Genomic DNA, 72,089 nt, shown 5'->3' with positions numbered 1-72,089 from the left:
AAAATTCGACCAAGGGTAAGTGTTTGTCCCAGCTACCACCCAGGTCCATTACACATGCTCTCAGCATATCTTCCAATGTTTGAATCGTTCGTTCACTCTGGTCGTCCGTTTGTGGGTGAAATGCTGTACTCAAGTTTAACTGAGAACCAAAAGCTTCTTGGAAGGACTGCCAAATCCTTGATACGAAGCGTCCATCTCTATCAGAGATAATCGAGAGAGGCACTCCATGACGTGCAACAATCTCCCTCATGTATATTTCAGCAAGTTTACTTGTGTTGTCCTTTTCCTTGATCGGCAGGAAGTGCGCAGATTTTGTCAGTCGATCTACAATTACCCAAATTGTATCGTGGCCCTTTGGCGTCTTTGGCAATTTCGTTATGAAGTCCATGGAAATCTGTTCCCATTTCCATTGGGGTATTACAGGTTGTTGCAGGAGTCCTGAAGGCTTCTGGTACTCGGCTTTAACCTTGGCGCACGTTAAACATCTGCCGACGTATACTGCAACATCGCCTTTCATCCTAGGCCACCAATAGAAATCCTTAAGATCTTGGTACATCTTATCCGCTCCTGGATGAATCGAGTACCGTGACTTGTGAGCCTCATCGAATATAATCTTCCTCAATCCTCCAAACAGAGGAACCCAAATTCGTCAAATAAAACACAAGGTTCCTTCCTTGTTTGGCACTAATTGTTTCTCCATTCCATGGAGATACTCATCCTCAATATTGCTTTCTTTCAAAGCTTCTCTCTGCGCGGCACGAATGCGCAACGAGAGATCTGTCTGGACAATCATCTCTAAAGCCCTAACCCTTATGGGCTTAATCCTTTCTTTTCGACTTAGGGCGTCAGCCACTACATTCGCCTTTCCTGGGTGATACTTGATCTCACAGTCGTAGTCGTTCAACAGTTCAACCCAGCGTCTCTGTCTCATATTAAGCTCCTTTTGATCGAAGATGTGCTGTAGACTCTTATGATCGGTGAAGATTGTACATCTTGTTCCATACAGATAGTGTCGCCAGATCTTTAATGCGAACACTACAGCGCCTAACTCCAAGTCATGCGTGGTATAGTTCTTCTCGTGAACTTTCAGCTGGCGCGAAGCATAAGCTATAACCTTCTGTCGCTGCATCAACACGCAGCCTAAACCCTGACGCGAGGCGTCACAATATACCACGAAGTCGTCCGTGCCTTCGGGTAGGGATAAAATCGGTGCGTCGCAAAGCTTGTTCTTCAACAATTGAAACGCTTCTTCTTGCTTGTCGCTCCAATCAAACTTCTTGTCTTTCTGAGTAAGTGCGGTCAGAGGTTGAGCGATCTTAGAAAAATCCTCAATGAATCTACGATAATACCCAGCCAAACCTAAGAATTGCCGAATCTCGGTTGGCGTTTTCGGTGACTCCCAATTCTTGATTGCCTCGATCTTTGTGGGATCCACATGGATTCCACTTCCATTAACCACATGTCCAAGAAACTGGACTTCGCGTAACCAAAACTCACATTTCGAAAACTTAGCGTACAACTTCTCCTTCTTAAGCAGCTCTAGAATAGCTCTCAAGTGTTGCTCGTGCTCTTCCTTCGTCTTCGAGTAGATCAAAATATCGTCAATGAATACGATTACAAACTTGTCGAGGTACGGTTTGCAGACTCTATTCATCAAGTCCATGAAAACTGCTGGAGCGTTTGTCAACCCAAACGGCATAACCAGAAACTCGTAATGTCCATATCGAGTTCTAAAAGCAGTCTTGGGAATACTTTCCTCTTGTATTCTCAACTGGTGATAACCTGATCTTAGATCGATCTTTGAGTAGAAACTTGAACCTTGAAGTTGATCGAACAGGTCATCGATCCTTGGCAAAGGATATCTGTTCTTGACAGTCAACTTGTTGAGTTCGCGGTAGTCTATACACATGCGAAAACTACCATCCTTCTTTTTAACGAACAAAACTGGAGCTCCCCAAGGTGAGAAGCTTGGTCTGATGAATCCTTTATCTAACAGCTCTTGGAGTTGCGTTGACAGTTCTTGCATCTCTGAAGGTGCAAGTCGATAGGGTGCCTTAGCAACAGGCGCGGCGCCTGGAACTAAGTCAATGTGGAAGTCTACTTGTCTTGGAGGCGGCAATCCTGGCAAGTCTTCTGGAAAGACTTCAGGATATTCCCTTACGACAGGGATGTCTTTGATCTTTGGCTCAGCGCCTCCTTATCAACGATATGTGCCAAGAAGGCAACACATCCTTTCCTTAAACACTTCCTAGCTTTCAAGCAGCTAATGATCCTCAATGGCGTATCGCGCTTCTCTCCGTGAACTACTATCGTCTCTCCATCGGCCATTGGAATGCGGATGGTCTTTTCGTGACAAACCACTTCGGCTTTGTTGCTAGACAGCCAATCCATCCCTATTACCACGTCGAAGCTTCCCAACTCGACGGGTAGTAGATCTAGCGTAAATTCGTGTCCTCCCAATTCTATTATACATCCCCTGATAACTTCACCCGTTTCAACTAGGTCCCCATTCGCCAATTCAATTGAGTATGGAATGTCTAACTTACTAGCAGTTAACCCAAGCATATTCTTAAAGTCTAACGATACGAAACTATAATCGGCACCAGTATCAAAAAGAACAGACCCATAGCGTTGATTTATAGGGAACGTACCAGTGACAACATTGGGATCTTGGCGTGCTTCCCTCGCACCGATGTTAAAAACTCGGCCTTGCGCTTGATTTAGCTTTGGGCATTCCCTTTTGAAGTGCCCAACGTCCCCGCAGTTGAAGCATCCTGGCCCTCGGCCATTGCCATTACCATTCCCGTTTCGATTTCCGTTTGTTCCCCGGTTACCAGCTTGATTCGGGGCATTCCCACGATTTCCGTTTCCCCCATTATTTCCTTGCGATCTGTTCCCATTACCGCGGTTGTTGTTATTGTAACCCCTTTGGCCACCTTGGCCTGATCCAGCCCAACACGTCTCCTTCGAATGGCCTGTCTTTCCGCAGGATTCGCATTTCCTGAGTCGGCACGGGCCGGGATGATGGAACTGACATGTACCACACTTGGGCAGAGTGCCCATGTATCCTCTTCCTCTATTTTCGGCACCATTTCCGGCCCTGGCTGGTGCGCTTCCTTCTTCCCTCTTGCTAACACTGCTGGTGCCCTTTTTGAAATTTGAGAACTTCCTTTTGTTCTCACTTGGCGACGATTCAACATGTGTTTCCTTCTTTTTCGGTTCAGAGATTGAAAATTTGTCCAATCTGATGGCTTCCTCTGTAAGTGCCACACTAAGATCAATGACTTCGGTAATCGTTGGGGGTTTGGACGTCGTTACCATGCTCATGATTTGGGGTGCCAATCCCCAGATGAAACGCTCAATGCGTTTAAACTCAGGCTCAACCATATACGGCACAACGCGTGACAAGTCGTGAAACCTTTGCACATATTCGGCAATCTTTGGGCCGTCCATTTTGAGGTGCCAGAACTCAGTTTCCAGTTTCTGTATCTCAGCCCGAGAACAGTATTTCTTCCTCATGAGCTCCTTCAGCTCAGTCCATGTCATAGCATACGCCGCTGCTTCCCCCAGGGTCTGTACTTGAAGGTTCCACCAAGATAGGGCACCGTCAAGAAAGAGCCCTGAGATGTACGTAACTTGGTGCTCGAGAGCACACTTGCTCATTCTTATAACAGAATCCGTCTTCTCTGTCCACCTAACGAAAGCAACAGCACCCCAGTGCCGTCATAGTTCAAGGGCTTACAATCCAGGAATTGCTTGTAGGTACAACCGTTGGGAGGGTTGTTGTTGCTTTTCGGAATGTTGCCGCTTGTTTCTCCTTGAGAAGCAGCATACTGCGCAATAGCGGCAGCGATGATTCCTTGTAGTTCTGCCTGGTTAGTCGGCATGCGTGCGTCACGTCGAGGAGGCATTTCCTAGAGGATGTTCCATATTGGTCAGGTCATAGTAAGTATAATAATCATACGTATATATAGTATCATTCATCATTCACATAACATCTCATGTCATAACCATGACAAATAATCAACAATGTATGAAATTAAAAGACTTGCGACTAATGTTTCATAAACAAACCACCAATACAGTCTCACAATTTTACCATGTGCCAAAATATATGTCTGAGTACAAATACAAATAAACCAAAACCAAAATCGTGGTCTCAAAAAAAAAGTCTTCATAATCACGACTTTAGCGCTGTCTTCCCACTAAGCGTAGCTGGTCTGAAATCTCTGTTGCCGAGTATACCCCTAAGCTGACGGTGGAGGAGGAGGTGGAAAATGAGAGAAAATCAATCGGCGCAACTGCACCAAGTCCTCCTCAAGTGCATAGGCAAAACGCAACACGAAGGCAACCTGTCGATCGAGAGGGAGGAAATGAACGTCTGAATCCTGAAACGATGGAAAGGAAGTGTGCGATGCTGAAAACTGTGTCTGACAGGGACAGTGAGGATGTGGAGCTCTCTCCAACCGCTGGACACACTGCCTCAAGGCGTCCCGCCGTAACTGCAGTGACGTGAGCGTGTCCTCCACAGAGAATCCGTCATTGAATGGATAATAAGGGTCAGATGCAGGCATGACCTGGGGTGCTGACCATAGGGATGGTTCACCCATCGGGGCTGAAACCGGAAGTGTAATGTGTGGGGTAAATACAAACTGTGAAGTAACATGGGGTAACTGGGTCTCAAAAGGTGCAGAAAGTGACACTGGTGGAACAAAATCAGAATAAGGGACCTGCGGTAAAAACTGGCTAACCTCTGGCATGAATGGGGTGTGCCCGAAAAGCTGGCTCGACGATCCCTCCCCAGGTTGGGGCGGAGGAATGTCCTGAAGGAAAGTGATAGGAAGGTCGGTACGATGGGTATCGGATGTGGACGGAGGAAACAAGGGAGCATCGAAGGGTACAGCGGTAGGTGCGGGAGGGGGAGTGACTGGGACTACGTACGAAGGGTAGTCATCATCCTCAATCCATCCATTGCTAGAGTTGGCGTACCTCGGGTCCATGTGTGTAGCAAATGGTGCAAGATCGTCAAAAATCGACACGGGGTCGGGTATGGGTGCTAAATCGGGGATCTCAACAGCTGGTGGTGCAACAACGGGTGCATCAGTGACAGGGACAGGGTCAATGTCAGGAACAGGGTCGGAAACAACTGGAGCGGGCTGATAATCAACAAGCATGGCAGGAATCAGATCATCTGGATGAGCAGGAGCCTTAGCAGGCTGCTCCATCTCCATCTCCTCATCAGCGTCCCTGCGAGGAATGTAACCGAATCCCAATGGTGGGATATGAGAAGCTACAGACTCAAAAGAATCAGAAGCGGACGAATCGGACTGAACCTCCATACCAGGAAGCTCGACCATAGGAACAATAGGATCAACAACTGGGATATCGACAGGCTGAACACCGCCCTCCATCGGGGCCCCACCATCCTGGTCTCCCTCCGGGGGGACCCTCGATGAGTAGGTCGATGTCATCATCAGGTATCGCGTCGAGAAGTTGTTCCTCCCAGGGAACTGCAGCAAACGGGAGAGGGGCAGGGACCGGAACAAGAGGTAGGTCCTCCCCTGGTAGGCCGTCAGCTAAAGGTACATCATCTCCGAAGTCTGGTAGGGCAAAAGGCTGAAAGTCATCTTCATCAGTGCTCGTGTAGTCTGAGGTGAAAACTCCCGAATCGGTATCCATCTCGTCATCAGAGGTAAAAGTCCTCGGGTCACTCGTATCGGATACTCCGCTACCGGATGATGCCATGGTGTCTGTAACACATCCACAACATATGCACATAAATGAGATAAGCATGTAAACAAATAATAATGAGATCATGTATACATCCTAGTCTTCCCAGACTATCCCACCCAATCTCTAAGACTGAATTCCCTAGTCTCTCAGACTAACTCCCTGGCCTCTAAGACCAACCTTCCGGTCTCTAAGACTCAAATTTTCCCCAGCCTCTAAGGCTAAACATCCCCAATCTCTAAGATTGAATCCCTCAGTCTCTAAGACTGAACTCCCTCAGTCTCTCAGACTGATACAAAAATTTTGAAAAAAATGTATTTGTGACCTTTTGTTTGTAAAAATGTTTGTGCCCTGGATCTGGACTTTTAGTGTATGCAAATGTAAAAACGTTTGAAAACATTTTCATGAGAGCCCTAGTGATCATAGTCTAGACTCGAGAAGGAATCCTAGTTCGCTATGATCGAGGCTCTGATACCAAGCTGTCACACCCTGACTTTTGCGGAAGCGTGGGTTTATTTGGTGTGACTTCTTAATACCATAGCAACAATCACAACATGCTATATGATAAAATATTTGATGTCCATCCATTAAAATAATTGAAAATGCATAACATATTGTTTTGAAACAACATCAACCACATGATACGTTTACAAACATGACTTGTAAAAAAAATGAGTTCATAAGACTCGACGAAAAGCTACCAACGACACAAGGACTTGAGACAATGCAACTCGTCTAGGAAAGAGTTACACTTCCCAAACCTATGACTCCGGATGACATCCTTATTTAGTACGCAGCTAATCATGCATCACTTGCCAGATCCAACTTAATTTCCTGAAATACATGTAGTTTAAAAAGTCAACGAAAAGTTGAGCGAGTTCATGAGTAAGTCTTGTGTATATAAAACCGTTTAGTATGTCTGTAAGTAAAATTTGTCCCTGGTATGTAGCAATAAGGAAAAAGAGATCACCAATGGGTTGCAAAGCCACCGGTATGTGTGAAAAGGTGCAGGGAAACTCAAACCTAGCAAATTTGTTACTGGGCTTCCGGCTGGAAGACACAGTCACCACTATGGGCCGCCCCGGCCTCACGGGTGTGGGCTCGCTACACCCAAATAGATCTATCACTCTTGTGTCCCTCGGTCCTATAACGAGGATTAATGGCCTCAAGTGTTGTGCCCACCCTTCACATGATCTAGTAGTGTAAAACCCTCCCTAAGCTAACCATACCATGTATATAAAAGTCTGAAATGATTTGTAAACATGTATTCCACCCCCGAAGTATAAAACCGAAAACAGTAAAGGAATAGGGGGTCATGAACTCACCTTAGTGCGTCTTGACTCGAAATTAAACTCTTTCCGCTACACGACAACCTACAACGTACTAATGTCTATTAGACGAACGGGTCGTGCCTTGGCTTAGAGTTTAGTGTTTTGATTTATGTTACTTTGGTATTATTTTGTTAAAACAATAATAATTATTTTAACTTAAATAGCGTTCTTAGAAAAATAGTTAGACAACTATTTCGTATCTATTTTCTCAAATATTTTACTAAGTGTTCGGATTCTCGGAAAATTTCGGCAGAGTCTCCTCTGTAAGTAGAGGTGTCCATGCTTAAATAGCATATCATTTTCTTTTATATAAAACCAATAGTTCATTTTCAATAACCAAACCAACATATAGACACACAAAACTTTACATACTTCATTTCAGCTTTATTACTCGAAACAGGACTGTTTTCGAGGATTTTTATAAAATAGTTACCCTTTTCTAAAAATTCTCAAATTTTTACAGAATGTCACATATGTGCCAAAGTTTATTGTGTAAAAATATCAAAGTCCAATTCGTTACCCATATTTTATAAAAAATCATTTTCTCGACTGCAATCAGATTTGTTACCTTCTGATCGCAGTTTACGGAAATATTCACTAAAAATCAACCGTAAGTCCGTTTGACGAAATTCCAGTTGGAGGGTCGTCCTGACAATGGTGTCTATCTACTGTAAAAATTTCATGAGTTGATGTTATTCAGGTTTTAGGTTATGACTCCGAAAGTAACCCACTTTTTCTGCAGTAAAAATGCAGCTTGAGCTGCTGTCCAAAAACAACCTTTTAAAAATAGTAAAAGGTCTCGAAAAATTATGATTCCAGTGCCATTTGTTTAGTTATTCCAAAACACTCATTTTAGGCTTTAGAAAATCCGTTTTTCGACTTAAAATGATCCCGTTACAGCCTGTTGAAGTTGGCTGGAAATCCAACTCAGCAAGCTGTTTAAGCTTTTGTGTGTGAAAAACAATCAACAATCGAACAAGAATCGAAGTGAGACAAGAGTATGAATGGACTTACTACTAGCACAAGGCTAGGGTTGTAATCTTAGGATGAGATGACAAGAAATGATGGTGAGAAAAGCTTGAACAAAGCTTCTTGAGAGCACTTCCTCTTGCACTTCTATGGATCAATCTTGGTGCTTGGAATGGAGTTTACTAGTGAAGGAGATGAAGATGGTGAGGGAAAATGAAGATGGAAATCAGTTGTGATGAGAGGGGGGGGGGGTATGTGGGCCGATTTTTAGAGGGAGGAGAGAGAGGAGTAGTAAATCTTGAGGAATGATGATGATTTCTTGGAAAATAAAGAGACACCCTACCCTAGGTTATGATTGGAATCCTTCTTGGCCAATCCATAATTAGGGAGATAATCACAAAATCAAAACAAAATATATTTGAAATGATGGGGCTGAATTCGGTTAGGGGGGGGTAATATGAAAAATTTTGCTAATTAGAAGGTAGTAGGTTAGAAGGGTAAGGGTATTTACAAGCATAGTGGGTGTATGTCATGTTTGCATGGTGCATGGGGATTTTTGTGACCATGATTAATTTAAAATAATAAAATAATATTTCTAACAATATTTTCATGCCCCGGGTAATGTCTGGTTGTTCGGTTTCGCATCGTTCCGTTAAAGCGTTTAATTGACCCGTAAAACGTCTTTTGTGCATCTTTTTGAAACGAAATTAATTCCAACACTTAGAAAAGTGTCCAGGACCATTTAGTCCATACTCTGAATAATATGAGTGTGTTAAAAACTGAATTGTTATTAAAAATGTGGAATTCTGTAATTAAATTGCGTTTTAGGCACTTTCCGGCACTCAAACTATCACCTAGTGACATAGTCTTATATTTCTCACTTCCCTACACTCCATACTGGTGTAGTGATTTATCTCTGGCCCATACTGGCCTAAAAATAGTATCTGTCTAAGTGCTGGCATCGTCAGCATGTGTCTGAGTTATCCGCTTACGGTGCTAACTGTGCTTTGTGCATCCGGTTTGTCACTAAGAGTCTGTATGAAATAATTGGAGTGACTGTATGTAAAGAATGCACATGTATGTATATAACATAAATCAGTAAGTAGTTTAAAGTGTCAGATGTAGTCAAGCACAGTCATTAAGCACATAATTAGGGTTAATTAATTTGTACAGTACCTGTAATTTTACGGGTTGTCACAACTTTGAGAGATTCTGACAAATTATATTCTGATGAGATTTTTCCAATAAGAAGTGTTAAAATTAAAATGATTAAAAAGGTTTTCAAAATCACAAAAATTAATATTTCTGAAATAAAAGATTTAAATATTTCTGGAAAACCTAAACAACACACTTCAAGAGATCAACAAAGAATTAACAAGAAAATGGGTTACAATTGTGGTTATAGTTTCCAAAAGAAACCAAACCATGATGGTAATTTCAAAAAGAAAGGTCTTGGATTTAATCAACCGAAAAATCATAAAAATGAAAAAGTTTATAAACCAAAAACTGTGTTTGTTTCAGGAAAATCTTCATAGGATGAGAAAGAGCAAGCATTTAGGAAGCAGACAAATCAAGAATTCCTTGCCAAGAAGCAAGAAGAAGTGAAGAAGAATGTTGCTCAGAAAAAGATAGAAACGAGAACCTGTTTTTAGTGCAAAACTGCTGGTCATGTTGCTAGGAATTGTCCAAAAACATTCAAACCAAAACAGGAAGTTTCTGAGAAACTGAAAGAAAAGATTGTTGAGAAAATCGAACCACCAACACACAAACTTAAAGTTTTTGAAAATTCAATTTATGAAGTTGGTGAGTGTTCGAAAAATGTTTTCAAAAAGAAGGAGAAACTTAACAATCAAATATGGGTTGTTAAGCAATCAAAAGCAAGTTCTGGTGATGAATCTGATTCCATAAAATCAGAGGAGCCGCATGTTGATGTCAAAGAAGAGAAGCAAGTTCCGCCAGTGGATGATGTGAATTTTCCACCACTGAATGCTATAAATTTGAAATCAAAAATTGGGAAAGTTGAAATTTCAAATCAATTCTTTTCTAAAAAGAAAGAATTGGATGTTGAAAAAGCCTTTAACCCTGCAGTGAAAAATATTTTTGGAAAAATGATTGAGGGGAAGGCTAAAGGGGTTAAGGAGTTTTATCAATCAAAAAGGAAAGATGGAACCCCAAGTAAGACTGGACAAGTTACACCCAAGGCTGGTCAGGCTTGGGTGGATATATTCTTCGTTGAATAGAAACCTGACTTGCCGGAGCTCCCAAGTTGGTAATCGCGGAGCATGAATCGGCATCTTTCTTGAAAATGTTTGAAAATTTAAAATTGCGAAGTGTGAATTGCCGGAACTCCCTGGTTGGTAAGTGTGGAGTAGGAATCGGCATCTTGAGAATTCAACCAACAGGTGGTAATTGGTTGAAAAGCATTGTTGCAAGTGATTGGTTTTTGATCTTACAAGTGGTTAATCAAGGTCATTAATTTGAACTTGATTTAACTATCATTCAAAAGATTGGTAAAACAATGTGATGATTTGATCCCCATTTCCTACAAATGGTAAAATCAACAAAACTTATTTTCCGGAAAAACCATTTTGATTAAAACAAACTTAAGTGTTTTGAAATCATAATGGGAAAATAGTTTGTTGTGAGGGGGAGTTCTGATTGTTTAAGCCAAGTGGATGGAGAATTGAAGTGATTCACATCAGGTTGTCATGTTCTGTACAGTTTGTTTTAAAATTTTCTTTTAAATGTGTTTGAATTTTAGGGGGAGTAAAAATTTCAGAAAATCCAAAAACATTAGAAAATTTGAAAAAGCCAAAAACATGATAAAATGAAAAATGAGTTTTTGTTTCATAAAAGATGAAATGATAGTACATCAGTGGACTATCACAACATGCTAAAGAAATGAAAAGTTAAAAATGTGATAAACAATCTCACTGCGGATGTGTCAGTAGGTTTTTGCACATTTAGTAAATTGTGACGAGATATAAACCTAAATTCAAACTTGCTTATATCGTGGGGAACATTTCTTGGATATATGGGTAACCCCCGAAATCTTGTTTGAAAGGTCCCTCTTTCTGAAATACTAGGTCTTTATACTCAGTGATATTTGGGGTATTATTCTGGGACTTCTGCTGAATGGAAATTCTGACCTAGTCCCCGTATAATACTTTGCAAATTGCTTGAAAAATAGGTCAGCCCTCAGCAAAAATGATTAAACAATAAAATTGATAATCATTGCTGTTGAAGAAAAGATCCTCTAAAGGGGACACACCTAAAGTCGAGCCTTTATCTCTCTGCTGAACGGAAGTTCTGACCTGAGCTCTCACGGTTTCGCATCTAACCCCTTTACAGATATCATATGTGGTATACTCACATGTAAGACTGAATATTGGGATCTGGATACGGGAGTATATTCAAATGGTGGGACAGGCGAATAAGTTTAAGTCCTTAAGACATTAATTTCGTATCTCGGAACAGTTGAAATTTGTGTAAAAATTTAAAAGTGGATCAGTATACTGACAATCTAGGTGAATTGTTTAAAACTTAAAATGAAATGAAGCTTAACGGTGTTAGTGATTTGTCTCAAAAACTGATATGATCCTCTTGCACGAACTCACAAAAATATTGTCTGTAAATATTTTTCTTTACTGCATTTATATTCATTCAAAAATCCAAAAAGATTTTAGGAGTGTTTTAGCATAAAATTTTGAAAAAATCAAAAATATTTTTGACATCTGATGTAGAAAAGCTGAGTTTCGAAATTCCAAGTGCTAGTCATGAAGTTTGGATAAAGAGTGTGTGAAAATGATTGTATTTTTCAAATGATTTTCAAAGAATAAATCATTTTTGAATATTTTTTGAAATTGGTTTGTAAGTTTTTAAAAGATTTAAACTTTGAAGAAACTTATGTGTTGGTTAGAGATTTGTGCAGGATAAGAGCTAGGCAACGATCTTGAACCTGTGATTTCCAGACTACGATCCCAGCAGATTGAGAGGGGGAGTCTGAAGACATCAAGATAGAGATTGAGTAAGAATGCTTACAATGGAAAATACTTCGAAGAGAAGCACGAAGACTGATAAAGACTGAAGGATTGACAACCGAAGACTCGACACTGAAGACTCCGTCAACATCCGAGGGGGAGTTTGTTGGTGCATCCGTCTGTCGACTTCGTCTTGTATCGAGTCTTGTATAGAAATAGGTAGTTTAGGGCTCGGGAATCAAGAATATGGTCATTGTAAGTGATTCCGCTTGAAATGACCTTATGTCATTTCAAGCGAAATCTCATTTAATCTTGTTCCGCTCGAATGGTCCAATACAGATTTCGCTTGAATGTTTAGTTCTGATTCCACTTGAACCGAACATGTCATGTTCAAGCGGAATAAGGACGCCTATATATAGGTAATGTTAGAGCGAAATCAGCAGTTAGTCTTCCGGTTTGCAACAAAGTGCTGCCGAAGTGTCGTCGTGATTGTAAAAGGCTTTTATATCAATAAAGTCGACAGTTTAAAGTGGATACGGCTGAAATATCACCGAAACACATGTTTCTGCCTCTTGTTTGGTGAATTACTCTTCTGAACGACTCGTTCGGGTCTGAAAACGATCCTACAGATAGATACTACAGGGATCCTGGGTTCTTATCATATTGAATTATCTAACATGCATTAAAGTACACAATGGATCCAAACATGGATTCCAATATTAGTACTCTAGACATCCCATATAAGTCTAACTATGAAGATAGATAGATACTACAGGGATCCTGGGTTCTTATCATATTGAATTATCTAACATGCATTAAAGTACACAATGGATCCAAATATGGATTCCAATATTAGTACTCTAAACATCCCATATAAGTCTAATTATGAAGATAGATAGATACTACAGGATCCTGGGTTCTTATCACATTGAATTATTAAATCAAAACAAACCTAAATCCTAATGGTGATTCGGGATAACGCCACGAAAGGTAATACAATAAGCACACTTATATATAGGAAGTACCAGCGGCGTATCCACCATGTGCTTATTGTATTATCTAGTTTCGTTATCTAAATCACCAACTACCTACACAAAAACCAACCATTGAGTTTGCAAAGTACTTCTTAAAAATCTCACTATGAAGATAGGAAGATCTAAGACTGTACTTCAAATATCCTACATGAATCTAACTATGAAGATAGGTAGATCACTTAAGGATAAAACATATCATTTGCCTAATCGGAATAATACACATAAAAGCACTTAGTGAACACATGTATGCCATACATTTTGAAAACAAATCGATTGCACATATGAATCACCCCAAAGCATTTGAAAACAGTAAAAGAGGGGAACTATGTACTCGCCTGGGGTTGCGTATAGTCCCGGTACAAAAGGTATAACAAAGCTTCAAAAGACCAAGGGTTCAAGAGTTGAAGCGATTCCTAGGGTAACAAATACTATGTTAGGGAATCGATACCTAAATCGGAAGATCGGGTAGAATGAGGTCTTGTAAACCAAATGAGTATTGGAACTCATGTGATAAAGCCTACATTCTAAAACGAAACGAAACCTATCCTATGTGCTTACGACCCTTTACGACTCATTAAGGTAGCTTACACCACTTTAATGCGTCGTTCGCGCAAAAGCGCGTTCGAGACGCCTAACTAGTCTTATGACAAGTATTATATGCCTTAACATATCTAATTATGTTATATAATCAGTTTAGATGTCAAAACATGTGTTACATATGCTTAAAATGTAATTATGTGCAAAAATGGTATTTTCGTCATTTTCCTAAGGCATACAAACTACCTATCATACAACTAACTAAACGTAGTGACCATATGGTATAACCTCGGAAGGTTATTCCCTATGCAACTATGGTCACCTAATGTGTTTGGTCGGATCCTAATGATTGACCAAACGGGTCAGGTTCGAAAGTCTAAGCGGTTGTTTAGACCGCTTACCTTTACGACCCAATATAAGCAATAAACCTAAAGTGACGAGTTAAACATGTTAAAACATGTTTAACGAAGTTAGAAAACAAGTTTGATATCAAAACAAACGGTTTTGATACCCAAGAATAGTTTGGTTGCAATATACGCATAGACGCGTATTTTGACTGAAACTATGACTCGTCACTACACCTAATTAACGTGGTAATCAGTAGGTATAGTCACAAGGGACTATGACCATCGTGATTACGCTCACGTTACGAAGTTCAAACGAACTTCGTGTTGACCATAACTGGTCAATGCAGAAAGTCAAACAAAGTTTGACTTTCACGCTAAAACGCGTAAAAGAATGAAAGAATACTTACAAAAGGTCCAATAATGGAGGTTTGATTCCAAATATTCTCAGGTATGAAGTGAAAATCACATCAACTTAGAGATATTTCAGAATAAAAGGTGTGAGTGAAAATGGAAGTGGGGGTTGGGTATTTATAGAAAACCAAGAACCGTTAGGATCATTCCTCGATTTACGAGCTTTGATCTGGACCATACATGTAAGGCCCATGGTTTTGGAATACTTTGGGTGCCCCAAAACCATCAAACGGTATTGAAAAAGTTACAAAATAGCCCCTAAACTTCAAGTTAAGTGCTGAAAATAACTTGCCATTGCTGAAAATTGAGATTCTACCCAGATGAGGTCGTGGCGTCGTGCCACGGCAGAGCCATGTGGTGGTGGCGCCGCGCCACCATGTGCCAGTTCCTAGAAATTTTGCCAAAATGGCAGAAATGGTCCCTGCACATGTTTAAGGCCTTTTTTGATGCGTTTAAGCCCCGTTAACCCCATTTCAAAGCTCTAAAATGAAGTTAAGGTATAGGGAACTTAAAATATGCTCAAAAACATCTCAGATGTCGGTTCGTTTGGTCGTACGGTCGCGTTTTTCGGTTAATTACGACGAAACACAAAAGGTTGCGAAAAACGATCCAAATTACGCGACGAATGGCATTTTATCATGTCAATCACTAAAATAAAATATTTTAATGATTACATAAATTTTTGGGAGCCCGGATATATTCAGAACGTAAGTTATGCGCCAAAATGCAAACTTATGCACTTTTTGACGCTTTTAGTCCATATTGATCAAGAAAGTTTATTTTTGCACACCAAACACCTCAAAGCCTATTTCTAAGCCATGTGAAGGATATTTAGGGCATATTTAACTTATGATCAAGTTCCGGAATTTGCAATACTATGTGAATCAGCAGACTTTCACAGTTTGACGCAAATAGTCCCTGAGTGTGAATAAAATTGTTTTTGACACACCAAAGCCTTCAAAACTTATTTCTAAGTTATCTAAAAGTTATTTAAGGTATGTTAAGCCTATGTCACTGTTCCGGAGTGTTTGCCGCATTAAACTGATTACGTTTACGCATCAGTTCTCGTTTAACTTTCCAGAAAGCGATTTAAAGCTTGAAAATGAACTAGAATCAAAATGTGAAATTTTAAAACCAAAATAAACAAATTTTTGAGACCAAAACACATTGTTTCTTTGATAAAAGATAGTGTCCAACATTGTGTGTGTTTACGGAGCACAAGTGTCACAGGAAAGGCAGAGTGATAGAGTATAGCATGATTGCGAGTCGATCGGGTAACAGAAATAGGCACGTGCGGAACCCCTACCAGGTTCGCATAAGGCGGTCTATTGGTACTTAAACTATAGACTAGGTCGTTACTAAGACGTCAACCCGGACTAGGTCGAGCCTTGCCTAATTCCCTATAGTTATGGCTTTAATACCAATATGTCACACCCCAACTGATGGCGGAATCATCGGGGCGCGGCACTGAGCGAAACAGAATGTCCAGGAGAAATCCATAACAACTAATATTACCAAATATTCTTTAATCATGTCCCATAGCACAACATATTCAGTAAAATAATTATTACAGACCAATTATCTCAAAGATAAATAAAAGTTGTTCCGACAACTCATAAATTAAATTGTTTTTGTTTCTAGACTCTCCTACTTGATTTCCACATAGCAAGCATCCTAGCATCTCAAACACCTGTCACATACGTTAAAATAGAGGTCAATACACATTGTGTAACCGTGAGCATACAAGTTTAATAGTATAATAGATAGCGAAATCGTTTTACGCATAACCAACATGTAACATGTAGCAAAGTGAAGCTAGTAGGTTATCGACAAAGAAATATGCACAGACGTGACTGCGAGTTGTAGAATGCGTAACACATATCACCACTATGACACGTGAAGTAAAGCCCTTAATAACCCCTGTCCACGACAGGTGCTGAGTCCAAACTATAGTACTATCGTTGCTAAGGTGTCAGGCAACAATCACTGGGTAAACATAACATACAAGCATTCATTGAATAACACGTATAACATGCAATAACGGTCAGCGTATAAAAGTGCTTGCGTTGTGTGTCGTTTGTGATTTGAATAAGTAACGTATGTAACACCCAAAAGTGCATAAAGCAAAAAGGGTTCGAGTATACTCACAGATCGTGTTTAAAATAGACACAGTCTTGTATTGGATTGAAGGGAGCGCTGCAAAGTTAGCCTGATTACAGAATGATAGCATAAGCTATGAACGGTGCGTTAAACAGTGTCGCGTGACTGAGTGACGAATGGTCATCCGATCGGATGACAATCTGGACGGATGGTCATTCGGTCGGATTGTCATTCGCTTGGGATGGATGTGTTTGTGTACGGTGGCTTTGAAGTTTTCGTTGTAGCATTTTAAAAACAGAGAAGTATCTCTACCTTTTAGGTCATCCGATCGAACGGTCGTTCGGTCGGATGGCGATCCGTCCAACGAGACACTTCATGGTGAACAAGTTCACAGCAGGATGGTCATTCGATCGGATGGTCATCCGATTGGATGACCATTCACTGGATTTGGATATGTATTGAAAATGTTAAGTGTTGAAAACCAAATGTCATCCGATCGGATTGTCGTTCGATCGGATGGCAATCTGATCGGACGGCAATCCGTCTGACAACCTAATCATTTAAAACTTGAAATATTTTGCTAAGTTTGAAAAGTTTGTGGTTTGACCGAGACGGTATGACAACGCGTTAACAACAGGAAGCCCATCAAGTCCGAGTCATCCGATCGAAGTGGGAATCACCCCAGTCCGTTCAGTTAACTGTTCATGACGGTTGTTCATGTTCAACCCGTGAATCGGTTGTCTCTTTAATAGAAATCAGTTCCCAGACCAACATTTCACTAAGGAATGAGTAGGAGGCCTGAATGAGCTCTGATTCTATCGGTTTTGAGTGCAAGAGTGTAAAAGAGTTGAAAGAAAGTTATGAAAACATCTTTATCCTTTTAATCTTGATAGTGTTTTAGATTTATGCGAAATCAGTGTTTAAACATGTTGAAATCTCTTAGATCTGAGTTGTTCTTGGTGGAGTGAGGCCAAAACTTGAAGTTCATAAGAACTCCATGATGACATCATCCTAGAACACCTCAAACCAGCCGATTTCATGGTGAAAAGTGAAGATTCAAAGGTGAAAAGATGAAGAAGTGTGTGTAGATGATAGATGTACAAGATTTGAGGTAGAAACTTACAAGAATCGCGAGGAATCGAGAGAAAATAGGCGGAGAAGTCGAAGAGTCGCACAAGAGCTCTCACATCACTGTTCATGATGTGACAGGTGCTATTTATAGGTGAAGGAGAAGAAGAGGCGGTGTAGTGTGACGGATCAGAGGGCATTCCGATAGGATGGCCATCTGATCGGATGGTCATCCGTACGGATGACCATTCGATCAAAGGGCTCCGGCGAGTTGGGTTTCGATGTTTCGTTTCATGCGTTTAGCGTTGCGATGCGTTTAAACGAGTGTCGATTAAGCGATGCGATAGATTTAATTAATAGTCACACAAATAACATAACTAACATACAACAATATAAATAAACTTGCGTTTCCAGTTCGCGATGAGATTGCGTTGCAGTAGAGTTGCGATTGCGTTTACGATTAATCACCACAAACATAATATAAACATGCACAAGTAACACATAAATAGCATACACACATAAAACAATATACAGAACCTGTTATTCAAGTTGTGATGCCATTAGCGATAAATAGATTACCGATTAACATCGATTAAACTGCGATTATTATAGATACTCCACATAATACAACTGAAGCATACAAATTAAAGAATTCGACTTCAAGCCAAGGAGTAGAATCAATCATTAAGCAAGGAGTGACAGATCACATTTAGCATTCTTTTCTTCCTTTGACTTTGACTTGTACTTTGACTTCAAAACGCGGGTTGTTATAGTGTGCGTGGATGGGGTCTGCATGTGAGGTCTAGAAATATCTGAGTGTTGTGTTGATTAAGTTTGGGTATGGTCATCTACGCGCATGGCTTGTAAGTCCTTATACAGGATTTAGGACCATACCCCTTCTAGAACCAAACCCAGGTAAAATCCTATTGTTCTTTTAAAGTTTTAGAAAAAAAAAAAGGTAAAATTCTATTGTTTTTTTTTTTGAAGTTTTAGAAAAAAAATAACTTATAACATATGAGGTGTGTTGATCAGTTATGTTAATACATAACGGAAACATGTAAATAATACCTGTTACAGCAGACAGGCCAGAAATAGTCCTGATACAGATGCAGCCATGGAGTTTGCCATGTTAGTCAGCGTGATCTGGTTCCCGTTTAGAGTGTATGTTCTTGATCATAGTACCGAGTTCTTTAGGGTTGAAGAACTCGTAAATGGAAAGAGAAGGCAGGTCAATTTTGATGTTATTGTTATGAGAGTCTAACCCTAAACCCTCTATAGTAATCACCTAAAATATACCCAAGGAGAAACCTAATTTGTTAATAAGGGAAAATCGGTCCATTAACATATACCAACTAATATATTATAAGGTTTTAATATATTTTGATCTATATTATATAAATGATAATGATGGCTACTAGATTAAAAATATATAAATACATATTCCATCTTACATTCTCCTACTTAACCGAATAATCATTTATCATGAGCATTAAATAATCCTGATAAGATGTTAACACTCAATTCAGCTTTAAACCAAGAACCGTAGAAGATAAATACAACCGTTGAGTTATTATTCAACTCAGGACCCCCATTAGTCATACTACAACCTCAATTTAAAACTTAACAGTTATGATTAAAATAAGTAAGCCCTTTAAACGTTTGATTTGTACTTATATTTGTCAATATGTCATTATACCGACAGAACATATGTTAGAGACATACAAAATCAAAACTGAGTAAATTTCATTAATTAAAACATAAGTAAGTAAATATGCAATTAAATAAGGTCTTTCGTAAATCCCATATTCGAAACATGTTCTTCGAAAACTTTAGGTGGGAGACCTTTAGTCATCGGACCCGTAAGCATAATTTTAGTACTTATATACTCAATACAAAGATTATTTTCCTCTACTCATTCATGTACGAACAAATACTTTGTATTAAGATATAAACCAGCTCCATTGAAACTGTTACTGTTCGAGAAATTTACGGTAGCTGAGTTATCACAATAAAGCTTCAATGGTCTAGAAATGGAATTAACGATTTTGATTCCAGTGATCAGGTTCGTAAGCAACATTCCATGACAGGTTGCGTTAAAAATAGCAATGTATTCTGCCATCATTGTGGAAGTTGTGGTTAATTGTTGTTTATGACTCTTCCATGAAATTTGTCCGCCTGCTAACATAAAGATATAGCCCGAAGTGGATTTCTTGTCATCTTTGCATTTTGCAAAGTCGGAATTAGAATAACCTGCCACTTTTAAATGATCACTTCTTCTATAAGTCAGTTTATAGTCTTTCGTCCCTTGCAGATATCAAAATACTTTCTTAGCTGCTTTCCAGTCATTTAGGCCAAAATTAGTTTGATAATGGCCTAGCATTCCAACAATATAAGCGATATCTGGGCGAGTACAGACTTGAGCATGCAACAGGCTCCTGACTACTGACACATAAGGTATTTGTCTCATTTACTCCTTTTCAACCTCTGTTGTCAGACATCGGAATGAACCAAAAATATCTCCCTTAACTACTGGAGCTACTGAGGGTTTCTACTATTGCATTATGTAGCGCGTTAGGACACGATCTATGTAGGCCCTTTGAGATAATCCTAAGACCCCTTTGTGTCTATATCAGGGAATTTCGATGCCAATGACGTAAGAAGCATCTCCGAGGTCCTTCATGTCGAAGTTATGCGAGATTAACCGCTTCGACTCATGCAACATGTCTAAACTATTACTTGCCAATAGAATATCATCTATGTAAAGGACATGAATAGTAAAGTTGCTCCCACTCATCTTGAGGTAGGTGCATGGATCCACTTGATTCTTTGCAAAACCTTGTTTCTTCATGACTTCATCAAACTTGAGATACCGTTAACGTGACGCTAGTTTTAACCCATATATGGATTTCTTCAACTTATAGACTAGATGTTCTTTGACCTTCAGGTTTAAACCCTCTAGGCTGTTTCATGTACACATCTGCTTCTAAGTATCTGTTAAGGAAAGCGGTTTTAACGTCCATCTGATGCAGCTCTAAATCGAAATGAGCTACTAGGGTCATAACGATCCTTAATGAATCATTATGAGAGACAGGTGAAAATGTTTCTTGATAAGCAATTCCTTCTTTCTAAGTGTAGCCCTTTGCAACCAATCTCGATTTCACTACAAAAAAAATTGCCATGCAGTGGCACACACAAAGTGCCACAAAACGCCCAAAAAAGCGCCACTAAATACACATATAGGAATGAGCGGCACATAAAAAAATGCCACTAGAAGCAGTGCCACTAAAGCCTTTTAGTGGCACTTTTTTGGGAGCCACTATAAACTTTTTAGATTTTTAGTGGCACTTTTTTATCTACCACTATTACTTTTAGTAGCACATAACTTTTGTCACAAAAGCGCATCAAATCAATGTATACAGGCTTTCATATTAATTTTGCTTAAACAAAATCATTATATATTTACCATATATAATAAATTGTAAAATGTAGAAATCATAGTATCATCACTTCGATTCAAAGCTAGATCATATTTCATAAATATTCTAAATATTTACATACAAATGTCTAGTAATCATCTTATTAAGTTTACATATCAAACATATAAAATACAAAACTAACAAATGCTTGAATAAAAATTCAAAATTTCAAAACGGTCATGAACCTCTTTCACAATCCTGCAATAGTCTACTTATTACCAGCATTGGAATAGCATACAACGAGAACTCCCCAATAGTTAGTAAATTACATACTTTTTCCTCCTGGACAACTGCAACGTAAATAATATTTATGAAAACGATAGTAAAATGACCATTTATCAACATGTAAAAGTTATAACTTTTTCCAGGTGCTAAAATAGTTTACCTTTTCACATGTAACAACACATCGAGGAAGAAATCGAGATAATTTGAAGCCCTTTGGATGTTCCAATATGCATATGAAACACGATAAATTTCATTAAATGAAGCTTAGTTTGTACAAGGTAGACAACTCTTGTACAATTGGTCTCGATTGGATTGGATCTGAATTAAGATGATGTAGTTCAGCCCCATGTTCTTGCCTGTGCATTGACAGTTAGCACATGGATAACTCAAGTTATGCCACCTTTAAGACTAAATGGTATGTGATTAATAAATTTAAACTAAGAATTTCCCAGTCGCGCGTTGCAGGGAATTCGTATGTGTGGATATAGATAATCAACTAATCATAATCAATTTACAAAAACCATAATATAATCATACGTTGATGCCTTGAGAAAGAACGAAATCGAGTATTGAGTCTCTAACAAGAAGATAACTGCTTGTAAGTTTGAGGTAACAGGAAACTGAGTATTGCTAGTGAGAGAACAAGGTGATTGACTTTGCAACAAGAGGCCGGATCTACTGGTTTGAGACTTTTAACCTTCTACAGCTCACAAACAAAGCAAGACTTGTAACAATCAAAAGAAAATATTAAATAAGAACTTATGTAAAGGGATAGAGCACACACCTGCAATAACATTAAGAAATCATCTTAAATATCATTGTCGTAGATGTTAGGGGCAAATGAATTAACATTAACCCCCAAATCATAATAGTTTCCAACATCTGGTCCATTAATTTTCCCAAATCTCTTGTAGTTTTCCGATGATATAACATAAACCCACAAGTAAAACCCAGCAAACATGGTAGAACTATGGGCATTGTATTGACCCAATAATTACGAATTAGAAAAACTGAACCACATAAGTCGCAACCTCTTAGACTTCAAATACTCAAGATAAATGCAGAAATTTTGAGACAACAATCCAGCCTGATTGTATCTAGATTTTTTAACGATTGTTTGTGTACAAAAACAAGCAAGAAAAAATTAGTGAGGGAAGAGGTAGTGTGAGAAGTGAAGAAGACACAAAGATGTTTTTTAATGATACAATGTGTACAAGAATCCATATATTTAAGAAACTATTGTACATCCCAAACTCCATTCCCAGCCCAGCATTAATTTTAATTATCAACTCCATTTAGCCATGCCTAGTTGCAAAAATATAATAAATTATACCACAACTACAAAACACCGAGTTATTAAACCCTAGAATATGGATCAATCAAACAACTTAAGCCAAATAAATTCAAACCCAAATCAAATTTCCAGGTAATCTTCATGTATAAACACTTTAAACTTATCAAAAGCAATATGAAACGTCAGTACGGGTCAATTAAAAATATATAATCAATAATAAACAAAAGACCTCGAGTACCTTCTTGCTGGAGACCACTTGTTTTAGTTTTCTGACCTTCGATCGAATTCGTAGGAATGGTATTCATTTGGTGATACAAAAGACAAAATGAACATTTAGCACAATTTGATTACAAAAACTTAAACACGTATATTCAATTACCTGTTCACCAGAGACTGCTCATTCGCCGACAACGTTGAATAGAATCACTTTCATTTTCCTTATTGTACCCACGCAACCCTAGATTTAGGCAATAAATGAATCAAAATTCGTTCAAAAACAAGAGATGGAGTTGCCTTAGTTTGTAGAGGGAAGTTTATTTGATGAATCATAATTTTGGAATGGGCAGTTGATTTTGGGGAGGGGGAATCCTAATATGTTTGGGCGGAAAAGAATTTAGGGGAAGTTTTATTGAGGGAAATAAGAAAATTTTAGATAAGCGTTTTAAAATTTCAATCTTTGTTAAAAATTAAAAGTTTAGTGATAGTGGTGTTAAATAAGTTGTGTTTGTAGGTTGACCGATTCAATTCGAACCTGAAAATAGTGTTAAATTTAAGAGTATGAACACGACCTGAATATTAGCTAGTTGACTCGAACAAGACGTGTTTGTGACCCTATTTTTTAATTTTTCTTTCGCATGCCAATATTTTAAATTGATATTTAATAAAAAATACAAATGTATATAAAACCATTATTTTTTAATTATAAAATATTGTGTTAATTTTTTATGTTATAATTTTGACATAAAATATCCAATCGATATATTTTATAACATAAAACACACTGTTAAAAAATAAAATAAAGTATATATTGGTTAAACATATCAACCTACCACTCAGTCGGCTTAACACAAACCCGGCCTATTTAGCTAAACGGGCTCACGAGTTACACCGGTAAATAAGCAATGTATTAAAATTATTATTTGATTAGCAACTTGTATTACATTTGTGATTTAGTGACATAGAATTTAAAAGTAATAATTGAAAATGTGTGTCAAGCAAATATGGCATACATAAAGTACTATTGAGGATCTAAATTAGTCTCATAAAGGTTAAATGCCAAACGTCATTTTTATTGATGGATTCAAGCTCGTCCTTCGTTGCTTTATTACATTCAGAAGACTGATCACTATTAATGGTTTCATTATAAGAGATAGGATCATTGAGCTTTCCGGCATCAATTTCAGCTTCAGTTTTGTAGGTAACATAGGCATCCCAATTAGTAGGCCTTCTGGGCCTAGATGACCTCCTGAGTTGATTATCATGTTGTCTTGGTTTTCAGCGTTTGATGTGCCTTCATTATGAGGTATAATTGGTTCTAATCGTGGAGGTGAATTTGGAGTTGGTGCATTAACTTCAGGTGCAGTTTTTGCATTGGGTACAAGCGGAGTAAACGGAGTTATGGTAAGCGAGGAATCTCCCCTGTAACATCCGCCAAAAGCAGATCTTGGAAGAAAAAAATGAATCGTTTTGAAAATCGAATCCGAACCATTTGTAAACCGGTTTGAGCCGTTATCAATAAAATATATTATATTTGACCCTAGTCCGATTTTTATGAAACTTAGGTCATATGATAGATAAAAATACGCTCGTCCAACTGGTGTATTCATATTTTTATAAAACTTTATATTTTTTGGTTATATGAGAAAAACAAGTTAAGTAGCTAAATTATATATATAGGGAGAAGATCATGCGAGAACCACATCTTATTGCGAGAACCGCGAGAACCAATGTGAACACAACCAAAAATGCCTAAAAATAGCTAAAAATCACAAAAAAAATATTTTTTAATATTTTTATATAAAAATCGCTACTTTTCGAAGCAAAAAAAAATTAAATTTTTTTTTTTTAAAAAAAAATTTTTGCCACCAAAAGTAGCGATTTGAGCATAAAAAATATTAAAAAAAAAATTTAGATTTCTTTTTTGATTTTTTTTAGGTTTTTTTAGGTTTTTTGGGGGTTTAGTTTTTAGCATTTTAGTTTTGGGGGTGAGGGGTGTGTAACACCCTCAAAAATATCCCAAGCGGAAGCACCGCGGGAGGTGCGACACATCAGAGTACGAGCCACCAATCACATTGAACCATACAAGTATTTAAATAAACATGACATTAATTAACCAAGTAAGTCCAATTCCAACGTTAAATCCAAAAGATATGTTTAGCGGAAGCATAAGTGAAATAATATCCAATTGTTCAAAGTTTCAAAACCACCAAGTCAAGTGTTTAATCAAAAGCCACGATCCATGACCACTCCAGCACTCCCAGATAGCAAGTCCTTGTCTCCAACCCTAACGACCTGCAAGCATGCAGACAAGTGTGTCAGACGATGCTGGTGAGTTCAAGTTTTGTTATCGTGTTTTGTTACCAGATGTATGTTAAGCCGATTCAACGTTGTGATACGATGTTGCTTATAACATGCTAGATACCCTAGGGAGTGTGCCCATATGTATCCGGGGAGTGTGCCCCGCCCCTTAATAACCTAGAAGTGTGTCCAGTCCCCAATGCCCCTAGCCAAGCACTGGTAATGATGCCCAGATAATTAGTTCACGCCCGTCCTTACGGCCCGGTGTGAGGTATCAAACCTAATAGCGCTATCAACTAATTACCCCATTGCCCTACAGGCAATCCGATAATGATTGATTCCATGTTCAATAACCAAAACCCAATTTAACTGTTTACCCAAGATTCCCTTCTAAATGTTTACTAGTTGTCCCAAACCACCGGGACGCATGCTTGAGAAATGCAATGAACTCACCTGGGGTTGCTCGGTATGATACACAACAGTTCAATTAAGCTACAAAGTGATCAACCACGTCCTATCATAGTTATCATACCAATCATATTCGTACGCTAGTATTGCACGTATGTTCCACACATATAGTAACAAGTTGTGTACAAGCATTGATCATCATGTTCACATATAAGTATGGCAGTTCTACAGTAATTTCACATAAGTAAAGTCCAAATACGCGGCCCAATCAATTGGGCTGGTAACAGTGGGCCAGTCCAATAACAGGGTGTGCATGTTCTCGGTCTCGAGTCGAGACTAGTAATCTCGAGTCGAGACTAGTCGGTCTCGGGTTATATTGATTTCGAAGTCTCGAGTCGCAACAGGGAGTTCTCGAGTTGTCATGTTCTAGTCGAGACTACACGGTCTCGAGTCGTAATCGGACCCGCAACCGTGGTTTCGGTTCATGCTGTTTTGTGTTGCTAATGTGGTCTCGAGTCGAGACTAGAAGTTCTCGATTCGAAATCTCTTGTCGAGACAAGGTGTGTAACTGACTTCCTGATTTGTAGTCCATGATTTCCGTAACAAGTTGTAAACAGATTTGGCAGTTTCAAATCAAATCAATTAACTGTTTTTGCTATAATCCAAACGAATCAAACAACAGTTTTTATCCAGAATCATGTATGTTCATATCGTTATCAAGAACCAATAATCCCGAAATCAAACAAACATTCGATCAGACCATTAACATCTAACTCATGGTTATCAATCTATCATGCAATCGTTAATAACATCAGCAGACTAATCACCCTATCGAAACTGTGCATATCATACACATACAGTCGGTTATATTTATTCCTTCGGTACTAATCATGCAATCCCATTAATAATCATATCAACACATAATCATTCATATCCACATGTAAGCCAGATAACAATGAAAACACTAACCGGTTGGTAGAATAGTTTCGAATGAACAAGAGCTTCGAGAGAGGAGTGTTCGGCTGCCTATAGTTTCGATCGAGAGAGATTGTGTGTGTTCCTTGTTGCACAAATGAGAAGCCAAACCCTAAAGGTGTATGCTTGTAACCGTATAAGAAGGGAGTGGGCCGAATCCCTGCTTGGGCCGCCCCAAGGTCTCGAGTCCAACAACATGGACCGAATGGGTTGCGTAGACAAGTGGGTTGTGTACTCGGGTTATGTAACATATAAACATTCATGCACATTTTCACACAAAACTTGGATAACATGTTATTCAAATAAAATTCACATAATCACGTAACGTTACACAAGGACAGGTTCGAAATACGAGTTGTCACATCATCCCCAACTTGAAAGAAATTTCGTCCCGAAATTTGATAAGCACACCACAAACATAAGTAAATCACAAAACGGTGCGATGTTAAATCAAGATGGCTGTGCATTTTCCGTGGGTGTCACATCATCCCCAACTTGAATGGGAATTTCGTCCCGAAATTCACTAGTTGCACTAACATTAGATTCGCTAGGTTTTGTCTTGTCTTTGGGGAACAAATGTGGATACTTAAGCTCCATCTGGTCCTCGCGTTCCCACGTGAACTCTGGTCCACGTCGCGAGTTCCAGCGGACCCTCACAATTGGGATACGACTATGCTTACGAACTTTAACTTCCCGATCCATAATCTCAACTGGTTCTTCGACAAACTGTAACTTGTCGTCTATTTTCAGCTCTTGAAATGGTACAACCAGTGTTTCGTCAGCCAAACACTTCTTTAACTGCGACACGTGAAACACATCATGGACATTACCCAACTCAGCAGGTAATTCCAACCGGTAGGCCACCTTTCCAATTCGTTCCAGAATTTTGAATGGTCCCACATAACGAGGGTTTAGTTTGCCGCGTTTCCCAAAACGCACCACACCCTTCCAGGGTGAGACCTTTAACATAACGCGATCATTAACTTCGAATTCCAACGGTTTACTACGCTTGTCAGCGTAGCTTTTCTGGCGATCGCGAGCTGCGGCCATACGGTTTCGGATCTGCACAATGTTTTCTGATGTCTCAAGCACGAGCTCAGGGCCTGTGATCTGACTATCACCCACCTCAAGCCAACAGAGAGGTGAACGGCATTTTCGTCCGTACAGTGCTTCGAATGGAGCTGCCTGTATACTAGTGTGGTAGCTGTTGTTGTAGGAGAATTCTATCAACGGTAAGTGCTTCTCCCATCCTTTCCCAAAATCGATTACACATGCCCGTAGCATATCTTCAAGTGTCTGGATGGTGCGCTCGCTTTGACCATCCTTCTGCGGGTGATAAGCGGTACTCATGTCAAGTCGTGAACCGAACGACTTATGCATTGCTTGCCAAAGATCAGAAGTGAAACGCGGATCTCGATCTGAAATGATAGAAGTTGGTACCCCGTGTCTAGAAACTACTTCCTTAAGGTAGATCGCTGCCAGTTGTGAAAACTTGTCTGTTTCTTTGATTGCCAGAAAATGCGCTGATTTCGTGATACGGTCGACAATCACCCAAATGGTATCGTTCCCCGCCTGAGTTCGAGGTAACCCTATCACGAAGTCCATGGCGATCTGTTCCCACTTCCATGTGGGTATCTCTGGTTGCTGCAGTAGACCTGAGGGCTTTTGATGTTCTGCTTTGACTTTAGCACAAGTCAAACATTTGCTGACGTAGGTTGCTATGTGGGCCTTCATGCTAGGCCACCAGTATGTAGTTTTCAAGTCGTGGTACATCTTATCTGATCCAGGATGTACGGAGTAACGTGACTTATGTGCCTCCTCCATTACAAGTTCTCGTAAGTTGCCATAGTGTGGGACCTAGATGCGTCCGGTTACGTAGTAAGCACCGTCTCCCTTTCGTTCTAATCGTTGCTTTGAGCCGCGTAAAGCTTCAGCTCGAACGTTCTCTGGTTTCAATGCTTCTAACTGAGCGTCTCGTATCTGGGAAGGAAGATTGGACTGGATCGTGAGTTGCAATGCTCGCACACGCCTAGGTGCATTATCCTTTCTGCTGAGGGCGTCAGCTACGACGTTCGCCTTGCCCGGATGATACTTGATGGCACATTCATAATCATTTAACAGTTCAACCCATCGTCGTTGCCGCATATTCAATTCTTTCTGGTCGAAGATATGCTGAAGACTCCTATGGTCGGTGTAGATGGTGCATTTGGTACCGTACAGATAGTGCCTCCAGATCTTCAACGCAAATACCACCACTCCTAATTCCAAGTCGTGAGTCGTATAGTTCTTCTCGTGTACCTTCAACTGACAAGAAGCATAAGCTATCACCTTCTCGCGTTGCATCAACACGCAACCGAGACCCTGAATCGAAGCGTCACAATAAACCACAAAATCTTTGGTACCCTCTGGTAACGACAAGATCGGTGCACTGCAAAGTTTCTGTTTTAACAACTGGAAGGCCTCTTCCTGCTTCGTTCCCCAAGAGTATACCGTGTTCTTCTGTGTCAACGAGGTGAGAGGTTGTGCGATTTTTGAGAAATCTCTAATAAACCTCCGATAATATCCAGCAAGACCAAGAAATTGGCGCACCTCAGAGGGAGTCTTTGGCGCCGTCCAATTCTTAACCGCATCTACTTTTGCAGGATCCACATGTATCCCTTTTTCATTAACAACGTGGCCAAGGAAATGTACTTCTCGAATCCAAAAATCGCACTTAGAAAACTTCGCATACAGTTGTTCCCTTCTCAAAAGTTCCAAGATGAGACGTAGGTGACGCTCGTGATCCTCCCTGTTCTTTGAATAAACCAAGATGTCGTCAATAAACACTATAACAAACTCGTCGAGATACGGCTTACATACGCGGTTCATGAGATCCATGAAGACCGCTGGTGCATTTGTCAACCCAAACGGCATAACCAAAAACTCGTAGTGTCCGTAGCGCGTTCGAAAAGCCGTCTTGGGAACATCCTCCTCTCTAAACCTTACCTGGTGATAACCCGATCTCAAGTCGATCTTCGAATAGAAACTTGACCCTTGCAACTGGTCAAACAAGTCGTAGATTCGTGGTAACGGATAGCGGTTATTAATGGTTACCTTGTTGAGCTCTCGATAATCGATACACATACGGAATGACCTGTCTTTCTTCTTCACAAACAGAACTGGGGCTCCCCAAGGCGAAGAACTGGGTCGAATGAAACCCCTATCCAACAACTCCTGTAGCTGATTAGACAGCTCTTGTAACTCTCCAGGTGCTAGCCGGTAAGGAGCTCGAGCAATTGGAGCCGCTCCCGGCGCAAGATCAATCTGAAATTCTACTTGACGGTGAGGAGGTAACCCTGGTAGCTCCTCTGGAAACACATCGGCGAAGTCTCGCACCACTGGTAGGTCTTCGATCTTTCTCTCCTCAGACTGAGCGTTAGTAACTAACGCTAACATTGCAGGATACCCCTTTTGTAGATACTTCTGCGCATGCATGGCCGAGATAATACCAACCATCGTCCCACTACGATGTCCTTGAACTGTTAATGACTCTCCATCGGGGAGAGGAATACGCACAACTTTTTCCTTACACAAAATCTCCGCTTGGTTCTTAGACAACCAATCCATGCCTACCACTATGTCAAAACTACCGAGCGTAACGGGAAGAAGATCGATGTCAAATACCTGACCCACGAGTTCTAGTTTACACCCGAAAAGAACATTCGAAGCTTCTATCTTCTTACCATCTGCTAGTTCTACTACTTGCTTAACTTCTAAGGGTGTTGGGGTTATCCCTAATCGTTGACTAAATTCTAGGGACACATAACTCCAATCGGCACCGGAATCAAATAATACAGAAGCAATACGATTGTTTACAGGAAACGTACCAGTTACAACGTTGCCGTCATTCCTGGCATCCCCTGCTCCAAGCTGGAACACTCTACCTCGAGCACCATTTCCCCCATTGTTGCCATTGTTGTTATTGTTGTTCCCAGCATTGTTGTTATTCGGGCGGTCGATGTTGTTGTTAGCGTTTTGATTCAACTGAGGGCAATCCTGCTTAAAATGACCCTCATCCCCACACTGATAGCATCCCTTCCTGAAACCCTGGTTCTGCTGGGGGGGTTGTCCCTGTTGTCTCTGGTTCTGCTGGTTCTGTTGCTACTGGTGTTTGGGCTGTGGGGCCCTACAATCCCTGGCCTCATGGCCCGCTTTGCCACACCTGTTACACATCCGACCACACGACCCGAAATGATGATAGCCACACTTGTTACACCGTGGCTTCCTCCCCGCATACTGACCCTGACTTTGGCTACCCCCTTGGCCTTGATTGACAGAAGACGACTGGCTGATGCTGCGGTTGTTGTTATTATCTGGTCTTTTCTGTGTCTGACTCGCGCTAGAGGCTTTATCATAGTCACTCCACTTCCTTTTGTTATCATTAGCGGACGCAATGGCGGTGGGTGCAGCAGCTGTAGTGGCTGAAACACGCGGTGGTAACGAGTTACTCTCTACCTCTTGATCCACAATCTTGTGGGTCAAACGAACAATCTGTGTCAAATCATTGAGATGGGCTGCAGTGACCAAACTCTTCACACACGGAGGCAGCCCCTTGATGAATAACTCAATCCTCCGGGACATAGGCCGGGACAAGTTCGGGCACATGTCGGCCAATTCATACGATCGCTTCACATACGCTTCGACTTCAGATCCAACCATCTTCAAGTCATAGTACTCGTTTTCCAACTTCTGGACCTCATCCCGAGGACAATACTCCTCCCTGATCAGTTCTTTAAAGTCATCCCAAGTTGTGGCATTCGCTGCCTCGATGCCCAACAACTGCACCTGGGCATTCCACCACGTTAGGGCACCATCCGCCAAGGTACCCGCAGCATATTTCACCCTGTCCCCAGCGGGACAGTTACAAATAGCAAACACGGACTCTGCTTTCTCGAACCATCTCAAGAGTCCCACAGCCCCTTCAGTTCCGGTGAAGGTCTGTGGCTTACAGTCCATGAACATTTTGAATGTACAAGCAGGTTGGTTGGGTTGGGGTTGCGCGTGCTGACCTAAATGACGAAAGGAAACACATTATAGGGGTGAAAGGATGTGTACGCGGTATAAGAGTAAAGAGTACTTGGTACATTCCGTACTAGCTTGATAGGCTGCTAAGGCCTCAGCCACACGGGTATTGATTAAGTCAGTCAACTCAGCCTGAGTCATGTTGATGTTGCCACGTCCGTGTCCTCGTCCACTCATGATTCTATATATAGAGATGAACCGATTCAGGAAATCGAAACGAGATGGAAATCAAGTATCGTGTCGATATCTATGTACTACCAAGTTCACACATAATAAGGCAGAACCCTTCTCACGCTCGATAAGCCTCACTGGGACTTGCATGCACCCCACGTTATTATTAAGTGTGCACCCATAATAATAAGGCGATTTGCATATTCATCTCAGAGCCTCTTAGCTTGCGCTCGAAGTTTCCCCCGTTCAATCTACACACAAGTGGTATTACAAGGGTACGATTCATATGATTCAAAGAGTAGTGTCACACTATCAAGTCACCATAGTATCTAACCTTTCATTCCATGCTAGTTGTGAGTGTGTGATTGCTAAACAAGTGATGCACAAAGTAAGAGAGACGAACCTTGCAATCTGGAGCTGAGTGTCAATATCGATTTCCGAAGGTGTTCGGTTATAGTCTGTTTTTACAAAAACGTTTTAAAACCTACTTCACTATAACCAGTGGCTCTGATACCAAACTGTAACACCCCCAAAAATATCACAAGCGGAAGCACCGCGGGAGGTGCGACACATCAGAGTACGAGCCACCAATCACATTGAACCACACAAGTATTTAAATAAACATGCCATTAATTAACCAAGCAAGTCCAATTCCAACGTTAAATCCAAAAGATATGTTTAGCGGAAGCATAAGTGAAATAATATCCAATTGTTCAAAGTTTCAAAACCACCAAGTCAACTGTTTAATCAAAAGCCACGATCCATGACCACTCCAGCACTCCCAGATAGCAAGTCCATGTCTCCAACCCTAACGACCTGCAAGCATGCAGACAAGTGTGTCAGACGACGCTGGTGAGTTCAAGTTTTTTTATCGTGTTTTGTTACCAGATGTATGTTAAGCCGATTCAACGTTGTGATACGATGTTGCTTATAACATGCTAGATACCCTAGGGAGTGTGCCCATATGTATCCGGGGAGTGCCCCTTAATAACCTAGAAGTGTGTCCAGTCCCCAATGCCCCTAGCCAAGCACTGGTAATGATGCCTAGATAATTAGTTCACGCCCGTCCTTACGGCCCGGTGTGAGGTATCAAACCTAATAGCGCTATCAACTAATTACCCCATTGCCCTACGGGCAATCCGATAATGATTGATTCCATGTTCAATAACCAAAACCCAATTTAACTGTTTACCCGAGATTCCCTTCTAAATGTTTACTAGTTGTCCCGAACCACCGGGACGCATGCTTGAGAAATGCAATGAACTCACCTGGGGTTGCTCGGTATGATACACAACAGTTCAATTAAGCTACAAAGTGATCAACCACGTCCTATCATAGTTATCATACCAATCAGATTCGTACGCTAGTATTGCACGTATGTTCCACACATATAGTAACAAGTTGTGTACAAGCATTGATCATCATGTTCACATATAAGTATGGCAGTTCTACAGTAATTTCACATAAGTAAAGTCCAAATACGCGGCCCAATCAATTGGGCTGGTAACAGTGGGCCAGTCCAATAACAGGGTGTGCATGTTCTCGGTCTCGAGTCGAGACTAGTAATCTCGAGTCGAGACTAGTCGGTCTCGGGTTATATTGATTTCGAAGTCTCGAGTCGCAACAGGGAGTTCTCGAGTTGTCATGTTCTAGTCGAGACTACACGGTCTCGAGTCGTAATCGGACCCGCAACCGTGGTTTCGGTTCATGCTGTTTTGTGTTAGTAATGTGGTCTCGAGTCGAGACTAGAAGTTCTCGATTCGAAATCTCTTGTCGAGACAAGGTGTGTAACTGACTTCCTGATTTGTAGTCCATGATTTCCGTAACAAGTTATAAACAGATTTGGCAGTTTCAAATCAAATCAATTAACTGTTTTTGCTATAATCCAAACGAATCAAACAACAGTTTTTATCCAGAATCATGTATGTTCATATCGTTATCAAGAACCAATAATCCCGAAATCAAACAAACATTCAATCAGACCATTAACATCTAACTCATGGTTATCAATCTATCATGCAATCGTTAATAACATCAGCAGACTAATCACCCTATCGAAACCGTGCATATCATACACATACAGTCGGTTATATTTATTCCTTCGGTACTAATCATGCAATCCCATTAATAATCATATCAACACATAATCATTCATATCCACATGTAAGCCAGATAACAATGAAAACACTAACCGGTTGGTAGAATAGTTTCGAATGAACAAGAGCTTCGAGAGAGGAGTGTTCGGCTGCCTATAGTTTCGATCGAGAGAGATTGTGTGTGTTCCTTGTTGCACAAATGAGAAGCCAAACCCTAAAGGTGTATGCTTGTAACCGTATAAGAAGGGAGTGGGCCGAATCCCTGCTTGGGCCGCCCCAAGGTCTCGAGTCCAACAACATGGACCGAATGGGTTGCGTAGACAAGTGGGTTGTGTACTCGGGTTATGTAACATATAAACATTCATGCACATTTTCACACAAAACTCGGATAACATGTTATTCAAATAAAATTCACATAATCACGTAACGTTACACAAGGACATGTTCGAAATACGAGTTGTCACAGGGTGGGTGATGGGGGTTTAGTTTTTTTTTTGGGAGGGGGGGGGAGGTTAGGTTTTTGGGGGTTTTAGTTTTTAGCATTTAGCTTGGGGGAGGGGGAGTGGGGGTTAGGTTTTTTTTAGGTTTTTTTAGCTATTTTAGGTTGTGTTCACATTGGTTCTCGCGGTTCTCGCAATAAATGGAGTTCTCGCATGAGCCCCTCCCTATATATATATATATATATATATATATATAGGGTAAGGTTCATGCGAGAACCACCTTTATTGCGACAACCGCGAAAATCAATGTGAACACAACCAAAAATAGCTAAAAAAACCTAACCCCCCCCCCAAGCTAAATGATAAAAACTAAACCCTCCCAAAAAACCTAACCACCCCCTCCCCAAAAAAAACCTAACCCCCCCCCCCTCCAAGCTAAAATGCTAAAAACTAAACCAAAAAAAAACCTAAAATAATAAAAAAACACACAAATTTTTTTAATATTTTTTACATTAAAACCGCTACTTTTAATAGCCAAAAAAAAATTTTTTGGCTACTAAAAGTAGCGATTTTTTGATAAAAAATATTTAAAAAAATTGTGTGTTTTTTAGCTATTTTTAGATATTTTTTGTTGTGTTCACATTGGTTCTCGCGGTTCTCGCAATAAAGGGTGGTTCCTAACGGATCTTTCTCCTATATCATTTTATCTAATAAATGGGGATTAAGCTTGATGTCATAAGATAGCCCTCCCCCAATCATAGACACATAGACAGGTATTTTAAAAAGGGTGATGTCAATTCTTCACAAAATGATGTCATCTTTTTTCTAAAACACATACATAACCACATACATGTACACATGCATACATAAGTTAACCAATAAAACTATTTTCTATTTAAAATTAAGATTGTAATTACTTTTAATTAATACCAATTCTTGCATTTGATTGGGCCAACCCTTCTCCCCCAATTAAACCTTTCTCCTCCTTGCACGCCATTTTACCCAATTCAAATTCGAATTTGATATGCAGAAATCGATACTCCATTCAATATGCAAGATAGTCTTTAAATACTCAACATCATAAACAGATTTCATATTCCTCTTTGCCGTTTTACCTCTTTCGTATATTTCCGCTCTCCTGTATTTGTCATTGCAACCATCCAACAATGTCTAACTATTCCTGCAGTTATATTCATCAAATATCTACCGAGAAAGATACATGGAAGTTGAAGGTGCGAGTATTACGTTTGTGGAAGCAAGCGTATCAGATTGACATGATTTTGATGGACGAAAATGTATTCTTGATAATACAAATTCTTATGTTTTTATTTTTATTTTTATTTATTTATAGAAGATTTTATTTTTATGTTTTTTATCTTCTGTTTTAATTAGGGTGATAAGATTCAGGCCACCGTAAAGAAGGGGTTGATGTGTGTGTTTGAAAACCAGCTTGAGGAGGGTAGTGTGGTGCTTCTCAGCAAGTTTGGTGTTGGTGAGATGAATGACAAGTTTCCTGTAACCAAGCATTCCTATAAGCTCATATTCTACCATCATACCAATGTCAAACGTTGTGAGAATTTCGAAGGACCTTTATATGGTTTTAAGTTTGTTGACCTACATTAGATTATAAATCGTGAGGTTGAAGTTGAATTGACAGTGGGTTAGTTTTTTTTTTTTATTTTTTTATTTTTTGGATTTCACGTAACTAAATATACCTGCTCCTTTATTTTATTGTTGATGCGTTAATGTTAGTTATCTTTGTGTTTTGCCTTTTTAGATGTGATCTGTTATGTTGTATCTACTACCGATATAGAAGTTTTTAATCGTTCTGGAAAGGAAAGCAAGAGGATAAGTTTTGAGATTGTTAACTTTACGTATGAACTTGCATACCTTTTAGGTTTATGGTTATGTTTGTATCTGTTTTTTTTTTCCTTTTATGTTTTCTTACATCCTTTTGTTCTGTTGTTAGTGGAGACACCATTGGTTGCACTTTGTGGGATAATTTTTCACAACAGTTTTCCACTTTTATTCAGGGTTATTCATGTGATGCCGTTGTCATTGTTCTAATTCAATTTGCTAAAGTTAAGAATTGGAGAGGTACTCTATAACCATCATTTATCATCTATCATAGTATATATTAATTTCTTAAATATTACTGCGAAAGTTTAAAAGATGTTTTCTCTTTACTTTTGTAGGCAGCCCAAATATTCAAAATGCATTTTTTGGTAGTCGTTTGTTTATCAATGATGATATTGAGGAAATTACAAGTTTCAGGAATAGGTCAGTCAATCTTTATCTCCATTTACATTAGATAGCTTTTAAAGATTTATAATTACTGTTTTATTTACAAATAGTGTCATTCCACTTATTATTTTCAATGATTGTTTACTATTTTCTTAGGCTCATTGAAGGTGGCCAAGTTGAAGGATCTTCACAGATTACACCAGCTTCGTTGTCCAGTCAAACTGTTTACTCTTCTGGTGAAGAATTCCTGAAGAAGTACGAGAGAAAGTTTGTCGAAGAGATTTGGGACGTCGCCGTTGTAAGTCATCGTTGTTTATTTTTTTGTAGTATTTATGTTCCAGAATTCAAGTTAAACAATACTTTATTTGCAGGAATCTGTCTTTGTTGTTCTTGGTACTATAAGGTTCGTTGAGGAAGATTTTGGATGGTTTTATGTTGGGTGTTCCAAGTGTAGCAAGAAGGTGATTCCTGCTTCTGATCATGCTGGTGGCCTTGATGATATAGATGCAGATGACGCTGCATCTGATGATGGTGTACTTTACTATCCTAAGTGTAAAATCCGTTCTCCAATAACTATCCTTAGGTACCCTTATTCTGATATTTTGTTCATTTCAACATTTGTTTAAAATCATATGTTTTAATTTATTAGTTTTATTATAATTTTTGTAATTCTAAATACAAGATACGTGTGAGAGTTCAAGATGCAACTGGCACTATATCTTTTGTTATCTTTGACAAGGATGTTTCCAAAGTTATAGGGAGGTCTGCTCATGATATCCATGATCAACAACTTAGGGTATGTTTGTAAAATTTATTTTTTTAATATATAATAAAGAAATAATAATACTCAATTATTACTCTTAGGATGGAGAGGAAAATGTCTGCCCAAGGGAAGTGAAACAGTTGGTTAGCAAGAGATACATTTTCAAAATTGAAATTTCAACTTTCAATCTGACGTCCAACTATCATGTTAATACTGTATTGAAGTTGTGTGATGACAATGAAATAATAAAAGTCATGTTGCAAGATGATACCGCCGAGCAGGTTAACTTATATTTTAATGTAATCAATATTATCATTCAAATTTCTAATTATATTTTTTAGATTAAATAAATCTAACTTTATGTCATGTTATTAAAATACATGATGTGGAAGATTTCAATTCTGAATCCGCATCTGGATCCTTTACGTGTTTCAAGGTAATAAGTTGTAAATTCTTTATTAAATTCAAACATCCTTTTCATAATAATTTTTTTTCACTATTATGCGTTAGGATATTTTTTGTTTGTGCATAGGAGGCCTTTTCTTTTACCGAAGACTCGGAAGTACCAACTGATGCTGCCAACGATGATGCCACAAGTCCTCAAGCTGCTAAACGTTCAAGTGATGTTTCAAAAGATGAAAATGGAGAGTCTTCTACAACAAAACGAAGGCTTCTGAATGTCAAACTCGAGAAGTGAACGTTATTTTTTTTCTGATTATGTGTTTGTTTTTTTGGTATTAATCGTTGAACAATTTAATTTTGCTACTTTCTTTGCATATTTTATATGCAACTTTCGAACAATTATTCTGGTCCTATTTTTTGTTTAATGTTGATCTGTTAAGTTACTTTTTGCTTGTGTTGTTTATATATTTTGATGTATTTATTCATGTTTTTGAAGTTTTTTAAATCATTTAAAGTAGCCTAAATTATGATGTTAACAAAATAAATCTTCACATTTAAAATGGCAGTTTTTTTTCTCTTTAACCTAAATCTTGATGTTTTCAACATCAACGTTGATATTTTAAACGACTCTTCATTTTATCTACTTAACCTAAATCTTTATGTTTACGAAATATATCTTGATGTTTTAAATGCCTTTTCGTTTTCTGTTAACTTTATCTACAAGTGTTTTAAGTAAACGTTCAATGCAAGCATGCAGAAGTTATGATAATTATTTAAAAACCAACAAAAATTAATAGCAAACAATCATTATGTTAAACAAAGATCCGTTCAAAAGAAATTATGTTAATTAAGTGTCATTCGTAATTGTTAATGTAATTAATGATGACATAATTATTAAACTTTAACACTCACCTTTAGCTAACCTTTTTTCAAGTTAATACCAAAAGACAGCATTGGTAACTGTTAATCTAATTAATGTAGACACAATTATTATACTTTAAGTCTCACCTTTATCTAACCTTTTTCCAAGTTAATAAGAAAAGGTATCCAATCATTGTTTTATTTTTTGTAACTACTTAATTATTATGTTTTCTAATTAATGATAATTATGCCAAGTAATTACATATATGTTTTGGTAGAGGATCCTGTAAAAAAGGCCTAAAGTGTGAGAAAGGTAAGAAAAAATCTACACCATTAGATCTTTGATCTAATGGTTGAGATTAATAGGGACCAAATTGTAAAATTTAATTTATTTTTTGGACTGAATTGAAAGTTTTAGGGGTAATAAAGTCTTTATATCCATTCAAAATATGGAAACTGTAAATCAGAATGGTGTTATATTATTTTCGTAAAAACACCATGAATTGAACTATGAATTTTTTAAAACACCATGTCATGAACATGGCTATGATTCTGTGAATGATGCAAAAAAAATTAAAATGAATGATGTTATGGACGATTATATTCCTTAAATCAAGGATTTTCTCTCTCCAAATCCTTAAATCAAGGATTACCATATTTGAATTTGTTAATGCATTTACAATCTTACCCTTTTCAATTAATTTAGATCTAATGGTTGAGATTCTTTCTTACCTTTCTCACACTTTTGGTCTTTTCTACAATAACTCCACCCTATATGTTTTAGTTTTAAGTAGATCATTAGTTTCATCCTCATTATATGCATTCGAAATGAATAGACACACCAGAAATCAGTTTCATCAAAGCACATCCAAACCTCCTCCTAAACGTAAATCTTCAAGTTTGTTTCAACAATCAGAAGTTGATGCTCATTCTAATGCAGTAAACTCACGTCGGCAATCAGAACTTCATGCTCATTCTAATGCAGTATACTCATGTCAGTTAACAAGAACATCTCTAACAGATGTTACAAACGGTTAGTTTATAGTTCATCTTCTATAACCAAGTTTATTGTTTTATTTAGAAGATATGTCATTCACTCTCTTTTTGCAGTTCCTGTTGAACGTGTACCTAAACACAACTACAAACGTTTGTTGCTTGAAGAACCGTTGGGGGTAAAAAAATCCGATGAATTTATACATAGTAGTTATCATCTTGATAAAGGAAAATCTGCTACACCTCTTCCAAATTTTGAAAACAGTCCACCCTATTTATCCCAACTTCTTTCTTCTTGTGTTTCAGCCGTTGCATTACAAAGCAGTCAACCTGCTCATAGACACAATTAAAAACGATTATTGCAGGAACCAGCAATTGTAGTTCATAATGCAACTGAAGCAACAGATAAAACCAATGTTATCAATAAAGGAAAATCTGTTTCAGGCATACAAAACTTCCAAAACAGCCCCCCTTATTCACCCACACCTATTTTTTCATGTCGTTCTACTGTTTTAAATGGTAGCGCTTATGAATCGACTCCCTTACCAACCTAGTTTAGCTTACATCATTCTCCTTTAATTCCTTCATCATCTGTCCAACGGTATGTATTCGTTATCACCTACGTTTACAAGTGCGACTCATTGCTTTAAAAACGGTACTTTTTATATTTTTTTAATCTTCAATAGTCTTTTATTCTTTTCAATAAGATACATGTCAACCAGATGAAAACATTTGATATTTGTTACCAATCTAACTGTTTATGTTAATGTAGGTTTACCTACTTTCACAACAGCATGTTATGAATTACTATTTTCCAGCTCCAGCTCTTCTGCAACTTTACTTGATAATTGTTTACCTCCACCAATAAAAGCCAAATGTACAACCAGAAGATTTAATACAAATGAGATACCTAAATTTGATCTTGATACAGATGAAACAGAATGTTTAACTGCAGTGCAATCTGTTTTTGGCATATCAAAGAGTAAGAAAGCTGCCACTTATATTAGTATATTCATATTCATATTCATTAATAATGTAATCTTTAATTAATACAGGCTATCATGATCATGGAGATCCTGTAAACAAATGTCATAGTTGTGGGGCTTTGTTGTGGGATGAAGAAAGAAGACGTGGAAATCGTAACTGTAGTAAGACAAGTTATTCCCTTTGTTGTGGTAGTGGCAATGTTGTTCTTCCTCCAACCAAAGATCCTCCAAGGCTTTTGTACAACTTATATCGCAATAAACATCCAAAGAGCGTCCAATTCATTAATAACATCAGGGCTTATAATATGATGTTTGCGTTCACTTCAGTGTTAGGGAAGGTTGATTCAACTGTTAACAGAGGACGAGGCCCATATATATATAAACTTAAAGGCAAAAATTATCACCTATTAGGTGGTTTGATGCCAGCACAAGGTAACCGTCTTAAATTTGGTCAGCTATATATTTACGACACGGAGAATGAAGTTTCTAATAGATGAAATGCTATTAGGTACCCCAACTCATCCTATATTATTTATATTAATTTCCTTTTCTAATCATTAATTCTTTCATTGTTTTTTCACTTATTAATACTTTCTATAATGACAGTTCAGGAGCCGCTGTAAATGTTGATAATAAAAATACTTTGGGTGCTGAGATAATTAATGATCTTAAGGATCTTTTGGATCATTCCAATCCATTGGTTCAAATTATCGTATTGCAAGAGATCGTTTAAATGAAACTGGTCAAAAGAATGTGCATATCAGGCTTATTGGAAGAAGACAATCCAATGGAAGAACACATAACCTTCCAACTGCTTCTGAAGTTGCTGCCATTGTAGTTGGTGACATCGATAAATTATTCGATAAAAGGGACATTATCGTGGAGACTAAAACGGGCCATTTAAAACGCATCTCTGAACTTCGCCCTTCCTATCTTCCACTTTAGTATCCTCTTATTTTCCCAACAGCAGAAGATGGTTACCGAACTGGTATAAAACATGGAATGTTTCAAGACGATGTAGAGGGTTCTAGAACTGATGTTACTATAAGAGAATTCTTTGCTTACAAGATTCAAGACAGAGATGTCGTTTTTTCACTATTGCTAAATGCAAGGAGACATTTCCAGCAATTCTTGGTGGATGCATACACTATGGCGAAGTCTGAAAGATTATTCTTTATTCATAGGCAACAGACAAAACTTCGTTGTTATTCTTATAAAAACATCTCAGCTTCCATTGCTTCAGGTAACACAGACGCATCAAAGACCGGTCAAAGAGTTATACTACCGTCTTCATTTACCGGTGGTTCAAGGTATATGATGCAGAAGTACTTTGATGCCATGGCACTCTGTAAAACATTTGGATATCTGAATTTGTTTATAACAGTAACATGTAATCCAAAGTGGCCTGAGATTGTCCGGTGTTTAAAAGCAAAGAACCTTAACGCCGAAGATAGACCTGATCTTCTATGTCGATTGTTCAAAATAAAGCTTGATGATATCATTAAATATTAAAAAAAACAAAGTATTTGGAGAATTGCAATCAGGTAAATTAATTTCTAACCTCAAATTATTTAACAATGTTAGATATGCCAACTAATTCGACTTTAAACTATTGCAGCTGTTTATAAAGTCGAATTTCAAAAGCGTGGCCTTCCTCATGCTCATATATGTCTTTTCTTGGAGTCTTCTTATAAGTTCCCTTCCTCAGAATCTGTTGATCGAGTAATATGTGCTGAGAATCCTGACAAAGCTGTTGACCCTGAGTTGTATCAACTTGTGAAAGAATTCATGATTCATGGTCCATGTGGCCTCGACAATCCAAGCTGCCCATGTATGATTGACAGTAAATGTTCTAAAAGGTTCCCTAAACCATTTACAGAGCATACTTCTGTTAATGATGAAGGCTACTCGGTGTACAGGAGAAGAGATACTTCACATTTTGTCATTAAAAGTGGAATTCCATTGAACAATGGTTACGTTGTTCCTTATAATGGTTTTCTACTTAGAAAGTACCAGGCACATATTAATGTGGAATGGTGCAACCAGTCTGGTGCTATCAAGTATTTGTTTAAGTATATCAACAAGGGTCCTGATAGAGTTACTATTGCTGTTAATAATGACAACTCAGGTGAGGCAAATGTTAATGATCAGAATGATCAACCAAATGTTGACGAGATTGAACAATTCTAAAATTGTAGATATATATCTGCATGTGAGGCAGCCTGGAGGATTTATAAATATGACATACACTATTGGTTTCCTGCCGTTGAGCGATTACCATTTCATCTTCAAAATGAACAATGTGTGACTTACGAAGACGATTCCCATTTATGTGATGTTATAAGCAAGCCTTCTGTTGGTACATCCATGTTTTTGGGTTGGATGGAACGCGACAAAAATGATCCAAAGGAAAGGGAACCGACCTATGTCTAGTTTCCAATGTTTTATGTTTGGAATTCTAAACACAGAAGATGGGTAGCTAGACAGAAACGTGGATCTGTTGGAAGAATTCATTATGTCCCTCCATCTCTAGGAGAATGTTATTATCTCCAGATTCTTCTAAATAAAGTTATAGGGCCAACTTCATTTGAAGATATTCGTACCGTCAATGGTCAAGTGTACCCTTCTTATGAAGAAGCATGTTTTGCTTTAGGTCTACTGGACGACGACAAAGAGTATGTTTCGTGTATTAAAGAAGCTAATGCATGGGCATCCGGTAGATATGTTCATTCGCTTTTTGTGATGCTGTTGCTGTCTAACAGTTTATCCAGACCAGCATCTGTATGGTGCCAAACATGGGAGGATATGTCAGATGACATTCTCCATACACGAAGGATTCGTACTAAAAACCCAGGTTACCAATAATATTTTTTGTAATATTTCTCTGTTTCTCAACTGGATTTATCATTTTTCGTGTATACTCTCTATCATTTTTAATAGACATTTTTATTTTTTGCAGTATTAACCCTCCAACCAGAAGAGATTAAGAATCATGCATTAGCTGACATAGAATGGTTGCATAGAAACAATGGCAGCACGTTGTCCAATTTTCCCGACATGCCTTCTCCTGATCAACGATATGTCATTAGCTCATCCAATCTGTTGGTCCATCAAGAACTTTTATATAACAAAGATTTGTTACAAGATGAGCACAGTACCCTTCTTTCCAGTCTCACAAGTGAGCAAAGGTGTGTTTATGAAACTCTCATGGCGGCTGTTGAGCATCAACGTGGAGGTATGTTTTTTGTTTATGGATATGGTGGTACTGGTAAGACGTTTATTTGGAAAACTCTATCTGCTGCCTTGCGTTCTAAAGGTAATATTGTATTAAACGTTGCTTCGTCTGGTATCTCATCCCTTTTGTTAAGTGGTGGTAGAACCGCTCACTCCAGATTTATCATTCCTATTAACGTTAACGAGGATTCGGTCTGTTCTATTCAACCTAACGGTGATTTGCACAACTTCTGAGGATGACCAAACTTATCATTTGGGATGAAGCGCCAATGACTCACAGGCATTGTTTTGAGGCTCTAGATAGAACGCTTCGAGATATTCTTCGTTTTAAGGATGCATCTAACGAAGACAGGCTATTTGGAGGAATGGTTGTGGTTTTTGGAGGTGACTTCAGGCAAATTCTCCCCGTCATTCCTAAAGGAAGCAGACATGACATAGTGAATGCCTCCCTGAACTCTTCTCACCTTTGGAATCATTGTCAAGTCCTTAAGCTTCATGTCAATATGAGATTGCAAGTTGGATCAGGCTGTGAGAAAAATGAAATCAAAGAGTTTGCGGATTGGATATTATAGATCGGTGATGGTAAAATCGGAGAACCAAACGATGGAGATGGCATTATTGATATTCTTGAAGAGTTGCTTATTACAGACACAGTTGATCCAATTGGTTCTCTCATATCATTCACATACTCTGATATTTCAAGAAATATTTCTGATCCTTCTTATTTTCGCGATAGAGTTATTCTTGGCCCAACACATGAAGTTGTAGATATAATCAATGATAGATTGTTGTCAATGATTCCAGGAACTGAAACCGTTTATCTTAGTTCTGATAGCATTTCAGAGTGTGAAGACGTCTCGGGAATGAATTCTGCTTTATGGTCTCCTGAAGTACTTAACAACCTTAAACTATCTGGTTTACTAAACCATAAGCTAATACTCAAACAGAATGCTCCGGTCATGTTGCTCCGAAATATCGATCAACCAAATGGCTTGTGCAACGGTACTCGATTGCAGATTGTGAAACTTGGAAAGAATTTAATCGAAGCTAAGATAATGACTGGTACCAATAATGGAAACCACGTGTTCATTCCTAGGATGCGATTAACTCCTTCTGACAAGAGGATACCGTTCAAGATAAATAGAAAGCAGTTTCCTTTAGCCCTTTACTTTGCCATGACTATTAATAAAAGTCACGGTCAGTTTCTATCACATTTTGGTTTGTACTTACCACGTCCGGTTTTTACTCATGGACAGTTATATGTTGCTGTTTCAAGGGTAAAGACTAAAAAAGGATTGAAGATATTGATATGTGATAAAGACAACAACATTAGCTCCACTACAACTAATGTTGTTTACAAGGAAGTTCTTCAAAATTTGTAACAAATGACAATGTTTCCTTAATGTTTCCTGTACTTTTGCATTTTTTTCCTAATTTTCATGAATATTTATATTTTTATATTGTTCTCCATGGATATACTATACATAATATATAGTTATATATAACACTGGCCATCAAAATCGATATACCAAATTTAGTTATATATGTTACACATCCCAAAAACAAAATTACGATACCATCGAAACGGGACGTGACTGTTAAAGTTTAAGTTAAGAAAAGTAAATTTGTCCAACCAACATAACCACCAAAAGATAAAGCATAAAATCCTAAAAACATGTTCGTAAAACACATCAACATACTTCAAAGTGTACTTTGTCACCTGTCACACTTTTTTCTTCCACCATCTCAAACCTCAATACTTTGTCCACAGACATCCCCGTTTTATCCAGTATATGCTGCCAGTCCGTAACCATTACCAGATGGGTGTCATCACCAGGTTGTCTATCATCTGTCCTGACATGTAGGGGTACCAGAAACCTGACATGACCAAACGACAAGACTGCACAACCGTACCTATTCAGCTGGTTGTCTCGAACAAACTTTTTTGGTATAGTCTGTAAAAGTAAATCATTGATTTTATTATTCGTTCTTCATGACCCTTAGTTTAAGTAAAAGTTAAAGACAACATTATACGAAAATAATTTATAAAAAGCAAAGTTGTTATGTAAATACCATGTAGTTTGTCTTTGTCACATGATATTCAACCTTTTTCTTGTATGATCGACGCCTTTTGCTGTGATGGTGGTTGGTACGGCTGCACTGATGTTCAGCCGTTACTTGCAGTCCAACCCCGTTTTTGTTGAAAATGTTAACATTGAAGTTAAAATGCTCTTATGGGGTACTTCCCATCCATTGAAACAGTAACTAGCAACCCTCCTCAATGTCATTCTCGAAGCAAAATGTGGTCCATCCTGACCCCATAAATCCACCAGCTAAACCCTTTTGATTTTCTGTAGTGAAATCATAACAGACATCAACCTTTGAACTTTGTTTCGGTCCGTGAACTTTTGCATGTAAGTTGTCAATCTTTAACCGTCTCTCAGACAACAATCACAACAATCCATGCGGTAGATCCTACAATTTTCACAAATTTCAGAAACATTATAATACATTTTACAAACAATGCAACATATATATTATAACTTTATTTTCAAATAAATAGATACTGGCAAAATATAAAAACAATATAGGAAATTTTAACCTGCCTGTAGTAACTTTCCTCCGAAGCCCGTACTAAGCAACCATGCACATAATCTTTCCCCGACCGATCCTTTCGAATTTCAAAACCCTCATTGCTCAGAACAAATACCTCAAATTTTGCTTCCTTCACTTTTTTAAAACAAAGCTTCTCTATGTTCTTGTGTTTGTACGATTCAAGAAACCGAATCCACTCACAACCGTGTATCTTTCTACTTCCATGACCCATGTTTTGTACAGAAAACTTATACCTAACCCCCAAATAGTCAACCAGCTTTATCACTTTGCAATCTCTCGGTATTTGGTTACTTAATATCCTTGGTAAAACCTATACATACAATTCAATCACTAACATTCAAGTCTATTCTATAAATATAAACACAATTCTAAGAATGTATCTTACCAATCCGTCTTCCTTCAGTTCAATGACATTCACAATTATGATAAAATCCATCTGAAATTCAAAAACAAAAAGTAAAAATCAAACAATTTAACACAAAATCAGTTTTATATCAAAATCATAATATGTAAGCCCTAAAATAACTTTTAAGACTTTCTATGACAAAGTCATATCTTTCTACTGCAAGTCGGTCCCCACTACCATCCATATTACACTAAATTTCCAAAGATACATCTTTGTCCCAACTTGAAACATCAATGTTTTTAAAAAATCAACACTATATTCGACGACAAATCAGATATATCAACACTGTAAAAACCTATTGTAGTAGTTTTACACAAGAATTCTACAAGCAATCTGAAAATATTCAACAAACTATATTTCAAACAACATTACGTCAGAATTTTACTTAGACGCAACTCATAAAAAACAAAAAAAAAGTTCATATAAATCTTATTATAAAACTAACAAAACAACTTTGTATACAATTTCTGTTTTTCAACATCACCACATCATGATTTTGATGCATTTAATCGAAATCAAGAAACAAAAACCCAAATGTAAAACCAACAAAGTAAAATAACGAAGATAACAAATGCTATTACCTGATCGTAACCTTCAATCGTCTGATTGCCGATGTTGGAGAAGAAAGTGAACAGTTTCCTTGTGATAGAGAGTTCTTGAAGAAAGTTGTATTGGGATTGTTAATATTAGTTTTTAAAAACCTTTATTATAATCAGGATTGTTAAAAAGAGTTATTTAATTAATCAATGTTTTTATATTCAATTATAATCAATGTTTTTTTGTAAGTGAAGTTTTTATTATTTATTAGGAAATTTTATAAATATATATCTTTTCTTTTTAACTTTAAATAAATTAATAGATCAAATTTTATTAAACAAATTCTTTTTAATAGAATGTAAGATGTATTCTTATCTCATCCACTAAAGAAAACCCGTTTATTACACTTAACTAAGAAGAAGTTTTGTTTGGGCCAAACCTTCTTCCCCCACCTATTCTTTGATAATTTCTAAACGACATAAACGTCATCACAACTTTTGCCAACAAAGTATTGTAATTAGTTTTTAATGTCTCATATTTTTTTTAATCTCTCATTAGCATAAGCTGTTTAATTATTATTTATTTTATTATCGATTAATATTTATCGTTGTAATGCTGTTAGCAAATGTAAAATGTTCATCATATGACATTTCAAATTCTCTATCAATTAAGGAATTATTTTTAAAACATTATATACTTACGATTGATTTGATTGAAAATTTGATCTAATTCACTAAAACAAACCCGTGTGTTACACGGGTCATAAGCTAGTATATATATATGAGTGAATTTCAAATTTTGTCCTTTATCTTTATACCATTTTTCAAGCGGTGTCCTTTGTTTTGGTCAAAAATCACAACAAGGATAATGCAACCAAATCTGATTTTTGTGAGGTTGAGTGCTTAGTTTGATGAATGAATGTATGAACGAGTATGTAATGTAAACAATGATGAACACAAAGATTTATACGAGGAAAAATCCCTTGATCAATGAATGATCTTCGGGATAAAAAACCTCGGGCGATGGAAACTACCGATCACCAAATGTATAGCAAAACAATAACAATGATTCTAGTATAACTTCGGAAGATAACAAGCTCAATACTAGGATTTGCTAATGTGTGTGTGTGTGTTTCGCGAATGAATATCAGAGAGTTCAAGTGTCAGTTGTTGTGTTTCTATTATGAGCCTATTATCCCCTTTTAAAATTAGACATATCTAGGTAACAAACTATCCGAAATCCATGCAAGCTTCACACGTTCTCCCTTAACGGTCATGGATCCCCTTGCACGTGTTATAATTAGCATATTCCTCCGATATTCCCGTGTTGACTCAGTTCACTTAACATAATACCTGCAAACGTAAACTAAATACACAAGGAACAATTCTTAAAAAACATAGACATCAATAAGGATCCTTGATCCTAAGATTCCCTGCATTATCCGTTAAGGATCCGTGATCCAGGTTTAATATCAGGATGGATGATCCTCAACATGAAATCCATGCGCTAACAATTTCCCCCAAAATATGAGGAATTAAATGTAACTAGATGAGTCATATTTTTGCTAAGATCGGACTATCCGTTGCCAATCGAAACTGGCCGTTATAGTTGGACTAGCCGTTACAGCGATGACGTTTAGCGACAAGACCCTTCCTGCAACAAACATCATTATATATAGGGAATAGATAGAGATGAGATTTGTCATTTAAAACCTGATCTTCGCAATTTATATCCGTAATTCAAAAGTCTCAAATGTATACTCTCTCCCCTTTTCCTTTAATCCTTAGTCTTTTCTTCTTCTTTCTCTCTGAAAATCCATGGCGAAGATGGTTACCCGGTCCTCCCCACTAAAGGATCCAGAGAATGATAGCCCCCTATAAGTCAGGGTCTTCTCAAGAATCCTTCCAAGGAACTATGCCGTTTTACTGATCCTGAAATTGATCAGATATGTCACTGTTTCCCAGAGGGAACGATCTTCAGGCCTTTCGATTCTTCGATGAAGAGCGATTGTAAATCCAACACCTGGGTCTCTTTCCCTGCTGCCACTTTTTAGATTGGATTTTCCTATCCTTTTCTGGCGTTTACCCAGAGTTTCTTCACCTTAACTGGCTTGTGCTACATCCAGGCAATGCCGATGTTGTGGAGAGTACTCTTCACTCTTGAACAAATCATTGAGCATGAGGGTATAGACCTTGGCCTTATTGAACTGAACCACTTGTACAACCTGGTCAGCCATGGGTCTCACCGTTTTCTCTTCAAAGCCAAGCCCCAACACCCACATCCACTCCTCAAAGTCACCAAGAATGAGACTAACTGGAGAAACCAATTCTTTTTTGTCAGGAGAGATTCCATTCCCAATGGAAATCATCGTCCTAAAAATGAAACTTCAAGGGTAGGATATAGGATCCTTAGGCTAGGACCATAGAAAGTTTCTTTTCTTTTCTGAAGAGGATAACTGATCCTTACTTCTTTCTGTTGATGCATGGAATGTCTGTTGACTACGTTTGCATTACGTCTTAGGTCAAGATAGGTGAACATTGGGGCTAGAATGTCAAAATTTGGTTTCATGTTGTTAGGTCTGCTTTTGTGATCATGTAAGTAGGTCCGCTTTAATGGTCATCATATGGTCCGCTTATTTGTCAAGTTGATAGGTTCGCTTGTATGGCAGGTCACTTGAAGCGAACCAAACCATACTATATATAGGGACATATGAGCGAACCATGTTAGTAGTTGTGTATGTTGAAGCGGATCTGTTGAGAGCTTTTGTTACCGAAACTCTGTCAAATCAGTATCAGAAAGCAATAAAAGGAAAGGAATTGAATAGGAATAGCTGTGTAACTTCATTTACGTTGATTCCGCCTTCGTACGTGAAGATGAACGTTCTCTACTGACTATTTAGGGTCGGAACACGGTCCAACAAGTGGTATCAGAGCTCAGGACGAGGAGTTCATACTACTACAGCTTGATTCTACCGAATTCTCTGATTTCTACTCACTTTCTCTCATACTTTTTCGATTTAAAGTGGTTCCTATGGTTGAAATGGCCTGAAAATTGAATCTAACGTGTGAAACATACAATTAACAAACCCTAGAAAGTTTCAGGTTAAAACACGGCTTAAAAATGGTTAAAATCAGCTAAAAACATAGTTCCGCTTTTACGGACATCGATTGGTCCGCTTGAAATACATTAGTTTCACTCAAAAATAACTTGTTAGATCCGCTCATACGGCACTTCCGCTTATTCGAACCATATAGTTCCGCTTGAACGAACCATATAGTTCCGCTTATTCGGACCATAGGAAACTTGATAGATCCCTTGAACGGACATCAGATAGGTCTGCTCGAACAGACTATTTGACACTTCCGCTCGAACGGACATTTACGTGGTTCGCTTATTCGGACATTGGAGTTCCGCTTATCTGACACTTATCAGTTTCGCTTGATTGTCATAATTGCTGATAGTTTCACTTATCAGTCATCACTTTCTAAAATTTCGAAAATTTTTCTAAGTGTTTGCTGATTTTGCAGGTACTTTCAAGATGGATGATATATTCTTGAATCCGTTCAGCGACATGTACTCTTTCACGGGAAATTCCGGAAACGATGATACTTCATCAAACAAAGAAAATGAGAATCCGCCGAAAGAAAAGAAAAAGGAAGCTTGGGAATCGGAAAGTGCCTTCGGAACATTCAATAAACCCCCAAAGCTAATGGCTATCGAGGAGTACAGTCGGTGGTCTAGGAAGTTTGAAGATTGGCTGATGGCATTCGCATTTCCTAGCTAGAAAAGTTTGAAGAACGGTTATGCAAATGGAAACAAAAATGGTGAAACGTTAAGATCAGCTGAAGAGATTGATGCATTTGTAGCCGAGCAAAAACGTGTGGCTTTGTTATTTCAGTCTGTTCGGGAGGACATCATCTCTTTGATCGATTATTCAAATGCAAAAGATCTTTGGCAAAAGCTAGAAAAGAAATGTCTAGGAAGTACTGAAATTGTGAAAAGTAAAAAGAAACTTCTTAGGAAAGAGTTTGATATGTTTGGTTGTCTTAAGAATGAGTCAGTTTGTAAAATGATAGAAAGGTTTGGTCATCTGAAGCTGGAATTAGCAAGACATGATATCAGATATTCTGATGAAGAACTTGTTGACAAACTGTTCGATTCATTACCAGACGAGATGGATTGGAGATATTATGCGCTTATGCTGAAAAACACCATTGAGCCTGCAAAGTTGACTCTAGATCTGGTGATTGAGAGGCTTGAAAGTCACGAGCTGGAACTGAAGAAGACGTACAAAGTCAATCACTCATCTTACCAGCAGAATTTGGATCTATATTATCCGAAAAACATGATGCCAAAAGCAACTTCTCCAAAGACTGCATTTTCTGCTGAGAATGTGTCGACAGCAAGCAAAGAAAGTCAAAGCAATCATAGCAGTGGAAGTCACACTGGTTATCACGGTGGATCTTCATCATCTTCAAGTCATTCTGATGCAAAGTTTCAGTGCAACATCGCAATAGATTTGAAGAATGCACAGAATTTTGACGAGGAGTCGGCTAAGCAACAAATGGTCTTCTTGACATCAGTGTTGGAATCATATGAAGGGTTAGTAGCTGGGAAGATCGGTAACACAAACCTGACGAAAGAGGACTATGATCAAATAGATCCTGAAGAAATGGAGTTAATTGATATTCGTTGGGCTATGGCAAGTGCTGTTCGTCGAGCACAGCGTTTCATGGAAATAACCAGCAGGAAAACAATTGGTGGTCCATCTACCAAGCTCGGTTTCGACAAGTCCAAGGTGACGTGCTTCAAGTTTAAGCAGAAGGGTCACTTCAAGCGAGAATGCAGGAACGCTTATGCTGATGAGTCGGAGAATCCTTTCAGAGATTACTACTACAAGAAGGCAATATACCATCAGAATAAATCTGAGCCGCCTAGATTGAAGCAGGGTGAAGACAACAGAGAGAAATCTAGAGCTCTTGTGGTGATTTATGATGATGAGGGGTATGATTGGAGCAAAGAGGTTCTACCAGAAGAAGATGCGGTTGGTTACGCATTCATGGCGAAAAACGATGAACCTATTCCGTGGAAAGATGATCGTACTGAAGAGCAGAAGTATAACTATAGGAAAATGATTGCTGAAAACAGAATCATTAGAATTTCTCGTATCTATCTGGAAGCTAGAAGAGCGAGAAGATGGGATCCGGATAGGGAGTGTTATCTTGATGAGTATGGTAATATTGCGATTGATGACAAAACACTGGATTTGGAAGCCATTATCAAGGAGATAAAAGAAGAAGATGAGTATTGGTAAAACAAATGGTGGGGAACTCCAACCGAGAAAATGAAAGAAGAAGAGAAAGAGAAAAAGGAGAAAGAAGAGATCGAGAAAGCAAAGAAGATTGATACTGGCATTATCGATACAACGCAGGAGTTGACTGCAGAGAACCTGGGAAAAATGGCTGACAAAGTGCTGGCTGCTAAAGCACTTGAGGTAGACTCTAACTCCGTGTCTGAGTCAAAAGGCCAGGTCAGTCCAAACTCGTCAACGAATGCGTCAGGTAAAAAGATCGAAGGAAATGTTGATTGCAAAAATTGCAACAAAGAGTGAAAATTTTGTAATACTGTCACGTATCTCAACGGGAAGAAAATTGAGGATCTTACAGCAAAAGTCAGAAGCGTTGAGAATCAGATTCTTGGGCGTGACAAAACCGTTAAAGCTTCAACTGAACGAATTAAAGAATTAACTGCTCAAATTGAAACTGATAAAATTGAACATGAAAAAGTTAAACAAGAAAATGAAAAGTTAATTCTTGAAAACCGTCAGATTTCTGAAAAATTTGAAAAACTCAAAAGCACAGTGAAAGATAGTGATGATCGAAATGGTAAAACTTTTAAAGAAAACGAACATTTAAAAGCAGTACTTAGGGTAAAAGAAGAATTAATCAACAAACAACTGGATGAAATCGCTAATTTGAAACTTAAAGTTCAAGAGGCTGAAATTGAAAACGAGCGAATCCAGTTGAAGCTTAACAGCTATAGCTCTGCAAGCTTTGTTTTGCAACATATTGTTCCAAAACCCATTGGCAAAAACAAAGCTGGCGAAGACGTGTATTCTGATGGAACAGGGGTGGGTTTTCATAGAGTTCCACCACCTATTCTTGATAACTACACGAAAAAACAATCTGGGTTGGTTGAACTTGAGGAAGAAAGTGAAGTTAAACTTCCGGAGAACATTGATGTCACGTTCACATCTTCCAATGACGATAGTGTCCAAAATGATATTGTAAAAGGTGTTGTTGAAAATGTGCTTAAAACGGATAGTGACACTACTGAGGAAGAAGGGTGTTTCTTGGACAAATACATTCCGAAACAAAAGTCCAAGAACAACTTAAATGATGAACCTACTCTTGTCATGTACAAGATGTCAGGATCTGATAAGTTGTCTTTGGATTCAGAGTTTCCGATAGAGAATGTTAACATGAACAAATTGACAAATGTTTTCAAGTTAGTTGAAGTTGAGTTATCAGAAGTGAATAATCTGAGTCAAAAGAAATGAAAAATGAGGTTTGAGAAAGAAAAGGTTTACAACAAGAAATCTGTTAATCCACCGCGTTTTTACAATAACAACAGAAACAACTGGTCGGGTGGTTATCAGGGGGGTAAATCTTATCAGAAAAGAAATATTTCAAACAAGAGGTTTGTTGAGAAGAAAAAGTTTGTGAACAGTTCAAGTTCACTTGTTGATGAAGAAAAAGAAATTTTTTCAAAATCAAACAAAGAGTTCTTTGAGAAAAGAGCTTCTTAGTCTCAGTCTAAAGGCACTAGTCGAGTGGCTGATACTCGAACATGCTTTAGATGTAATCAAGTTGGTCACATTGCATGAAAGTGTACCAGTGTGAAGCCTAAGACTGAAACTCTGAAGACTCAACAGAAGAAAGTTGATGTGAAGGGTAAAACACCAATCGTTGTTGAGAAGAAGTGTGACAACCCGGACTTTCAAGATTTTCATTACTTGACTTTTCGATCACTAGCTCGTATAATTACGTCTCATGTCTCGTTACATGTTATAACTAAAAGTATGTTATGCTAATCATGGATTAATAATAATATAAGATTTTATGTATTTGTATAGCATAAGCAATTTATGACGATTCATGTCGCGCACCTCATCGGGTCGCACATCATTTAAGGGACCGCACACCCTTCCCCTTTCTAGTTGGGTAGCCTTCGACCCAGTTTTTCTTGAGCCCGAAAGGAAACCCTAACAGGCCCGGCTTACACCATGTAAACATATAACACGTACATCTAGTGGGGGGAAACAATTTTTATTATTGGAAGACATGTTATGGCAAAACCCTAGCCCTCATGCAAGTGGCGACAGTTACCCTTCTCCTCCCCATCGTTCCATCATCAATTGCGTCCATCAATTATAATCCCCTCAAAACCTCTAGTTGCGCCTCTATGCACGGCTACAGCATAACACGACTCGCTGGTAGCACTCGAAGCCATCATCCTCTCGACTCGGCTCTCTCTATCTCAAAGACAATTGGTTAGTATAATCAGCACCGAATTAACTTCCACTTTATGTATATTCTGGCTTCGTGATTTAATATTGTGTGATGTTGATATATATGGATGACAACAAACTGTTAGCATGATCTCTGGTTACTTGTATACTAGATCCTGTTAGTGACCGTATGTTATGAAATTTAGGATCAGTTGTGATTATTAGTTTGATGATGAATATATTGCTATATAATATTAACGAATTACTGATCGGTAAACCGGGTTGGGTATCGTGCTAATGATTTGTATTAAATATTGTATGTTGGTGGTAATGTAATATGAACCGACGAACTAGAAGTCACACAAGAATCTGTATTGGGAATTCTAACAGGAAAGGCTGTTTGAATTAATATAATTATTGTCAATCGATGAATTTGGGTTCCACGTTGTTAAGGTGTTGATAACCTCTATTACAATAAACAAATGAATTGGGAATGCGTGTAAGTAATGTGACGATTGCATGAGGAAACTACAGCCGTTAGTGATTATCTTGAGTAAATTAATGATTGTCGTTGATTTGTGAATGCATGAAAACTAGGATGATTGTGTAATGGGGGTTCATAATAAACATGGTAACAAATGAATTCATTGGGTCATGATTGATGACTGTGAAACTGTTTGAAATTATTAGAGGTGTGGATTATGATTTTTATAAGTGACATGATCGAAATTTGTGGAGTAATGGGGAGTAAATGATAGCAACTTGTAACCGATTCACCCGTAATTTACGGCATTAACTAACACGACTCGCACACGCACCTAGCCGCATGCTCAACGGAACGAGTCGCACGGTAAGTAATCGCACAGTAGAATGTCGTATACTATTGAACTGCATGTTTTATATGTTATTTATGCATGATCGCACATTAGCTCAGCGCCGCACATCTGAGACTTGATCACACACTTGATACCCGGTCGTACACTACACTTCGTTGGACCGAATAGTGTACGGGGCTGTATGGCTTTCGATCGCACACTCTTGGGATGTCGCGTAGTCCCGTGGGCTTCGCGTTGTTGGGCCTGCTAAGACATGGGCCGCACAACCCAGCCGCACGTCTTCGGTTGGACCCTTAAACCAATTGGGCCGCACGTCGTATCGAGTAATGTGATTAGGTGGTGAAACTGTAACTAGAATCATAAACTTGGGCTAGGAATATGTATGTGACATGAATGCCATCAATCAACGTATTATGTGATGATTTACATTTCGTGTAAGTTATGGGGTGCTATGAACTATTATGCATTTTATAAAATGTGGACTTGCAATGTGAACTTGTATGTAGAATAAATAACCGTTATATGTACATGAGGACATTGTAATGTAAGTTACGTGAATAACTGGTATGACTTTTGTAACAATGTGTGTAATCCTTGTATGCTACTGGTGTGGCATGTGTAGAGAATACGTGTTTTGCGTGAATACGAAACTGACTATTATTGATAAACACATTAGGGTTCGGTTGACCAACTTGGAACGGGTAACATAACCTAATATACCGAGCAACCTAAGGTGAGTTCACTACTTTTGAGCATGCGTCCCGGTGGTTGGGACAGTCAGTGGGTATCCCGTGGAGGGATATGTCTTTCGGGTAAAAACGGGTATACTGGTTAATATTCTCACCTATCATTCTTGTAAGTCCCTTATTATGTTACCTGGAGGGTAACGGGTATTAGTTGGTAGCGCTACTTAGGTTTGGCACCCTCACACCGCTCCTAGAGAGGACGGATTGTGAACTAATGACCCAGTCGGGCCCAGTACTGGATAGGAGTACGTGGGAAGGGCAGTCATGTACATCAGGAGCCGTCTTGTTCGGAATTGAGATATTAACAATATTACTTGCATTGTCAGTGAACTGTTTTACATACAACCGGTAACAAACGTTTTCTAAAACTGTGAACTCGCCAACTTTGTCTGATACACTTGTTACATGCTCGCAGGTCGTTAGCTATCTTGGATTTGGGGAACTTGCTGTCTGGAGTAGCTGGAGTGGTCATGGGTCGACTGGAAGGATTATGTGATTGATTTCATGAGACCATACTTTGGTTATGAAACAATTTAACTTGGTTTACTATGTCCAATAAAACTCCTGTCCAACAGTTCCTGTAGATAGTCCTTGCAACCCTCCTGGTGCAAGACGGCATGTAGCACGAGTAATCAGGGATGCCCCTGTCGTGAGATCAAATTGAGATTCTGCTTAACAGTGGTGGAAGTAAATCTGTAAGCTCCTCGAGTAGCACACTGAGAGGAATCATGAATAATTGGTGGATCCTCAATCATCCTTTCCTCAGCCTCAACATCAATAACGGTTGCTAACGTAGCAGGGTGATCCCTCCGTAGACTCTTCTGGGCCTTCATAGCTGATATGGCGCTAACCTTTGCACCACTCTATTGCTTTAGAACAAATAACGATTCTCCACACAAAATTTTCTCCTCACAAGGTGTGTCTGCGCGATTTCCGAATACTCAATCCACACTAACTACTGCATTGTAACCATCAGGGGTAGTAGAAGGAAGGTCGATGTCAAACACCTGTCCCCCAAGGTCGAGTTTGCATCCTAGTGAACATATAAGGCTTCAATTGACTTGCATTAGCCGACTCCACAACAGGTTCGGTTTCAAGAAGCATCAGGGTTAAACAGAACATAGACGAAGCGAATAGTTACCCATCCAAGCTATCGTGTTGCTGTTACGCCTGGTATAGCCTATGCCAATGCTAAATGTCCTTCCATGAGCTTCATTTCCAGTGTTGTTTTTATTACGAGAATTTCCAGTACTGCCGTCGTTTCCTTGGTTGTCGTCACCTTGACTTAACACAGTCAATCCTTGTCGATGTCACCTTCGTTTCCATACTGTAAGCTACGATCACGGGTACCTTGATATTGCCGCGACTGTTGCCTCTAATATCGTTGCCTGTAACGGTGTCCTGCGTCCTTTCACTAACAAGGTCCATCTTTTCACATTCCGTGCCACGTCCTAAGGCACTACTCATGGTGCGGCGGTTACACAGTCCGCTCTACAGTCAATCATCATCGATTTTGTCCTGATTGGTCCGTAAGAGTCGACTCCCATGAGTCGCTGGCTGGGGTCAAGGATTCGATTGGAGTCAAATCGCTGTTGTTCGTTGCCGGTAACTAGGGTCGTTCAAATGCTGAAGTCGGTAAGGTACTACGTTTACCCTCTTGTTCATCGTTCTTGCAACTTGCAAGTTGACTGAGTAATACACAGTATGTCGCGAGAGTGTTGCAGAAGTGATCGCACTTCAGGATCTAAGACGTCAACACATTGAGTTCCAACCAACAAAGAGAAGTGAGAAGGTTATTGACCAAACATTCAACGCTGCGACATCCAACTCAGGGATGTTCGTACAAGCACCTAACATTCTACACAGTTCGCTATGCGTTCAGATAGGTGTTCAGGTAATACTTGATAGCATCGAGATTCGAAATGATTCATAGAGGAGTGAAAAGGTCACATTCGAGTAGGAGACAATCACTACTATGACTCCTATAGACTTGTCACGTTTCGCATTGATCAAATAACAGAGCAGAACCCCTTTTTCACTTGTTAAGCCTCACTGGGACTCACATGCACCCCACATTATTATTATGTGTGCACCCACAATAATACTGTGATTTGCATGCTCATCTCAGTTCCTCCTAACTCATGTCAAATGGTTCCTCAAACTCAGATGTCAAACAAAGAATATCACAAAACAGGGGTCACGATTCTCTAGGGTAACACCACATTATCAATCACTTAACACATGCAAGTAATACATGAACTCGTATTGTTGTGCTAAACGTGCAATCACGTGCAATATCATATGTAAGTGTTCACTAGTTATGCTGTGCAATGAGTAAACGAGAGACGAACCTTGCTATCTGAAGCTGAGTGTCATGGTCGCATTCTTGTTTTCAGAACTGTTCGGTTATAGTCTGGTTTTATAAAAACGTTTTAAAACCAAGTTCACTATAACCCGTGGCTATGATACCAAACTGTCACACCCTCAAAATACCACCTAGGGAGTGTCCCTGATAGGCGTGTGACGTACCAATAACGAGCCACCAATTACATTGAACCCATACAAGTTATAACTAAAATCCCCATTATTAATAAAAATATACTCAACAAGTTAAAATGAAAATCAATAAGTTCAGCGGAAGCAAATAGTAAACCAAGTTAAATTGTTTCATGAGACCATACTTATTGATTTTCATTTTAACTTGGTTTACTATTTGTTTCATGAGACCATTCTTTGGTTATGAAACATTTTAACTTGGTTTACTATTTGCTTCCACTGAACTTATTGATTTTCATTTTAACTTGTTGAGTATATTTTTATTAATAATGGGGATTTTATTTATAACTTGTATGGGTTCAATGTAATTGGTGGCTCGTTATTGGTACGTCACACGCCTATCAGGGACACTCCCTAGGTGGTATTTTGAGGGTGTGACAGTTTGGTATCATAGCCACGGGTTATAGTGAACTTGGTTTTAAAACGTTTTATAAAACCAGACTATAACCGAACAGTTCTGAAAACAAGAATGCGACCATGACACTCAGCTTCAGATAGAAAGGTTCGTCTCTCGTTTACACATTTCACAGCATAACTAGTGAACACTTACATATGATATTGCACGTGATTGCACGTTTAGCACAACAATACGAGTTCATGTATTACTTGCATGTGTTAAGTGATTGATAATGTGGTGTTACCCTAGAGAATCGTGACCCCTGTTTTGTGATATTCTTTGTTTGACATCTGAGTTTGAGGAACCATTTGACATGAGTTAGGAGGAACTGAGATGAGCATGCAAATCATAGTATTATTGTGGGTGCACACATAATAATAATGTGGGGTGCATGTGAGTCCCAGTGAGGCTTAACAAGTGAAAAAGGAGTTCTGCTCTGTTATTTGATCAATGCGAAACGTGACAAGTCTATAGGAGTCATAGTAGTGATTGTCTCCTACTCGAATGTGACCTTTTCACTCCTCTATAAATCCTTTCGAATCTCGATGCTATCAAGTATTACCTGAACACCTATCTGAACGCATAGCGAACTGTGTAGAATGTTAGGTGCTTGTACGAACATCCCTGAGTTGGATGTCGCAGCGTTGAATGTTTGGTCAATAACCTTCTCACTTCTCTTTGTTGGTTGGAACTCAATGTGTTGACGTCTTAGATCCCGAAGTGCGATCACTTCTGCAACACTCTCGCGACATACTGTGTATTACTCAGTCAACTTGCAAGTTGCAAGAACGATGGACAAGAGGGTAAACGTAGTACCTTACCGACTTCAGCATTTGAACGACCCTAGTTACCGACAACGAACAACAGCGATTTGACTCCAATCGAATCCTTGACCCCAGCCAGCGACTCATGGGAGTCGACTCTTATGGACCAATCGGGACAAAATCGATGATGATTGACTGTAGAGCGGACTGTGTAACCGCCGCACCATGAGTAGTGCCTTAGGACGTGGCACGGAATGTGAAAAGATGGACCTTGTTAGTGAAAGGACGCAGGACACCGTTACAGGCAACGATATTAGAGGCAACAGTCGCGGCAATATCAAGGTACCCGTGATCGTAGCTTACAGTATGGAAACGAAGGTGACATCGACAAGGATTGACTGTGTTAAGTCAAGGTGACGACAACCAAGGGAACGACGGCAGTACTGGAAATTCTCGTAATAAAAACAACACTGGAAATGAAGCTCATGGAAGGACATTTAGCATTGGCATAGGCTATACCAGGCGTAACAGCAACACGATAGCTTGGATGGGTAACTATTCGCTTCGTCTATGTTTTGTTTAACCCTGATGCTTCTTGAAACCGAACCTGTTGTGGAGTCGGCTAATGCAAGTCAATTGAAGCCTTATATGTTCACTAGGATGCAAACTCGACCTTGGGGGACAGGTGTTTGACATCGACCTTCCTTCTACTACCCCTGATGGTTACAATGCAGTAGTTAGTGTGAATTGAGTATTCGGAAATCACGCAGACACACCTTGTGAGGAGAAAATTTTGTGTGGAGAATCATTATTTGTTCTAAAGCAACAGAGTGGTGCAAAGGTTAGCGCCATATCAGCTATGAAGGCCCAGAAGAGTCTACGGAGGGATCACCCTGCTACGTTAGCAACCGTTATTGATGTTGAGGCTGAGGAAAGGATGATTGAGGATCCACCAATTATTCGTGATTCCTCTCAGTGTGCTACTCGAGGAGCTTACAGATTTACTTCCACCACTGTTAAGCAGAATCTCAATTTGATCTCACGACAGGGGCATCCCTGATTACTCCTGCTACATGCCGTCTTGCACCAGGAGGGTTGCAAGGACTATCTACAGGAACTGTTGGACAGGAGTTTTATTGGACATAGTTTTTGTTCGCTTTGGGGAGCCCCAGCTATATTTGGGAAGATAAAGCCTTTTCGTATGTGTACTGATTTTCTAGAACTCAGCAAGGTGACAAGCGAGAACTGTTTGCCTCGACCATGTGTTGACGGAAGACCAAGAGGAGAATGTTCCGAAAACGGCATATCGAACACAATACGGCCATCTCGACTTTGTACACCATGATCATTGAATTGATCAACATACCGACAGTTATATGGACCACATGAATCGACCGTGTTTATCGACGACGTTTTGGATTATTTCCAGGGGAAAGGAACATCATGGACGACATTTGAACCCTATTTTAGAGCTCCTGAGGGAGGAGCCGCTCCGCACGAACTCTTGTTAAATGTGTTACTTCTGGATTCGAGAAGTGCATTTTTGGTCATGTAATCAACGAAGTGGGAATACACGTAGATCTCGCTAGGATCCATTCTGTTAGAAACTGGTCGACACCAAAGATCCCTTCAAGGATACAGCAAATTGTTGGCCTCACTAGACAGTATCGCAGAATCATCAGGAGATTTTCAAAGGTTGCGCAGCTTAAATCTCTTTAGCACAGCAGGGTGTTGTGTCCGTGGGAGACAAAACAGGAGAACGTCTTTTCAGCTTTCGAATCTCAACTCTGCAATGCTCTGAGCATCGTCTTTACCCGAGGGTACGGGTGATTTAGAGACATACCATGATGGTTCGAATCGGAGTCCTAGTTACACATCGATGCAACATGAGAAGGGGATGGCTTACAAGAAGAAGGGCATGAGTCACAACCTGCGGTGGAAGCCTTGGTCTTTGGATCTAAGTTGGAGGCATTACTTGGACGGTACCCAATGCACTACCTAGACCGATCACAAGGGCCTCCCATGTACCCTTGTTTGAAGAGAGCTAAACATGTGATAACAACGTTGGATGGAACTTTTGAATAAATGCAACCATAAAACCTGGACGTGCACGAGCTTTGCAGCTCGCTATCGACTCTAACATACCTAATCAGACTCGCCTTGTTCAAATTGAAGAACTGAAGGAAGAGAGTTCTCAAGATTGACCCATGCGGGGCATGGGGAAGCAACCTTTGGCGCGACAGACGATATTCGTTACCGCTTGGCATGACCGTGGATGTCATTATACGATAACCGTAAGGAAATGGTGTTGAGCAAAACACACCGACCTCGATATTCTAGTCATCTGGATTTCGATGAGAGATGTTAGGATCTAGAAATCTTGTACTGGTGATCGGACATGAAGGCCCACCGGGCAATGTATGTGAATGATGTTTGACTTGGGGGAAAATCAAGGTGGAGTATCAATAACCAGAAACACCCAGATGGAAATGAGAACAGACTACCATGGATTTTGTCGCTAGTCTACTTACAACTCGAGATGGAACTAGCACACTTTATGGCTAACAAGGAAAATGACGAGCCATTACAGCTGTGAATGTTCCTCTAAGAGAGGCGGATTTTAGGCACGAGGTGCCAACTCCTATTACCTCTGATTTTGACCTATGGCAGGCAACAAACGACACCCTTGGCTCACGTCTAGACATGAGCATTGAACAAGGTAAATGAACTACCCTGACACTCAAAGGCACGCTGCGAGCATGTGTGTGATTGACTTTAGCGAGAATTGGGAGGACACCTATCCTTGGTTGAGTTATACTGTAGCAGTCACCATCCTAGCATTCGGACAGCTCCGTTTGAGGCATTGCTTGGGCGGCAATGCCGATTCCCATGTTGAACTAAGGTGGGTGACAACCTAATCACAAGTCCAGGACTTGTACTCGGAACTTGTATGGCGTTAGTGCTTGACCATTAGAAAAACCGTTAATTTTAGGAAACCCTTAGAATATGCTGTAGGCGATCGTTTTGTGTTGGAAGTCTCACCCTGGGAGGGTGTGGTACGCCTCGAGTGGGCCATTCAAAACTTGGGAAGGAATCGGTAAGGTGGCCTACAAACTCGACTGACCTGACGAATTGAGTAACATCATGATGTTATTTATGTCACAAGTCTACAGAGGCGTTTGTTCAGTGAAACACTTGTGATATCTATACTAGAGCCTAAGGTTAACGACAAGTTGCAGATGTCGCAGAATCTATTGAAAACATGCACCAGGACGTCAAGGTTCGTAAGCATAGTCGAATTCCATCTGTGAGAGTTCGTTGGAACACAAGACGGGGACCGGAGTTCACCTGGGAACGCGAGGATCAGATGAAGCTCAAGTACCCACACTTGTTTCCAGTCAATTAATCTAAATCTAATGCAACCGGTGAATTTCGGGACGAAATTCCCCTTCAAGTTGGGGATGATGTGGTACCTGAGGAAATCCATAGTGATTTTGATTTATCATATCACTCTATCCCGTCGTTCCTCCGAGACCGCTTAGCAAATTTCGGGACGAAATTTTTTTCAAGTTGGGGATGATGTGACAACCCGGACTTTCAAGATTTTCATTACTTGACTTTTCGATCACTAGCTCGTATAATTACGTCTCATGTCTCGTTACATGTTATAACTAAAAGTATGTTATGCTAATCATGGATTAATAATAATATAAGATTTTATGTATTTGTATAGCGTAAGCAATTTATGACGATTCATGTCGCGCACCTCATCGGGTCGCACATCATTTAAGGGACCGCACACCCTACCCCTTTCTAGTTGGGTGGCCTTCGACCCAGTTTTTCTTGAGCCCGAAAGGAAGCCCTAACAGGCCCGGCTTACACCATGTAAGCATATAACACGTACATCTAGTGGGGGGAAACAATTTTTATTATTGGAAGACATGTTATGGCAAAACCCTAGCCCTCATGCAAGTGGCGACAGTTACCCTTCTCCTCCCCATCGTTCCATCATCAATTGCGTCCATCAATTATAATCCCCTCAAAACCTCTAGTTGCGCCTCTATGCACGGCTACAGCATAACACGACTCGCTGGTAGCACTCGAAGCCATCATCCTCTCGACTCGGCTCTCTCTATCTCAAAGACAATTGGTTAGTATAATCAGCACCGAATTAACTTCCACTTTATGTATATTCTGGCTTCGTGATTTAATATTGTGTGATGTTGATATATATGGATGACAACAAACTGTTAGCATGATCTCTGGTTACTTGTATACTAGATCCTGTTAGTGACCGTATGTTATGAAATTTAGGATCAGTTGTGATTATTAGTTTGATGATGAATATATTGCTATATAATATTAACGAATTACTGATCGGTAAACCGGGTTGGGTATCGTGCTAATGATTTGTATTAAATATTGTATGTTGGTGGTAATGTAATATGAACCGACGAACTAGAAGTTACACAAGAATCTGTATTGGGAATTCTAACGGGAAAGGCTGTTTGAATTAATATAATTATTGTCAATCGATGAATTTGGGTTCCACGTTGTTAAGGTGTTGATAACCTCTATTACAATAAACAAATGAATTGGGAATGCGTGTAAGTAATGTGACGATTGCATGAGGAAACTACAGCCGTTAGTGATTATCTTGAGTAAATTAATGATTGTCGTTGATTTGTGAATGCATGAAAACTAGGATGATTGTGTAATGGGGGTTCATAATAAACATGGTAACAAATGAATTCATTGGGTCATGATTGATGACTGTGAAACTGTTTGAAATTATTAGAGGTGTGGATTATGATTTTTATAAGTGACATGATCGAAATTTGTGGAGTAATGGGGAGTAAATGATAGCAACTTGTAACCGATTCACCCGTAATTTACGGCATTAACTAACACGACTCGCACACGCACCTAGCCGCATGCTCAACGGAACGAGTCGCACGGTAAGTAATCGCACAGTAGAATGTCATATACTATTGAACTGCATGTTTTATATGTTATTTATGCATGATCGCACGTTAGCTCAGCGCCGCACATCTGAGACTTGATCACACACTTGATACCCGGTCGTACACTACACTTCGTTGGACCGAATAGTGTACGGGGCTGTATGGCTTTCGATCGCACACTCTTGGGATGTCGCGTAGTCCCGTGGGCTTCGCGTTGTTGGGCCTGCTAAGACATGGGCCGCACAACCCAGCCGCACGTCTTCGGTTGGACCCTTAAACCAATTGGGCCGCACGTCGTATCGAATAATGTGATTAGGTGGTGAAACTGTAACTAGAATCATAAACTTGGGCTAGGAATATGTATGTGACATGAATGCCATCAATCAACGTATTATGTGATGATTTACATTTCGTGTAAGTTATGGGGTGCTATGAACTATTATGCATTTTATAAAATGTGGACTTGCAATGTGAACTTGTATGAAGAATAAATAACCGTTATATGTACATGAGGACATTGTAATGTAAGTTACGTGAATAACTGGTATGACTTTTGTAACAATGTGTGTAATCCTTGTATGCTACTGGTGTGGTATGTGTAGAGAATACGTGTTTTGCGTGAATACGAAACTGACTATTATTGATAAACACATTAGGGTTTGGTTGACCAACTTGGAACGGGTAACATAACCTAATATACCGAGCAACCTAAGGTGAGTTTACTACTTTTGAGCATGCGTCCCGGTGGCTGGGACAGTCAGTGGGTATCCCGTGGAGGGATAAGTCTTTTGGGTAAAAACGGGTATATTGGTTAATATTCTCACCTATCATTCTTGTAAGTCCCTTATTATGTTTCCTGGAGGGTAACGGATATTAGTTGGTAGCGCTACTTAGGTTTGGCACCCTCACACCGCTCCTAGAGAGGACGGATTGTGAACTAATGACCCAGTCGGGCCCAGTACTGGATAGGAGTATGTGGGAAGGGCAGTCATGTACATCAGGAGCCGTCTTGTTCGGAATTGAGATATTAACAATATTACTTGCATTGTCAGTGAACTGTTTTACATACAACCGGTAACAAACGTTTTCTAAAACCGTGAACTCGCCAGCTTTGTCTGATACACTTGTTACATGCTCGCAGGTCGTTAGCTATCTTGGATTTGGGGAACTTGCTGTCTGGAGTAGCTGGAGTGGTCATGGGTCGACTGGAAGGATTATGTGATTGATTTCATGAGACCATACTTTGGTTATGAAACAATTTAACTTGGTTTACTATTTGCTTCCGCTGAACTTATTGATTTTCATTTTAACTTGTTGAGTATATTTTTATTAATAATGGGGATTTTATTTATAACTTGTATGGGTTCAATGTAATTGGTGGCTCGTTATTGGTACGTCACACGCCTATCAGGGACACTCCCTAGGTGGTATTTTGAGGGTGTGACAAGAAGAGTGTGGAAAATGAACCCGTAAAGAAGCTGGTAACTAAAAACGACAAATTTTACAAAAGGGTTGCATTATCTCAACAAGTTTGGAAACCAAAAAGTGAAAAGAAAATCTCAACTTCTGAAGTGCAAAAGTCTGAAGAATCAATTACGGTTGATTATGATGCAAATTTTCCACCTCTTAAGGCTGAATATTTCAAAATTCAAATTGCGAGAGTCAAGGTTACACCTAAGGCTGATGAGGCCTGAGTGGACTCGATGTTTGACTAAACATTTTGAATTGCCGGAGATTCCTGGATCGCGAAGCATGAATCGGCATCTTTCTTAAAGTTGTTTAAGTGATAGTTTGTTATGTGCAGGATCTTCCAAAACTTGTATCCAGATGGATTATGGATAGTGGAGCTTCAAGACACATGACAGGGAAGACCGCGTTACTGTATGATGTCAGGAATATCAACGGTGGTTACGTAGGTTTTGCTGGTAATCAAGGAGGAAAGATTATAGGTGAAGGAACGTTATCCGACGGAATCGTAACGTTTGAGAGAGTTAACTACATTGCAGAGCTGGAGAACAATCTATTAAGTATCTCGCAGATTTGTGACAGGAAGTACACTACACACTTCACTGACAAAGAATGTTTGATCTTGAAACCGGGATTTGTGATACCTGAGGAATGGATCATCATGAGGGCACCAAGAGTCAATGATCTGTACGTGTTGGACATGAGTGTAGCTACTACAACCACGGGTCAGGCTCATTGTTTTGTGTCCAGAGCAATTGAGAAAGAATCAAGATTGTGGCACCGGAAAATGGGGCATATTCATCTTAGAAAAATGAATCATTTGGTGCATAACGATTTGGTCACATGAGTTCATGTCAAAGGTTTTCATCTGGAAGGGGAGTGCATTAGTTGTGTCAAAGGCAAACAGAAGAAGAAGTCACACCCTACAAAGCAAGTAAATTCAGTTTCGAGACCTCTGGAAAGACTTCATATGGATTTATTTGGTCCTGTGAATATCAAGAGTATTACAGGAGATTATTACTGTTTGGTCGTGACTGATGATTATTCCAGATTTTCGTGGGTTTCATTCTTGAAAACAAAAGTCGAAACGTTTGACAGTTTAATGGCGTTGTTTAAAAGAATTGAGAATCTGTTCCAGAGGCCTATCAGTAGAATTAGAAGTGATAATGGTACTGAATTCAAAAACAGTAAGATGGAAGAATTTTGTGATGAAAGAGGTATACTGCATGAGTTTAGTGCTCCGTACACTCCGCAACAGAATGGAGTCGCAGAACGTAAGAATCGGACGCTAATCGAGACGGCTAGAACTATGCTTGCAGATTCAAAGTTACCAATTAATTTTTGGGCTGAAGTTGTTTCCGTCGCATGCTATACGCTCAACAGGGTTCTTACTGTCAAGAAGTTCAACAAGACATGCTTTGAGCTAATCAATAACCGCAAGCCGAATTTGAAGTATCTAGAACCGTTCGGGTCACCTTGTACAGTTATAGAGTCGAATGGAAAGTTTGGTCCGAAGTCAATTGAGGGAATATTTGTTGGTTATGCCAATCCATTGCGACGTGTCTTCGTTCCAAGTGAAAGCGGAATATTGAAACAGCGAATGTTGAATGTCAAGGTCACACTATGCCGCCACAGAAGCCTGGAGATTCATGGCGTTATCATTATGACAAACTTTGGGATTCGTTTGACATGAGAGAAGAATCAGAGGAAGATGAAGATTTCTTTGATGAGTTGGATATTTTGCGAGAGTATCAGTCGCAGCTAAGGTTCCCAGCTGAGTATTCTAGAAGACCTCAGGAAACTTCAAATGATGATGAAGCAGGTCCTAGCAATGCTGGTGAACATGATGATGAAGTTGCTCCTGGAAATCAGTCAGTTGTGAATGATAATCAAGAAGCTGACGACATGCCAGTGTTTGATCATGGTGATTCAGATCCTGAGGGGGAGCAGATCCTGAGGGGGAGCAGATCCAGATATCAAGTCAAACAAACCAAGTTGGTGAACAAGATGCAGAACAGAATGTTACTAATCTGGAGGGAATTGTAGATGTTCCAAGCGAAGTGATGCCGCGAACTCTTTCTTATCATCCAGAGGAGTTGATCATAGGAGAACTGCATTCAGGCGTTCGCACAAGACGTCAAATAGACCAGGGCTTAACATGTTTTTATTCTACAGTAGCACCTTTACAAACTGAATTTTCATTAAGTTATTTTATCTCGCAGATCGAACCGAGAACTTACAAAGAGGCGCTTACTGAAGACTCTTGGGTCATTGCAATGCAAGAAGAGTTAATTCAGTTTGAAAAGTTAGGAGTGTGGAAGCTAGTGGATTTACCGGATGGTCAAAGGAAAATTAATACGAAATGGATATTCAAGTGTAAGAGAGACGACAGAAGAGTGGTTGTAAGGAACAAAGCTCGACTCGTTGTTCAGGGCTTTAGTCAACTGGAAGGGATTGATTTTACAGAAGTCTATGCTCCTGTAGCACGACTAGAGACAATCAGAATTTTCCTAGCATTTGCGTCTTGGAAGAACTTCAAAGTTTATCAGTTGGATGTAAAATTGGAGTTTCTTTATGGGAAGGTCAAAGAGGAGGTTTATGTCGGTCAGCCGCCGGGCTTTACTGACCCAATCCACAAAAACAAGGTTTACCTATTGGACAAAGCGCTGTATGGTTTACACCAGGCCCCGAGAGCCTGGTACGAGACTTTGTCTCAACACCTACTCGCTAATAAGTTTATTCGTGGAAAAGTGGATGCCACTCTCTTCACTAAAGTCGTTGATGGTCATCTTCTGATAGTTCAGATTTACGTAGACGATATAATTTTTGGGTCAACGAATGAGAAATTGTGCAAAGATTTCGAACAGGTGATGAAGCAAAAATTCGAAATGTCATCAATGGGGGAGATGAAATTCTTTCTGGGTCTACAAGTTGAACAACTTCCTGAGGGAATTTTCATTCACCAGACGAAGTACGTTCGTGATATTCTAGAGAAGTTTGGGATGTCAAGTTCTACTCCAGCTGCTACCCCACTTGCAACAAATCATGGGATTCACCCAGATCTCACCGGAGACAGGGCTAATGAAACGTTTTACCGTTCCATGATAGGTTCTTTGATGTATTTAACTGCTTCACGTCTTGATATCATGTACCCAACGTGCCTCGCAGCAAGATATCAATCTAACCCAAGAGCATCGCACATGATCATTGTCAAGAGGATATTACGCTACTTGAAAGGAACACCCACATTGGGGTTGTGGTATCCTAGAAAAGGCGATTTTACGCTTGAAGGTTATTCCGATTCGGATTTTGGATGCTGCAAAGTTAACGCAAAATCAACAACTACAGGATGCCAGTTCTTTGGTCCTAGATTGGTTACCTGGCAGTGTAAGAAACAAACGTCTGTGGCGTTATCTACATGTGAAGAGGAGTACGTATCTGCTAGCAGTTGCTGCTCTCAGATCCTGTGGATACAGCAACAGATGCGTGACTACGGTTTGAAGTTTCTTAACACACCTCTGTTTGTTGATAATGAGGCCGCAATAAATATAACAAAGAATCCAATACATCACGCTAAAACTAAACACATAGAGATTCGTCATCACTTTATTCGCGATTGTTTCGAGAAAAAGTTGATACGAATTGAGAAAATCCACACTGACGAACAAAAAGCTGATTTGCATACCAAAGCTTTTGATAAAAATCGGTTTCAATATTTGTTAAAACTTAATGGTATGAAATTGCTTTCAGTGTCGGATGGGATTGTGAGCGTTGATGAGAGTACTGTTGCGGATGAAGACGAGAAACAATCTGCAATGGTTTGTCGATTTTTTACGTGTTTTGGTATTTAGGGGGAGTAGTAGATTAGTTGTATACAGATATATTTTCAGAAAATACAAAAACAGTAAAAAATGCAAAAATACAAAAACATTACAAAATTTGAAAAAGAGCTTGTGTATATAGGGAAAATGATAGTACATCGGCTAGACAATTATAGTATGCTAAAGATTTGGAAAGAGAAAATGAGTTAAACAGTCTCACTAATGATGTGTCGATAGGTTTTCGCACATTTAGTAGATTTATTCGGGATATATAACCTAAAATTTCAAACTTGCGAAATTCGTGGGGAACACTACTTGGATATATAGGTAACCCCTGAAATCTCGTTTGAAAGGTCTCGTATTCTGATATACTAGGTTTTTATACTCAATGATGTCTGGGGTATTATTCCAGGACTTCTGCTGAACGGAAGTTCTGACCTAGTTCTTGGATAATACTTTCACCAAATGCTTGAAACACAGCATAAACCCTCAGCATGCAGATGAAACAATAAAATTGATAGTCGCTGCTGTTGTAACTACAAGATCCTCTAAAGGGGACATACTGAAAAGTCGAAGCTGATATCTCTCCGCGTATACGGAAGTATCGACCTGAGATCCCTCGGCCCTCGCATATCTAATTTATGTACAAATATCATTGTAGTATACTCACCTGTAAGACTGAATATTGGGATTCTGGATACGGGAGTATATTCAAGAGGTGGGACACATGAATTGAGCTTAAGTTCATAAGTCATCTAAATCGTATCCTGAATAGATTGAAGTCTGTGTGAAAATTTAAGATGGATCAGTATATCGACAATCGAGGTGAATTGTGTAAATCTGAGCATGTAATAAAGCTTAACGGTACTAGTAATTTGTCTGAAAAGCTGATATGATTCCCTGACACGCTTACTAAAAATAATTTTGTATATAGTTCAATTTCTGTATTTTCTGCATTTTAAGTTTTTTGTGTTTCATTTCTTAGTTTAGAACACTTTATAAAATCCAAAAAGATTTTATTTCTGCTTTATTTTAGACAAACCAGAGTGGAAAGTTGATTGTCTGATTCTCAGAAGATTGAAGCAGATGCAGGAGATTCTGAGCTAAAGAATGAGGAGAGCTTACTTTGTTGAAGTTTGAAGATGTTTTCAAAGTTAAAACAAGTTCATTAAGTTGATGCTTGTTACATTGTTGTTAGAAAATGTGAAAATGTTTTTACAAAATCAGTTTGATTCGTCAAATGATCAACCAAGGTTATTAAGTTGAACTTGGTAGATTAATTGAGTAATCAGGGTCATTAACTTGAACCTGAATACTTGAGTGGATTTCTAAAGCTGATTGGGTTAGTGATTTATTGTTGAAAAGATAGATTGTAATGTTATTAGTTGAGTAACAGGTTTGGACTTCATCATTCCCACGGAAACTAATTGGCAAATCTTGAACCAGATTAAGACCTCAAACTCTAGCATATTGAGAGGGGGAGTCTGTGAAAGGGGGAGTCTGGATCAACAGCTAAAGGGAAGTCTGAAGACGGAGTCAGGTTGTGATCCTAAACCTGTGAAGATAGAGTGCTTATGATGAGAAGACAGAGTTGAAGAAAAGACCAAGACTGAAGACTCAGGAGCTGAAGACTACGTCAACATCCAAGGGGGAGTCCGTTGATGCATGGAATGTCTGTTGACTACGTCTGCATTACGTCTTAGGTTAAGATAGGTCAACCTAGGGGCTAGAATGTCAAAATTAGGTTTCATGTTGTTAGGTCCGCTTTTGTGATCATGTAAGTAGGTCCGCTTTAATGGTCATCATATGGTCCGCT

The 72,089-nt window shown here is 39.1% G+C and overlaps 3 protein-coding genes and 1 long non-coding RNA gene across 5 annotated transcripts; 3 read left to right on the top strand and 1 right to left on the bottom strand.

Moving 5' to 3' along the window:
* Positions 1 to 21,014: 21,014 nt before the first annotated feature.
* Positions 21,015 to 23,165, bottom strand: LOC110917174. Of its 2 annotated transcripts, XR_004884415.1 has the most exons (4): positions 22,882 to 23,165; positions 21,746 to 22,776; positions 21,369 to 21,564; positions 21,015 to 21,273 (listed from the first exon to the last, which is right to left on the bottom strand). It is a non-coding gene; the product is annotated as an uncharacterized LOC110917174 (long non-coding RNA). The 2 variants fall into 2 exon arrangements; XR_002580400.2 differs by having other exon boundaries at positions 21,746 to 23,165.
* Positions 23,166 to 35,336: 12,171 nt separating this feature from the next.
* LOC110919203 (replication protein A 70 kDa DNA-binding subunit C-like) lies at positions 35,337 to 37,874 on the top strand. The gene is made up of 11 exons (XM_022163481.1): positions 35,337 to 35,465; positions 35,563 to 35,685; positions 35,794 to 35,830; positions 35,948 to 36,044; positions 36,140 to 36,267; positions 36,366 to 36,450; positions 36,571 to 36,712; positions 36,786 to 36,947; positions 37,064 to 37,210; positions 37,279 to 37,458; positions 37,710 to 37,874. The coding sequence occupies exons 1-11, from the start codon at positions 35,337 to 35,339 to the stop codon at positions 37,872 to 37,874; spliced, it is 1,395 nt and encodes a 464-aa protein (XP_022019173.1).
* Positions 37,875 to 42,858: 4,984 nt separating this feature from the next.
* On the top strand, positions 42,859 to 43,887 carry LOC110919202. The gene is made up of 2 exons (XM_022163480.1): positions 42,859 to 43,273; positions 43,379 to 43,887. The coding sequence occupies exons 1-2, from the start codon at positions 42,859 to 42,861 to the stop codon at positions 43,885 to 43,887; spliced, it is 924 nt and encodes a 307-aa protein (XP_022019172.1).
* A 35-nt stretch (positions 43,888 to 43,922) lies between these two features.
* Positions 43,923 to 45,035, top strand: LOC110919201 (ATP-dependent DNA helicase PIF1-like). Its single transcript, XM_022163479.1, has 2 exons — positions 43,923 to 44,168; positions 44,226 to 45,035. The coding sequence occupies exons 1-2, from the start codon at positions 43,923 to 43,925 to the stop codon at positions 45,033 to 45,035; spliced, it is 1,056 nt and encodes a 351-aa protein (XP_022019171.1).
* Positions 45,036 to 72,089: the final 27,054 nt, after the last annotated feature.

The sequence above is a fragment of the Helianthus annuus genome, chromosome 16 (assembly GCF_002127325.2).
Source record: "Helianthus annuus cultivar XRQ/B chromosome 16, HanXRQr2.0-SUNRISE, whole genome shotgun sequence".
NCBI classification, from domain to species: Eukaryota; Viridiplantae; Streptophyta; class Magnoliopsida; order Asterales; family Asteraceae; genus Helianthus; species Helianthus annuus.
This window is presented reverse-complemented; position numbering and strand designations above follow the sequence as displayed.

Coding starts and splice junctions, on each gene's coding strand:
- LOC110919203 (XM_022163481.1), top strand. CDS start 35,337: ATGTCTAACTATTCCTGCAGTTATATTCATCAAATATCTACCGAGAAA. Junction 35,466..35,562: donor TGATTTTGATGGACGAAAAT/GTATTCTTGATA, acceptor TGTTTTAATTAG/GGTGATAAGATTCAGGCCAC. Junction 36,451..36,570: donor ATTACAAGTTTCAGGAATAG/GTCAGTCAATCT, acceptor CTATTTTCTTAG/GCTCATTGAAGGTGGCCAAG.
- LOC110919202 (XM_022163480.1), top strand. CDS start 42,859: ATGTTTTATGTTTGGAATTCTAAACACAGAAGATGGGTAGCTAGACAG. Junction 43,274..43,378: donor GATTCGTACTAAAAACCCAG/GTTACCAATAAT, acceptor TATTTTTTGCAG/TATTAACCCTCCAACCAGAA.
- LOC110919201 (XM_022163479.1), top strand. CDS start 43,923: ATGACTCACAGGCATTGTTTTGAGGCTCTAGATAGAACGCTTCGAGAT. Junction 44,169..44,225: donor ATGTCAATATGAGATTGCAA/GTTGGATCAGGC, acceptor TGGATATTATAG/ATCGGTGATGGTAAAATCGG.